This window comes from Heterodontus francisci, chromosome 2, assembly GCF_036365525.1.
Source record: "Heterodontus francisci isolate sHetFra1 chromosome 2, sHetFra1.hap1, whole genome shotgun sequence".
In the NCBI taxonomy this organism is placed as follows: Eukaryota; Metazoa; Chordata; class Chondrichthyes; order Heterodontiformes; family Heterodontidae; genus Heterodontus; species Heterodontus francisci.
The window spans coordinates 195,779,221-195,851,309 of NC_090372.1; positions in this window are offsets into that span (position 1 = coordinate 195,779,221).

Genomic DNA, 72,089 nt, shown 5'->3' on the forward strand with positions numbered 1-72,089 from the left:
CAATATTAATTGGTGGAATTCTTAAAGTGCATCCAGGAGAGCTTTTTGAGCCAGTACGTAGAAAGTCCTACAAGAGAAGGGGCAGTACTAGATCTAATCTTAGGGAATTAAGCCGGACAAGTGTCAGTGGAGGAGCATTTTGGGGATAGTGACCTAATTCTGTAACATTTAAAGTAGTTATGGAAAAGGACAAAGATGGACCGGAAATAAAAGTACTGAATTGGGGGAAGGCCGATTTCAATATGATAAAACAGGTTCTGGCCAAAGTGGACTGGGAGCAGCTACTTGTAGGAAAGTCTACATTAGACCAGTAGGAGTCATTCAAAAAGGAAATTGTGAGAGTTCAGGGCCAACATGTTCCCGTAAAGGTGAAGGGTAGGACCAACAAGTCCAGGGAACCCTGGATATCAAGGGATATAGAGGATTGGATAAGGAAAAAAAGGGAGGCATATGGCAGATTCAGAGCGCTGAAAACAGTGGAGGCCCTGCAGGAGTATAGAAAGTGTAGGGGGGTACATAAAAAAGTAATCAGGAGAGCGAAGAGGGGGCATGAAAAAACATTGGCTGGCAAGATAAAGGAAAATCCCAAGGCGTTTTATAAGTATATTAAGGGCCCATTAAGGACCAAAGTGGCAATCTGTGTATGGAGCCCGAGGACATAGGTGAGGTTTTAAATGATTACTTTTCATCTGTGTTCACTATGGAGAAGGATGATGTAGGTGTGGTGATCAGGGAGGAGGATTGTGATGAACAAATTAGCATTGAAAGGGAGGAGGTTTTAGCAGGCTTAAGAGCGGATAAATCTTGAGGCCCAGATGAGATGTATCCCAGGCTGCTATGTGAGGCAACGGAAGAGATTGCAGGGTCTCTGACACAAATTTTCAAATCCTCTCTGGCCACAGGAGAGGTGCCAGAGGATTGGAGGACAGTGAATGTGGTACCATTATTCAAGAAGGGTAGTGCGGATAAACCAGGTAATTACAGGCCAGTGAGTCTAACATCAGTAGTCGGAAAACTATTGGAAAAGATTCTGAGGGACAGGATTAATCTCCACTTGGAGAGGCAGGGATTAATCAAGGATAGTCAGCATGGTTTTGTCAGGGAGAGATCATGTCTAACAAATTTGATTGAATTTTTCAAGGAGGTGACTAGATGTGTAGATGAGGGTAAAGCAGTTGATGTAGTCTCATGGACTTCAGTAGGCTTTGGATAAGGTCCCGAATGGGAGATTTGTCAAGAAGGTAAGAGTCCATGGCATCCAGGGCAATTTTGCAATTTGGATCCAAAATTGGCTTAGTGGCAGGAGGCAGAGGGGATGGTCGAGAGTTGTTTTAGCGATTGGCAGCCTATGACCTGTGATGTACCGCAGGGATTGGTGCTAGGACCCTTGCTGTTTGTAGTGTACATTAATGATTTAGATGTGAATATAGGGGGTATGATCAGTAAGTTTGCAGATGACACGAAAATTGGTGGTGTCGTAAATAGTGAGGAGGAAAGCCTTAGATTACAGGACGATATAGATGGGCTGGTAAGATGTGCAGAGCAGTGGCAAATGGAATCTAATCCTGAGAGGTGTGAGGTGATGCATTTTGGGAGGACTAACAAGGCAAGGGAATATACAATGGATGGTTGGACGCTAGGAAGTACAGAAGGTCAGAGGGACCTTGGTGTACTTGTCCATAGATCACTGAACGCAACAGCACAGGTAGATATGGTGGTTAAGAAGGCATATGGGATACTTGCCTTTATTAGCTGAGGCACAGAATATAAGAGCAGGGAGGTTATGATGGAGCTGTATAGAATGCTAGTTAGGCTAACAACCCCTCTACATCCCATTCCCCTGCGTCCCCCACCCCACGAGACCCCTCCTGCCTTGATCTAGCTGTGGCCTGAATCCAGCGCCGCTACTGGGCATCGGATAGGTGCTCCACTGACAGCAGCCACCGCTTCTGCGGTGGAGCTGCTCAGTGAAAGAGCTGTCAGCCTCTGATTGGCCGGCAGCTCTCCAAGGGCTGGACTTTCGTTACCAGGGTCCTTGATCCCGTGGAAGGACCACCACTGTCCACTTAAGTGCCTAATTGGCACTAGATTTAGCGGGACTCCCACAGAAGAGGCAATTCGGGGTTCTCGGAATCTTTTTTCCGGACGTCGAGGCCCTCATTGCCAATGGCTGGAATTTAACCTTTCCCCAGGAGTGGGCTCGGAGGCAGGGGTGGCATAAAATATGGTGGGAGACAGGGGGTGCCGTGCCTGTTGCCTCCCGTCTCTGCAGCTATTTTAACAGCGGCGGGAGAGGTGGCAGACAGCCCATCCATCCTTCGGCCAATTGAGGCCCCTAAGTGGCCAATTGATTGCCATTTAAGGGCATTTTCCCAGCACTGCTGCTAATCTACCAGCGGCAGATGAGCACCAGCACCTGCCTAGTAAAACCTGGCAGCCTTCTTGCAGGCTGGGGTGGGGGACCCTCTTGATCTGGCACTGTGCCCCACTGAGGGCTCCCCAGCAGCATCGTTCACCCCCTAAAGCAACCCCCTCCCCCCACCACGCTAGACTCTGCCCCCCCCCCCCACCTCAGTCCTCACTGGGGCCTAGCTGATTGTCCCTGGGGAGACCCAACGCCCACTTAACCTTAAAATAAAAGCAAAATACTGCGGATGATGGAAATCTGAAACAAAAACAAGAAATGCTGGATTCACTCAGCAGGTCTGGCAGCATCTGTGGAAAGAGAAGCAGAGTTAACGTTTCGGGTCAGTGACCCTTCTTCGGAACTGACAAATATTAGAAAAGTCACAGATTATAAACAAGTGAGGTGGGGGTTGGGCAAGAGATAACAAAGGAGAAGGTGCAGATTGGACCAGGCCACATAGCTGACCAAAAGGTCACGGAGCAAAGGCAAACAATATGTTAATGGTGTGTTGAAAGACAAAGCATTAGTACAGATTAGGTGTGAATATACTGAATATTGAACATCAGCAAGTGCAAACCTGAAGAAAAACAACCTGAAAAAAACAGTGGGTAAGCAAACTGAACAAACTAAGATGAAATGAAATAAATGCAAAAAAATATTGTAAAAAATGTAAAAAGGAATGTAAAAAAAGGAAGAAAAAATAACTAAAAATGACTAAAAATGAAAGTAAAGTGGGGGGCTGTCATGCTCTGAAATTATTGAACTCAATGTTCAGTCCGGCAGGCTGTAGTGTGCCTAATCGGTAGATGAGATGCTGTTCCTCGAGCTTGCGTTGCGTTCAGTATATTCACACCTAATCTGTACTAATGCTTTGTCTTTCAACACACCATTAACATATTGTTTGCCTTTGCTCCGTGACCTTTTGGTCAGCTATGTGGCCTGGTCCAATCTGCACCTTCTCCTTTGTTATCTCTTGCCCAACCCCCACCTCACTTGTTTATAATCTGTGACTTTTCTAATATTTGTCAGTTCCGAAGAAGGGTCACTGACCCGAAACGTTAACTCTGCTTCTCTTTCCACAGATGCTGCCAGACCTGCTAAGTGAATCCAGCATTTCTTGTGTTTTGGCCCACTTAACAATTTCTGGGGACACCTTCGCTGTTGTTGGTCCTGGCTGCGTGCAGTCCCAGCTGAAGAGGTGCCAGCCTCTGATTGGTCCACAGTTCTTGGAGGCAGTACTTTCTGCTTCAGAGGGGCAGAAGCCCTGACTGAAGCCAATTAAGGGCCTGAGCTAAAGGCCTGCTACCTGAACCGAACACGACGGGACCCGGCGACATGTCGGGTTAGGTCGGGTCGGGTTGCACTTTTGGGTCTGGCATTCGGGCTCGGGTCAGGCCGGGTCGGATGCGCTCTATCACAGGTAAGTGACTGTTAATTTAATTTTTGGACTAGAAAGGTTGTTTTGTTACAGTTATTTTAAGCTTGTGCAGATCTGCAACAAAGTAAAAGACGGAAGATAAGTTAACTGATGATCGGGTTGGGCGCGGGAAAAAATGGAAGGACTCGGGCCGGGTCTGGCTCAGGTCGGATGTGGTTCTGTCGGGCACGGGTTGTGTTTTTTTTTACAGACCCGAGCAGGCCTTTAACCTGAGCGACGCAAAATAGCAGTGTGGCTTTCAGGTCCGGCAGATGCAGGCTTACCTCGTCTTTCCAGCCTTTGGACAGGGCCACCGCGTCACCGTTAAATTCTGGCAAATGTGGCCTTTACTGAAGCCCCCTCACCTGGTCATACTATCCACTACCTGCCCTGCCCAAATCATCACAGCGGCTACTACCTTGAATTCATCTCTTGGTCTCTTCCCTTATTCCTCTGGCACCTTCTTCTCCTTTGAGCTTCTAACCTTTTTCCGCCATTCTCACCTCTCCTTTACAGTTCTTTTTCTCGACTGCCCCCAGCCCCATCCAGAGCTTATTACTAAAGTAACTTCACTCTTTTCCTCCCTCAGCCTCTGCACTGTGACTCCTCATTCTCATTGATTTCAATCTCCATCTTATTTTGCCCTCTGCTTTAATTTCACTCGCATTCTGTCTTCACGAAACCTATCCTTCCATGTAAACTCTCACCCATATTCAAGGCTATCCCTCAACCTTGTCATTTCACATAGTCTCGATCACCTACAAGGCCTTCTCCGACCATTTCCTTGCATTTCTCAGCACCAACAGCTCTACCCTCTTTCAACTTTAAATTCACATCTTTGTGTTTAAATCCCTCTATGGGCTTGCACCTCCTTGTTTCTGTAACCTTCTCCAGCCTTACAAACCGCTCTCCTCCCCCATCCACCCTGGCTGAGAACTCTTTGATCCACCGACTCTGGCCTTGTGTATCCCCTCCTCCCTTCGCCTCATCATAGCCAGCTGTGCCTTCAACCATCAAGGCCTCCATTCTGGAATAAAAACTGAAAATGCTGGAAATACTCAGCAGGTCAGGCAGCATCTGTGGAGAGAGAAGCAGAGTTAATGTTTCAGGTCTGTGACCTTTCATCAGTTCTACAACAGCCCCAAGTGTACACAATGCAATTGCAATTTCAAAACACTTGTCACACACATCGGAAGTGCAATGATCGAACATTCACGGACTAACTCTGAAGAGTTATGACAAAATGGACTTTGCCTTTAAAAAATGAACCTTTATTTTAAAAAGGGAACAATGGTCAAAAATGGCCACTGAAGAAAAAGGGGATTGCATATTCAAACAGTCAAACAGATTTTGAAAGGGCTTGATAGGGTAGAAGCAGAGAGATTGTTTCTGCTGATCGGGGAATCTAGAATGTGAGGGCACAATCTCAGGATAAGGGGGTGTTCGTTCAGGACTGAGATGAGAAATTACTACACTCAAAGGGTTGTGAATCTTTGGAATTCTCTACCCCAGAGGGTTGTGGATGCTCCATCGTTGAATACATTTAAGGCTGGAATAGATACATTTTTGGTCCCGCAGGGAACCAAAGGATATGGAGAGCGGGCAGGGAAGTGGAATTGAAGCCCAAGATCAGCCATGATCGTATTGAATGGCAGAGCAGGCTTGATGGGCCATATGGTCTTCTTCTGCTCCTATTCCTTGTGTTCGGGGAGAGCTGGAAGTGACCCACCATCTTCAACAGAACCTTCAATCGAGAGAAATCTGCAATTATCTCAGGCCTACAACTATCTGGAACTTGAGTCTCAAGAGAGTTCAACAGGTTTATCATAACCCTTCTCCCACACAAAAAGCCACCTACCTCGTTCTCTTCTCTAACTGTTTCTTGTGTGTGTGTGTGTGTGCGCGCGCGCACAGGTGAGTGAGTGGGGGAGACGGTGGCATAGCGGCAATGACTGTTGGACTAGTAATGCTTGGGTAATGCCCTGGGAATATGGGTTCAAATCCTTCCATGGCAACTGGTGGAATTTAAATTCAATTAATTAATAAAAGTCTGGATTAAAAGGTAGTCTCAGTGCCATGAAATATCATTGTCATAAAAACCCATCTGGTTCACTAATGTCCTTTAAGGAAGGAAATATGCTGTCCTTACCTGGTCTGGCCTACATGTGATTCCAGAGCCACAGCAACATGGTTGACTCTTAACTGCCCTCTGAAATGGCCTAGCAAGGCACTCAGTTGTCAAGGATGATTAGAGATGGGCAACAAATGCTGACCTTGCCAACGACACCCACATCCCATGAAAGAATTAAAAAAAATTTCGGGACAAGGCATATTGATCAATAAATAATTGACTTTCTGTTTTTGAAAACCTGTCGCTGTCTGGTTATTTGAAAACTAAAACACCAAGGGGTTTAACTCTTAAATCAAATACACTTGCTGTGGTCAGGTTGAACAGTGGGAAGCACCCACATCACCCATGTGGCTGTAACACACTACAACATTACATCCTTCCCCTTCTTAGTAAATGGGAAACTTAACATGTTTCAATGGTTTGTTTCCAAAAAATGTAAACAATAAACTTAAACATAAATATTTTGCTTCTTAGTGTAGTCACTTAATTATGGTGGGTGTTTTCTCTCACGAGTAAGATGTCTGTCATCAGATGTAGTCTCATTTGACTCATGTTCTTTATCTGAAGTGTCAATGTCGGAATCGGATTCAATGCTTTCAAGTGGTGCTTTCAATGCTTTGAAGAATGACGCATTTCTTGTGATGATTTGTGAACCGCGCTTAGCAGTGATCATTGATCCTTTTGTGTTGGTCACAACAAATGGTTGGATGTCATAAGGGGTTGTTTGCTTGCCAATATGATCGTCACGTTCACAAGTACTTTATATCTTGGTTTAAGTGGTGTAGCTCTAAATTTCATGCTTCGTTCTGCATGTACCTTCATTCAATCCTTCTGTTCTCGATCGCATTCACGTACATGTTGATCGTTAGCTCCGTGGAGTAGCTCAGGATGACGTGTGAGCAGAGGATGTGCAAAGATGAGTGTAGCTGGAGGTTTTCCAGCAGTCAAGTGAGGAGTCAAGTAATTATGAATAAAGTGATTTAGCTCTTGCTTTCATGACTTGCTGTTAGCTGTAGCTGTATGGATCACTTTTTTTCAAGGTTCGCATAAATCTCTCAACTTCTCCATTGGCTCTTGGACAACGGGTTGTGATTTTCTCGTGAGTGAACCCTAGATAGTTCGTGAATTTGTTGATCTCATCACTGTTGAATGGGGGTCCATTGTCAGTTCTTACCATTTGAGGGATTCCAAACAAGGGAAAGATCTGGTCAAGCTTTGGGATAACTGCTTTCATTGAAGTTGACATAACTAATTTCACGATTGGGAATCTGCTGTAGTTGTCAGTGACAACAAGCAGGTGTTCATCTGTGGGCAAATCTGCGAAGTCAACGCAAACTTCATTCCATGGTCCTGGAGGTAGTTCGGATAGCTTGAGAGGATCACTAAGATTTGACATTCTGGTTGCTTGACATGGCACACCCAATTGATTTGTGCTCTACCATACAGTCGATTTCTGGGAACCATATCTTTTCCCTAAGAAGTTGTTTTGTTTTGACTATTCCCTGGTGTCCTCCATGTGCTATATCAACAACACATTCCCTCAATGAGTTTGGAATGACAATACAATTGTTGCGAAATACGAGATCAGATGTAGTTGTAACAGTGAGCTCAGTTTGAACATTGTGAAGACCTTGTAGTGTGTGAGCGATTTTGTCTTTCCAGTTTTGTGATTCTTATAGCCTTCATACATAATTGCAAAGCATCATCTTGTTTTGTTGCTGCTTTGATGTCGGCTAGTTTTAGCGACTTTGGCATCGCATTTATGCTTACGTAGTTAAGATGTTGTGCGGCAACCTTTTCCTCACGACTAGTAGGACCAACTGTTGGCAATGGATGTTGCAAAAGATAGTCCACTGGATTGAGCTTGCCTGGCTGATACTCAACATGGAATCCGGACTCTTGTAGTTTGAGTGTCCAAAGTTCTATTTGAGTGGATGGTTTGCTGTGTGGATTGTTGAACAAGCTCACTAGTGGTCTAAGATCGGTTATTACTTTAAACTCGCTTCCATATAAGTAGAGATGAAAGTGTAAGATACCCCATGCGATTCAGAGCATTTCTCTCTCTGTTTTCAAATAACGTTTCTCTACGGGTGTTAGTGATCTGCTTGCCATCGCAACGATTGATGGGTTACCTGTCCAATCTTTCTATACAAGAACTGAACCTAAGCCAACTGGGCTTGCATCCATGACTAGCTGGGTGGTTTTCTCAGGGTCAAAATAGACATTTAGGCAACTTGCTGACAAGCATCATTTGATCTGGTATACTGCCTGTTTGTGTGATTTAGTCCATTCCCACTTGGTGGTCTCTTTTGTCAGATCGCGTAGCGGGGCAGGTGGTGTAGTAAGGTCAGGAATGAAACGACTGCAGTATGTGACAAGTCCTAGCAGACTCCAATCTTCTTGCATGTTTATAGAATGGCTTCTGGTGATATTCCTTCACTATTGAACACATGACTGAAGAATTCAATTCTGCTTTCATTAAACAAACACGTGTCTTTGTTCAAGGTGAGTTTACATGCCTGGAGCCGTTGTAGGCATGCATGTAGGCGTGTCTCGAGTTCCTTTTCGGTGCAGCCATAGATGAGAATGTTATCGCTGATGTTCAGCATGCCTTCAAGTCCTTGAAGTGCAGATTGAATCAAATGCTGAAACACCTCAGCTGCTGAATTGACTCCAAAGTTGAGCCTCTTGTATCGGAAAAGACCATTGTGAGTAGAGAATACAGTAAGATATCTTGATTCTACTGCAAGCTCCATTTGATGGTAGCCTGTGTTGAGGTTGTTTAGTGAAGTTTAGCACCATTCACTTTCTCTATACTGTCATCCATTGTCGGTGTCAAGTATCTTTCTCATTGTATGGTTTGGATTTAGAGTCATAGAGTTATACAGCACAGAAACAGGCCCTTTGGCCCATCATGTCCATGCCGGCCATCAAGCACCTATCTATTCTAATCCCATTTTCCAGCACTTGGCCCCTTAGCCTTGCATGCTATGGCATTTCAAGTGCTCATCTAAATACTTCTTAAATGTTGTGATCGCATATCAACTCAGATTCTAATGTGGTTCTCGCTCTTGGATTTCTTGACGACTTATATCGGTGAGACCTAAAGGGTAGACTCATCCCCATCTTTCTCAATGACATCAAGGTCAACTAGGCGTTGAAGTTCCTTCTCTGCCTGTTTCCTGACATTAAATGGTATTCATCACTGTTGATGGGCAACTGGGGGCACATTAGGATCAACATGCAGGTTGCATGTAACACCTTTCAGCTTGCCGAAGTCAGTAAAGAGATCAGCATACAGTTTGAGAATGTTTTGTTTTGCGTAGGAATCATGTATGTGACTGCAATCATGTGCAGATCTGTTGCTTGTGGAAACTGATAAGTGGGTCGCAGTCTCCAGATATGACATAGAATACAGAAGGCTAATGGAATGCTATCCTTTATTAGGAGAGGAATTGAAAATAAAAATAAGGATGTTATGCTTCTGTTATACAGGGCATTGGTGAGACCACATCTCGATTACTGTGTGCAGTATTGGTCTCCTTTTTTAAGGAATGATGTAAATGCATTGGTGGCGGTTCAGAGGAGGTTTACTCGACTGCAATGAGTGGGTTGTCTTATGAGGAAAGGTTGGACAGATTGGGCTTGTTTTCACTGGAGTTTAGAAGAGCAAGGGGAGACTTGATTGAAATATATAAGATCCTGAATGGTCTTAACAAGGTGGGTGTGGAAAGGATGTTTTCTCCTGTCGGTGAGTCCAGAACTAGGGGGCACAGTTTTAAAATTAGGGGTCGCCCTTTTAAGGCAGAGATGAGGAGAAATCTTTTCTCTCAGAGGGTTCTGCGACTTTGGAACTCTCTGCCACAGAAGGTGGTGGAGGCAGGGTCATTGAATATTTTTAAGGTGCCGGTAGATGGATTCTTGTTAGGCCAGGGACTCAAGGTTATCAGGGATAGGATGGGAATGTGGAATTTGAAACACAAACAGATCAGCCATGATCTTATTGAATGGCAGAGGAGGCTCGAGGGGCCGAATAGCCTACTTCTGCTCCTAATTCGTATATTCATATGTATTCGTTCTAGTGACTTTGAATGAGACTGGCATTTCAAAAGTCCTGTGTATTTTTAGCAGTTTGTCATTGTTGTAAGGGAAAAAATTTGTAATCCCTGGTTTGCAGAGAATGGGGCAATCCTGAAGTTTGTTGAATGTTATGTCTCCCGTGACATTGACAGACGTTCCTGTGCCTGTGAGAGCATTTAAGTCCAAGCAGCCAGTGATCACTGTCACATATGGCTGTTTGCTGTGTCTGAGAGAGAGCTCAAATGTATGATTAGGGTCAACAGCCTCTACTTTGACTACATTCTCTTGCCTTTTTGCTGTGGTGCACACTTCTGTTGGTTTTGGTCTCAGTAGTTGATTTTGCTGATGAGCAACAAACACGAACAAAGTGGTTGGGGTTTCCACAGCCTATGCACTGTTGACCAGCAGCAGGACACTCTGTCTGGTGTGGGTAAGCACCTCCACAATGGAAGCATTCTCTGGAAACGTCACAACGCTGTTTGCGATTTGGCTGTTGTTGCTTTGCAGGTAGTTTCCTGGCATGTGAGCAATGAATAGTGTTCACAGGAGTGGAATTTGGAATGTGGTAATTACTGTTAGCAGCCTCAACTTCAGTAGCTCTGGATTCTGAGAACAATAGTGATCTTTCTAACTCCAGCAGCTCTGATAGCTTTCTATCTTTCTTGAGTGGTTTTTGGCGTAGTTGATTAGAGAGACAGCCTTTGATTATTTGTGTTTTGAGGCATCAACCTGGTGAAGCTACAACACAAGACTACTTGTGTCCCAAACAACGTAAGCAGCATGTGAGTGACAGAGCAAAGTGGTCCCATAACCAACGAATCAGATCTAAGCTCTGCAGTCCTGCTACATCCAGTCATGAATGGTGGTGGACAATTAAACAACTAACAGGAGGAAGTGGCTCCACAAATATCATCATCCTCAATGATGGGAGAGCTCAGCACATCAGTGCAAAAGATAAAAGCAAAATACTGCAGTTCTGAAACAAAAGCAAAAAGTGCTGGAAATACTCAGCAGGTCTAGCAGCATCTGTGGAGAGAGAGGCAAAGTTTACTTTTCAGGTCTGTGAACTTTCATCAGAACTGGCAAAGGTTAGAAAAGAATTAGGTTTTTAGCAAGTGAAGGGGAGGGGTGGGGGAGAGAACAAAGGGGAAGGTGTTTGATCGGGCAGGAAAGATTAAATAACAAAGCTGTCCTGGGACAAAGGCAAAGCGTGTGTTAATGCTTGTGGTGAAAGACAAAACATTAGTCCAGAGAGATTGTTAATAGCGGAATAACGAGCAGCTCTGACTACATGAAAAGCAGGCACGTGGTTGAAAAATAAAATATTCAAAAAAAGCCAGTCATGCTCTGAAGTTATTGAACTCAATGTTCAGTCCGCAAGGCTGTAGAGAGCCTAATCAAAAGATCAGGTGTTGCTCCTCGAGCTTGCGTCGATATTCACTGGAGCAGGCCTAAGACAGAAATGTTGGCATGAGAGCGGAGGGAGGGGGCGGAGTGTTGAGATGGCAAGCAACCGGAAGCTCAGGATCATGCTTTCGGATGAGTGGAGGTGTTCAGTAAAGCGGTCACCCAATTGGCATTTGGTCTTCCCAATGTAGAGGAGACCGCATTGTGAGCAGCAAATACAGTATACTAAATTGAAAGAAGTACAAGTAAATCGCTGACAGGAGTGTTTGGCGCCTTGGAGGATGTCCTCCCCTGTCAATATTCCAAAGGGATCTTTCCCTCCCCGACGTCCTGGTCCACTCCTCCGTTACCCCCGATACCTCGTCCCTTCCCACAGCACTTTCCTATGCAATTGCAGGAGGTGTAAGACCTGCCCTTTTACCTCCTCGCTCCTCACTATCCAAGGCCTCTTTGCTTCTCTCTCCACAGATGCTGCAAGACCTGCTGAGTATTTCCAGCACTTTATGTTCATGCAAAAGAGAAGACTGGAGCATTTGCAACAATCTTCAGCCAGAAGTGCCGAGTGGATGATCCATCTCAGTCTCTCCTGAAGTCCCCAGCATCACAGAAGCCAGTCTTCAGCCAATTCGATTCACTCCACGTGATATCAAGAAACGACTGAAAGCACTGGATACTGCAAAGACCATGGGCCCTGGCAACATTCCAGCAATAATACTGAAGACCTGTGCTCCAGAACTTGCCGTGCCCCTAGCCAAGCTGTTCCAGTACAGCTATAACACTGGCATCTACTCAGCAGTGTGGAAATTTGCCCAGGTATGTCCTGTACTTAAAAAGCAGGACAAATCCAACCCGGCCGATTACTACCCCATCAGTCTACTCTCAATCATCAGTAAAGTGATAGAAGGTGTTGTTGACAGTGCTATCAAGCGGCACTTGTTTAGCAATAACCTGCTGAATGACGCTCAGTTTCGGTTCCGTCAGGGCCACTCAGCTCCTGACCTCATTACAGCCTTAGTTCAAACATGGACAAAAGAGCTGAACTCCAGAAGTGAGGTGAGAGTGACTGCCCTTGACATCAAGGTAGAATTTGACTGAGTATGGCATCAAGGAGCCCTAGCAAAACTGTCCATGGGAATCAGGGGGGAAAACACTCTGCTGGTTGGAGACATACCTAGTTCAAAGGAGCATTATTGTGGTTGTTGGAGGTCAATCATCTCAGCTCCAGGACATCACTGCAGGAGTTGGTCCAGGTAGTGTCCTAGGCCCAACCAACTGCAGCTCCTTCATCAATTACCTTCCTTCAGTCATAAGGTCAGGAGTGGGGATGTTCTCTGATGATTGCACAATGCTCAGCACCATTCGTGACTCCTCAGATACTGAAGCAGTCCATGTAGAAATGCAGGAAGACCTGGACAATGTCCACAGAATCATTACAGTGCAGAAGGAGGCCATTAGGCCCATCGTGTCCGCATTGGCTCTCCGAAAGAGCAATTCCCTCAGTTCCATTCCCCTGCCTTCTCCCCATAACCCTGCACATTCTTCCTTTTCACATAACTGTCTAATTCCCTTCTGAATGCTTCAATTGAACCTGCCTCCACCACGTTCTCAGGCAGCGCATTCCAGACCTTAACCACTCGCTGCATGAAAAAGTTTTTCCTCATGTCACTTTTGGTTCTGTTACCAAATACTTCAAATCTGCGCCCTCTCATTCTCGATCCTTTCACAAGTGGGAACAGTTTCTCTCCATCTACTCTGTCCAGACCCCTCATGATTTTGAATACCGCTATCAAATCACCTCTCAGCCTTCTCTTCTCCAAGGAAAACAGCCCTCACCTCTCCAATATACCTTCATAACTGAAATTCTTCATCCTTGGATGCATTCTCGTGAATCTTTTCTATACTCTCTCCAATGCAGGCTTGGGCTGAAAAGTAGTAACATTTGCGCAACACAAGTGCCAGGCAATGATTATCTCAAACAAGAGAGAATCTAACCATCGCCCCTTGACATTCAATGGCATTATGATCACTTAATCCCGAACTATCAAAATGATAGGGGTTACCATTGACCAGAAACTGAACTGGAGTAGCCATAGCCATATAGATAACGAGGCTACAAGAGCAGATCAGAGGCTAGGACTCCTGCGGCGAGTAACTCACCTCCTGACTCCCCAAAGCCTGTCCACCATCTACAAGGCACAAGTCAGGAGTGTGATGGAATACTCTCCACTTGCCTGGAAGGGTGCAGCTCCAACAACACTCAAGAAGCTCGACACCATCCAGGACAAAGCAGCTCGTTTGATTGGCACCCCATCCACAAACATTCACTCCCTCCACCACCGATGCACAGTGGCAGTAGTGTGTACCATCTACAAGATGTACTGCTGCAACACACCAAGGCTCCTTAGACAACACCTTCCAGACCCACAACCTCTACTACCTAGAAGGACAAGGGCAGCAGTTGCATGGGAACACCACCATCTGCAAGTTCCCCTCCAAGCCACACACCATCCTGACCTGGAACTATATTGCCGTTCCTTCACTGTTGCTGGGTCAAAATTCTGGAACTGCCTTCCTAACAGCACAGTGGATGTACCTACCCCACATGGATTGCACCGGTTCAAGAAGGCGACTCATCAACACCTTCTCAAGGGCAATTGGGGATGGGCAATAAATGCTGTCCTAGCCAGCGATGCCCACATCCCATGAAAGAATAATAAAAAAAAAAATTCATGTCTGAGATGTTCAACATCACCGACGTCACATTTGTTTGCTAGTAGCCTCAATCGCATTTGCAACAATCTTCAGCCAGAAGTGCCAAGTTGATGATCCATCTCTGCCTCCTCCTGAAGTCCCCAGCATCACAGATGCCAGACTTCAGCCAATTCGATTCACTCCGAGTGATATCAAGAAACAACTGAAGGCACTGGATACTGCAAAGGCTATGTGCCCTGACAATATTCCGGCAATAGTACTGAAGACCTGTGCTCCAGAACTTGCCGTGCCCCTAGCCAAGCTGTTCCAGTACAGCTACAACACTGGCATCTACCCGGCAATGTGGAAAATTGCCCATGTATGTCCTGTACACAAAAAGCAGGACAAGTCCAACCCGGCCAATTACCGCCTCTTCTCAATCATCAGTAAAGTGATGGAAGGTATCATTAACAGTGCCATCAAGCAGCACTTGCTTAGCAATAACCTGCTCAGTGACGCTCAGTTTGGGTTCCGGCAGGACCACTCAGCTCCTGACCTCAGTACAGCCTTGGTTGTACAACATGGACAAAAGAGCTGAACTCAAGAGGTGAGGTGAGAGTGACTGCCCTTGACATCAAGGCAGCATTTGACCGAGTATGGCATCAAAGAGCCCTAGCAAAGCTGTGGTCAATGGGAATCGGGGAAAACCCTCCGCTGGCTAGAGTCATACCTAGCGCAAAGGAAGATGGTTGTGGTTGTTGGAGGTCAATCATCTGAGCTCCAGGAAATCACTGCAGGAGTTCCTCAGTCCTAGGCCCAACCATCTTCAGCTGCTTCATCAATGACCTTCCTTCAGTCATAAGGTCAGAAGGGGGGATGTTCGCTGATGATTGCACAATGTTCAACACCATTCGTGACTCCTCAAATACTAAAGCAGTCCGTGTAGAAATGCAGCAAGACCTGGACAATATCCAGGCTTGGGCTGATAAGTGGCAAGTAATATTCGTGCCACACAAGTGCCAGGCAATGACCATCTCCGACAAGAGAGAATCTAACCATCTCCCCTTGATATTCAATGGCATTACAATCGCTGATTCCCCCACTATCAACATCCTAGGTGGAAATCATGTCTCACGAATTTGATTGAGTTTTTCGAGGAGGTGATCAAGAGGATTGATGAGGGCAGGGCGATGGACGTTGTCTACATGGACTTTAGCAAGGCCTTTGACAAGGTCCCACATGGTAGGCTGGTCCAGAAGGTTCGAACACATGGGATCCAGGGTGAGCTCGCAAATTGGATACAAAATTGGCTTGGTGATAGGAGGCAGAGGGTGGTAGTGGAGGGTTGTTTTTCACATTGGAGGCCGGTGACCAGTGGTGTGCCGCAGGGATTGGTGCTGGCCCTCTGTTGTTTGTCATATATATTAATGACTTGGATGTGAATGACTTGGGGGCATGATTAGTAAGTTTGCAGATGACACCAAAATTGGTGCTATAATGAACAGTGAAGAAGGTTGTCTAAGGTTACAACAGGATATAGATCAACTGGGAAAGTGGGCAAATGGAATTTAATGCAGACAAGTGTGAAGTGGTGGATTTTGGGAAGTTAAACCAGGGCAGGACATATACAGTGAATGGCAGGGCCCTGGGGAGTGTTGTTGAGCAGAGAGACCTTGGGGTGCAAGTACATAGTTCCCTGAAAGAGGCAACACAGGTAGACAGGGTGGTGAAGAAGGCATATGGCATGCTTGCCTTCATTGGCTGAGGCATTGAGTACAAGAGTTGGGACGTCATGTTACAGTTGTACATAATGTTGGTTAGGCCGCATTTGGAGTACTGTGTGCAGTTCTGGTCGCCGCACTACAGGAAAGATGTGATTAAGCTAGAGAGGGTGCAGAAAATATTCACAAGGATGTTGCCTGGTTTGGAGGGCTTGAGTAATAAAGAGAGATTGGATAGGCTGGGTCTGTTTTCCCTGGAGCGAAGGAGGCTGAGAGGGACATGAAAGAGGTATATAAAATTATGAGAGGCAGAGATAGGGTAGATTTTTTTTTTTTACAGATACAGCACTGAAACAGGCCCTTCGGCCCACCGAGTCTGTGCCGACCATCAACCACCCATTTATACTAATCCTATATGCCTACCAAACATCCCCACCTGTTCCTATATTTCCCTACCACCTACCTATACCAGTGGCAATTTATAATGGCCAATTTACCTACCAACCTGCAAGTCTTTTGGCTTGTGGGAGGAAACCGGAGCACCCGGAGAAAACCCACACAGACACAGGGAGAACTTGCAAACTCCACACAGGCAGTACCCAAATTGAATCCGGGTCGCTGGAGTTGTGAGGCTGCAGTGCTAACCACTGCGCCACTGTGCCGCCAGAGTCTTTTTCCCATGGTAGGGGTGACTAAAACTAGAGGGCATAGATTTAAGGTGAGACGGAGGAGGTTTAAAGGGGATCAAAGGGGTAAATTTTTCACACAAAGAATAGTGGGTATCTGGAATGAGCTGCCAGAGGAGGTGGTGGAGGCAGGAACAGTAGCAACATTTAAGAGGCATCTGGACAGGTACTTGAATGAGCAAGGCATAGAGGGATATGGCACAGTGGCGCCGTGGTTAGCACCGCAGCCTCACAGCTCCAGCGACCCGGGTTCGATTCTGGGTACTGCTTGTGCGGAGTTTGCAAGTTCTCCCTGTGACCGTGTGGGTTTCCGCCGGGTGCTCCGGTTTCCTCCCATAGCCAAAGATCTGCAGGGTGATAGGTAAATTGGCCATTGTAAATTGCCCCTAGTGTAGGTAGGTGGTAGGGAAATTGAGGGGATGTGGTAGGAATATGGGATTAATGTAGGATTAGTATAAATGGGTGGTGATGGTCGGCACAGATTTGGTGGGCCGAAGGGCCTGTTTCAGTGCTGTATCTCGAAATAAATAAATAATGCAGGCAGGTGGGATTAGTATAGATAGACATTATGGTCGGCATGGACGCGGTGGGCCGAAGGGCCAGTTTCTATGCTGTACGACTCTAAGATGCAATGTACCAAGGCTCCTTAGACAGCACTTTCCAAACCCGTGACCTCTACCAACTGGAAGGACAAGGGCAGTAAATGCATGGGATCACAACCACCTGCAAGTTCCCCTCCAAGTCACACACCATCCTGACTTTGGAACTATATCACCATTCCTTCACTGTCGCTGGGTCAAAGTCCTGGAACTCCCTTCCTAACAGCACTGTGGGTGTACCTACCCCACATGGACTGCAGCGGTTCAAGAAGGTAGCTCACCACCACCTTCTCGAGGGCAATTAGGGATGGGCAATAAATGCTGGCCTGGCCAGCGATGCCCACATCTCATGAATGAATAATTTTTTTAAAAATCGCGTGCAATATTTGTCAATTGTCTCATTGGCTTCTTGCTATGTGTGTTGGAAGGCAATGGTTTCCTATATGGTGTTTTTCTTGGGTATAAAGTAAGTGGTTAGCGCCTTTTTTGCTGAGTCGCAGTCATTTTGCTCAGGCATAAGTGTCTTAAAGATATCATCTAATTCTTCACCTCCATAGTGCAGAAGTAAGGCCTTTTTCCTTGTGTCATCTGTGATTGCGAAACCTGTCATCGCGCCTTTGAAACAGCCACTTTTGCCAATGTGGGGATGCAGATGATGCCTCTGAATGCACATCAAAAGGTGGTGGATTAGGCATAGGCAATGCCATATTGATCAGCGATGCAGGATCATGCTCCTTTTCGGAGCAAACTTCTCTGCAATGATCCAAGATTATATATTTTTTTCTGATTGGATGGTTATTTTGAAGAGTTCAGTGTGGGTATACAGCAAGCGTCCTGTGTGTCACTCTAATACAGTCTCCAACTTAAATTGCTGTCTGTAAAAGTAGACAAAAACCTTCCAAAATTTTCATACCTGAAAGCAATGTTTTCGGTGTTTCACCATCCTTTTCTGTTTACTTCATCGCCATTGTGATGTTCTCAGGACTGGAGTGAGGTTTAGCCAGATTTGGTATAAGATATGTGAGACAGAGACTGCAGCAGGCTGTTGAACATAAAGGCTTCTTTATTCTGTTTTACTTTCACTTTGCCTTTGCTAGTATGTATGTTCTACAGCAGCCTCAAGTGTTCACAATACACTGTTGGATTCTTAAGTACCTACCTTATACACACAAAAGGAGCTGATTGGTGAGTAATTTTATTTTCTATTTCTAGCCTCCAGTTTAAAGTAAATAATCTGAAAGCAAGTTTAAGGCATGGCAGGATAGCTTGGCTGCATGGAATGCCTATCCTGTGTCATGTGGGGTCATGGACGCTTCATGTGGTCTAGATGATCACGTGCAGGAAGTGTCGCCAGCTGCGAAAACTTGAGCTCCGCGTTTTGGAACTCGAGTGGAGGTAGGGGTCACTGTGGTGCATCCATGAAGCTGAAAAATATGTGGACAGCACGTTTAACAAAGTGGTCACACTGCAGATTAAGAGCATGCAGACAGAGAGGGAATGGGTTACCACTAGGCAGTCTAGAAAGACCAGGCAGGTAGTGCAGGAATCCTCTGAGTCTATCTCACTCACTAACCAGTTTTCCGTTTTGGATACTGATGAGGGCAATGGTCCGTCAGAGGATTATAGCAGGAGCCAAATTTGTGGCACCACAAGTGGCTCAGCTGCACAGGTTGGGTGGGGGGTGGGGGGGGAAGGTGGGTGGTGAAGAAGAGTGGAAGGGCAATAGTGGTAGGTGATTCGATAGTTATGGGAACAGACAGGCGTTTCTGTGGCCGTAGACGTGACTCCGGGATGGTATGTTGCCTCCCTGGGTCAAGGATGTCACGGAACAGCTGCAGGACATTCTTTTGGGGGAGGGTGAACAGCCAGAAGTCATAGTCCACATTGGCACCAATGACATAGGTAGAAAGAGGGATGAGGTCCTGAAAGCAGAATTTAGAGAGCTACAAAGGAGATTGGAAAAAGCAGGACATCTAAGACAGTAGTCTCAGGATTACTCCCAGTACCACGTGCTAGTGCGTATAGAAATAGGAAGATTGAGCGAATGAACATGTGTCTGGAAATATGGTGTAGGAGGGAGGGCTTTAGATTCCTGGGGCATTGGGACCGGTTCTGGGCCAGGAGGGACCTGTACAAGATGGATGGGTTACACCTTAACAGGACCGGACTAATATCCTTGTGGAGAGATTTGCTAGTGCTGTAGCTTGTCAGAGGGTTGGGAACCTGCGACGGAATTCAGATAGGTGAAAAACAAAGTTCGTTATGGGAAGTAGAAAAGCTGTGAATGAAAGTGGAAAGTAGCAGAAACAAATACTAGAACCAACCAGGGTCAAAATATAGAATCATGTTAAAAAGGCAGAATTAAAGGCACTCTGCCTGAATGCACGCAGCATTCGCAACAAGGTAGGTGAGTTGATGGCACAAGTTGAAGTAAACGAGTATGATTTAATTGCCATTACGGAGAAGTGGCTGCAAGGTGACCAAGACTGGGAACTGAATATTGAACGATTTTCAACATTTAGGAAGGACAGGCAAAAAGGAAAAGGAGGTGGGGTAGTTCTGATAAGGGATGGGATCAGTGCATTAGTGAGAGAGGATCTTCGATCAGAAGAACAGGATGTAGAATCTGTTTGGAACTAAGAAACAGCAAGGGGCAACATTTATTGGTAGAAGTGATTTACAGGCCACCAAACAGTAGTGGTAAAACATAGAAACATAGAAAATAGGAGCAGGAGTAGGCCATTCGGCCCTTCGAGCCTGCTCCGCCATTCATTATGATCATGGCTGATCATCCAACTCCCCATACCCTTTGATCCCTTTAGACCCAATGTAATGTGGGGTATGGTATAAATCAGGAAATTAGAAGAGCTTGTAGCAAGGGCAATGCAGTAATCATGAGTGACTTCAATCTACATTGTTACGACGGAGTTGGGAGGAATGCACTGTTAATTCAGTCCCACTTCTCCACAGGTCACAACATATGAATAAATGTTCTCATTACCGGAACAGCCAATTAGATACTCTATTTGGCCCCAGAAAAAAGCACACCAACGAGGTTCCTTTAATAAACAATGTTACGACCAGGTGAAAAAAGTGTTCGGGGTTTTTTATTCTCTTCACCTGGTCTTATTGTAACAGGGTTTCATTTTAAACACACTGTGTTTTGAGCTCCCCCTTTGCGAATCCTTGTTCACAGCTTTCCAATTATAAGGCAAAGAAATGAGCACACCAGGTTTTCTTTAGGTTTAAAGAAGAAAAGTGAAATTTATTAAACCTTAAATTTCAGCTCTAATATGGTTAACGCCTACGGATATATGACATGCCCACGCAAGCATGCACATGCGATACACACATGTAAATAGGGACAAAAAAAAGCAGAAGAAAAATAAAGTGGAGAGGTTTGAGGCAATCTCTGCAAGGGGATTTCTTGTTACTGTTTCTGTGTTTCCAGCTCACCATAGAGTCCTTGATTGTAGACAGCTCTTACTTTTCACTGGGGCACAGTATTCTTCTTAAACCTTGTTCACTGTAGGAGACTTTTCTCTCTTGGGGTTCATATGACTTCAATGGTTTCTGAAGCTGGTGAGAGCGAGATGAGAGCAGACAGGAGAGAGGTGTTCTCAGTCCAGGAGCTAACAGCCTTCCGAGTTCAAATTCCCTGTTGGAAGTTCAAATTCAAAAAACTCCAACAGTCAGTCATGTGACTAAACTGGCTTGACCACATCTGATAGTGTATTTAGCCATCTTAGTAGTTAACCTGGAATGCTTCAACGTCTGGTTATCAAAAGTCCATTGTAGATTAAATTGGAGCAGGGAATAGCTCCTTTGTCATTTGAAGTACTTGTCTGTTGATATGCTAATGTCTCTCTCCAGCCAAAGTCTCCAATTGTTTTTTTAAAGCAAGTTCTTTCTTCACCATCAGCAATTTAAAATCAACGCTCCTGTGGTGAAATTAATTTTCCTTATTCTTGGCAGGTTGGGGGACTTGCCTGATAATAACAAAATTGTCCATTTATTATAAACCAAGTTTTAACCAATAATGAAATAAATATATATGTGAATTGAAATATTAAAGCCTCGTATTTTTTATCCTACCCCTCACATACATGCACATACATCCAAAAACCGGTTAATCAAGGAAGCGGAGCGATGGAAGGTCTTTGTTTTGGCGAGATGTCCCAAAGTCAAATAGCTGGCTGCCACTAGGAATTTTTCCAGGCGTGTTTGATGAACAGTCTGTTTGGGTAGGCGCTCAGAGAAATTCAACTGCAGAAGACTTCACATAGGTCTTCTATCAGGTGTGCAACAACAGCGGTTTTAGTCCTCACACATTTGATGCAAAGTCTTTTTTTTAAAGATGCAAGGTTTCTGCAATCAGTCATGGGTTTCTTCAAAAATGCAGGAGGCAACAGTACAATTTCATACAAGCTTTTGCTTTTCAAGAGCAGGGATTCTTCAAAGAGTGGTAATGTTATTTTTTTTTGTGTGATCTCCTGGCAGGTCCATATGCAGATTCCAACTGCCTGCTTTTAGTCCAAAAACCAACATCTTTTAACAGTTCAAAGTGAAACCAAACTTTTTTCCAGGCAAGTCTCATGCTAATCATAAATTCTCTCTTGTCACAACAAAGATAGTTCTTAAGATAGTTCTTAAGTCAAACCCCCTGTGGTGTTTACTTGAGATATGCAGGTTTTCCAGTAGTTGTTTACTGGTTAAACGTTTGTTGAACTTCCTTTAAAAAAACACCCAAAGGACAACCTCTTCAGTTTAAAAATATAGATTTCATGTTTTAACAAAAATAAATGGAAATTTCGTAACAACATATAGACTGGGTAAATCAAATAAGCACCAATGCTGTGGAAGAATAATTCCTGGAATGTGTCTGAGATGGTTTTCTGAATATGTTGAGGAACCAACTAGGGAACAGGCTATTTTGGATCTAGTATTATGCAATGAGAAAGGGCTAATTAATGATCTGGTGGTAAAGGAACCTTTAGGGAAAACTGACCATAGTATGATAGAATTTTCCATTAAGTTTGAAAAAGATGTAGTTCAATCCGAAACTAGGGTCTTAAATCTAAACAAGGGCAAAGTATGAGGAGCAAGTTGGCCATGGTGGATTGGAAAAATACATTAAAATGGTAGATAGGCAATGGCTAGTATTTAAAGAATTAATGCATGGTTTTCAAAAAACATACATTCCTTTAAAGCAAAAGAACCCAATGGGGAAAGTGAGTCAGCTGTGTCTAACAAAGGAAGTTAAAGCTAGTATTAGATCAAAGGAGGAAGCTTATAAAGTTGCCAAAAAAGTTGTAACCTGGAGGATTGGGAGAATTTTAGAATCCAGCAAAGGAGGACAAAGAAATTGATAAAGAAAGAGAGAATAGAATATGGATGTAAATTGGCAAGAGATATAAATACGGATTGTAAAAACTTTATAGGTATGTAAAAAGGAAAAAATTGGCAAAGACAAATGTGAGTCCATTACCGGCAGACAGAAGAATTTATAACGGAAAAGACAGAGAAGCTAAATAATTACTTTATGTCTGCCTTCACGGAGGAAGATACAAGAAGTCTCCCTGAAATAATTGAAAGCCAAAGGTCTAGTAAGAATGAGGAACTGAAAGAAATTAGGATTAGAAAAAAAATAGTATTAGAGAAATTAATGGGACTGAAAATTGACAAATCCCAAGGACCTGATGATCTTCGCCCTAGAGTGTTGAAAGAGATGGCTACAGAGATAGTGGATGCATTGGTGATCATTGGAATGTTGCAAATGTAACCCCACTGTTCAAGAAAGGAGGGAGAGAGAAATCGGTGAACTACAGACCTGTTAGCCTGACGTCGGTAGTGGGGAAAATACTAGAATCTATTATAAAGGATGTGATTATTGGACACTTAAAAAATAATGGTCTGATTGGGCAGAGTTAACATGGTTTTATGAAGGGGAGATCATGTTTGACAAATTTGTTACAGTTTTTTGAGGATGTTACCAGCAGAGTGGATAAGGGGGAACCAGTGGTGTGTTTGGACTTTTGATAAAGTTCCACATAGGAGGTTACTAAGCAAAATTAAAGTGCATGGGATTGGGGGTAATATACTAGCATGGATTGAGGATTAAATAACAGGCAGAAAACAGAGAGTAGGAATAAATGGGTTATTCTCAGGTTGGCAGGCTGTGACCAGTGGGGTACCGCAAGGATCAGTGCTTGGGCCCCAGTTGTTCACAATCTATATCAAGATTTGGACGTGGGAACCAATTGTAATATTTCCAAGTTTGCGGATGACACAAAACTTGGTGGGAATGTGAGTTATGAGCAGGATGCAAAGAGGCTTCAAGTGGATTTGGATAGGCTGAGTGAGTGGGCAAGAACATGGCAGATGGAATATAATGTGGATAAGTGTGAGGTTATCCACTTTGGTAGGAGGACCGGAGGTGCAGAGTATTTCTTAAATGGTGAGAGATTGGAAAGAGCTAATGTCCAAAGAAACCTAAGTGCTTTTGTACATAAGTCACTGAAAGCTAGCATGCAGGTGCAGCAAGCAATTAAGAAGGCAAACAATGTTAGCCTTTATCGCAAGAGGATTTGAGTACAGGAGCAAGGAAGTCTTGCTTCAATTGTATAGAAGATTGGTGAGGCAGCACCTGGAATATTGTGTGCTGTTCTGGTCCCCTTGCCTGAGGAAGGATATACTTGCCATAGAGCGAGTGCAGCGGAGGTCCACCAGACTAATTCCTAGGATGGTGGGATTATCCTGTGAGGAGAAATTGAGGAGACTGGGCCTATATTCTCTGGAGTTTAGAAGAATGAGAGGCGATCTCATAGGAACCTACAAAATTCTTAAAGGGATAGACAGGGTTGATGCAGAAAGGATGTTTCCCCTGGCTGTGGGGTCTCGAACCAGGGACACAATCTCAGAATAAAGAGCAAGCCATTTAGGACCGAGATGTGGAGGAACTTCTTCACTCAGAGGGTGATGCATCTTTGGAATTCTCTGCCCCAGAGGGTGGTGGAAGTTTAGTCACTGAGTAAGTTCAAGACAGAGATCGATAGACTTCTAGTTGCTAATGACATTAATGGATATGGGAATAGTGCAGGAATATGGAGTTGAGATAGGTGATCAGCCATGATCTAGAATGGCGGAGCAGGCTCGAAGGGCTGAATGGTCTACTCCTGTTCCTGTGTTCCTATGTACAATGCAATGGCAATTTTGAAACACTACAAAACTACAACTACCCACCTGCCCATTGGCACCAGGTGGGCTGGATTGAAATCTTAGCTTATGTGTCAGTATATGACATCATCAGCAAGTTTGTAAATTACATTGAAAAGGTGTCATTCAGATCCATGCTGAGGACAGGAAGCTTCTGCCAACAGGAAAATCTCAGGCAATGTTGCTGACTTAGCATTCTCACGTGCCGCTGCTGCTTTTCTCAACATTGCTATCTTAAAATCAGAACATCCAATTAAATAGCTGAGTTGAGCCTAGTTAAATCGGAGAGTAGTAGCTGGGTTTTAAAAACTTTATTATGCCACGTATGTAAACAGTTTAAGAATGTTTTGTGTTAATTTTTGTTATATGATTTAAGATTGTATTATATTTGGTGCCCTCTGGTGGATTCTTGCAACAGGAATTTACAAATTGGCCTCAAGTTTTATTTTGCCTCCACTTTATGCTTTAAAAGAACACAATATTTAATTTCCCATAAAATGTTAAATTTGGCTTGATCGTAGAACAATTGATCAACCAACTTGCATTAACAAAAATAACTTTAACAACTGTTTTTCATACAATTACTTTCTTTTCTGACACATAATGCAGTACTCCAGGATTGGGAAAAACAGGGTAATAAATGAAATCAAATCAAATTAGGGCATCCAGTAGTTAACATAGAAGTTAGTAGAAACTTTGTAGAAAATCTGAATAAAGTTTCACATGTCTCAGTCTGTTGAGGCACATCCATATCTATGATGCAAAGAATGCAAGCCACCCCTTAATACTGTTTTTGTAGAGCTTTCCAGAGGCTGCAAAAATTTTTGTTTCCCTATTGTGTCTTCGATTTCTTTTAAATTGTACCCACACAGAATTTTTCAATCCTAGCATTATGCTATCTCCTCACATATGTCCAAGTCTGCACTTGACCAGTAGATAATTATTTACAGAGCTGACACCAGAAAATCACATGCTATATATCTGGCTAGATTTACCCAAGCACTTAATCATGCAGGACTAAATCACATCAATACACAGAAATCAACACCAGTGGTTTCTTTGCTGTTGGCAGCGAATGGGAAGTAATTGTCTTCTTGGATGGCAAACAGTTGGAATTGAATGGAGGAGATGTGGGAAATGAATAAATGCTGTGGAATTTTGTTTGATAACCTATGGAAATCATGAAGTATTTACATAAAACATTTCTGGGCCTTTGCGAGCATCTTCCAGTCTTCCAGTCTAAAACATTCCTTAAACAAGCAAGTTAAGCACTGGGTGACCTCAGGCTGCATTTAGTTACGGCAATTAGACATTGTAGCCTTAAGGAGCTTGGGCACGAAATTGATATCTGTAGTGGTGCTACAGATCATCCTCCTGGGGGGTGCGTGCTACGCTTCCAGCTGCTTCCGATGCAGCACCTCATTCTGAGAAAAGCACTCGCGCAAGTATCCCCTGCATGCGTCAGAAGCAGCTGAACCTGTGGTATCCTGCCATTGCATAGACTCACTGGTTGATGTGACGCCCATTATCCTAATTTGGGCCATGTAGATTCATTCAAAGTGTTAATTAAAGGGCTAGGCACCCAACTTGTGGATAAGATGAATTTGAAGAAATTCTTCCATTGCAAAGTGTATGAAAGTAGTGTGGAGTGTTTCTGGAGGTGTTGTGGTGAGTTTCTGGATTTGACAGGGAGTGTTGCTGCATCCTCACAGGGATGGCAGAGGATTAGGTGGCCTGTCCACACAAAGGTTGCATTAGGTATGGTGCTGCAGTTGCAGTGCCTCTGGGTCTGCACGACAGGGAGATGGAGCAGAGACTGCAGAGAGGGAAAGCTCTGCCAAGTTGGAGCTGGACTCCTCCATGCTCCTTGAGAATGACAGGAGGCTGTCTAGCAGCCTAGTCAGTATCTCAGTGTATATGCCCATCAGTGTCCTACTGTATGCTGCCACAGTGAGGTCCTCATCTGAGTCCCCTGTAGCAGAACCTGTTGGCAGACTCTCCCTCTGGTGAGCTGGCAAACGAACCATCCTTTACCCCAGCCTGGCTGTAACCCACTCATGCCCGCTGACTCACTACATGCAGATCCCAACTCTATACTAGCCTCCCAAGGTGTGTACAATGCCAGTATGTGAGCTGGTGGTTGTGAGTGTCAGATTTGACTGACAGGCCTTTTCCTCAGTGCTGTAGTGTTACTCTTTCTCCTCTTGAGGCTGCTGTAGTGGGGTAGATGACAGTTCTTGGACGTCTGAAAGCAGAAAACCAGAAAGGGTAAGGCTTGGATGAAGGAAGAGGAGCGGGGTGGTAACCAAGAGGTTTATGGTTACGCCATCTGCAGCTTGTTCATCATGTAAGACAGTAGGATGAGGGTGAGCTGGGAGTTGGGAAGGGACATAAGTCTGGAAGATGCCATGATCTTCAATGTTTTAAACGATGCCAGATGACTAAGGCTCTGTCACACAGCTCCATGATGTGGAGAGCTATCTGCTGTGTAGAGCTCAGGAGTTGCAGGGGTCCTTATCCCCTGCCAGTTCTGCTCTGCTCCCTTCCATCGAGTGCCACCCTGTCCTCAAAGAGACAGGAGAGAATGTCTGTGATTGTGTAGAACTGTTTGGGTGATGTGCCTACCACAGCTAAATAGCTGGAGGTATATGAGGTGTGAGGCTGGCAGAATTGGTAGGTATGCGAGATTGAGGTGGCATGTCTGGATGTTAGGTGTGAGTCCTGAGTGCCAGTTACTGGTGCTGGCTGAGTGATAGGGTTGTGGTGCATTAAGCAGCAGGATAGGCTGGTGGAGCAGTGGAAGGAGATATCCTTTGAAGATGCATTCACTGACCTTGACCACCCGCATGAGGTCTGCCGAACTGCTGCCAGGTCCTTGGGTCCAGATGCAGGAACTGACCTCCCTAGCCACCTTCTCCCAATGCCTTCTGAGGGTGATCCTTGAGGGCTTCCTGACCCTTAGTAGAACCATGGCAACACTTCTCCTGTCCACCTCCAGCACTAAAGCCTCCAGCATACATCCATGACCTCCTCTCTCCTCTGGTGTTCCATTTCCTTGTTCAAAATTGCAGGAGTAATATTCAGTAGCAGCCTCCTATAATTCAGTGCAGCTTCCCTTTAAAAGGGACAGACTTCCTTGAAAAACAGAAGGCTGGTTGCACTACACCACAATGCTAGACTCCCTGTTGAACGCGGAGGCATCAGTAGCACAAGAGCTGCTCTGCCCACATCACGATCAGGTAAATGAGGTGGCAGCACTAAATTTGCATGCTGCCTACTTCCACCTGAACTGGTGCGAGCAGGTCGTGAATCACAACTCTGCACCCTGGAAAATGTAGCAAACCAACTTTTAGCCCAAATACTACTTAAATACTTTTCCACCCTAGTAGCAGAATGATACATAGTCCATCGTGTGGTATAATAGTCCATTATGAAACACTGGAACATCATTGTGAGGAACTCAGCAGGACATCTGCTAGTGCACAAATAGAACATGATATATTTATTCATCTATCTAAAACTGACAGCTGTGGCTTAGTTGGTAACACTCTAGCCTCAGAGTCAGAAGGTTGAGACTTAAGGTCAAAGAAATCCACGCTGGCACTCCAATGCAGTTCTGAGGGATGCAATGTTGGAGGTGTGTTTTTGCGATGAAACATTAAACGAAGGCTCTGTCTGCTTTCTTGGGTGGAAGTAAAAGATCCCGTGTCACTATTTTGAAGAAGAATGGGAATTCTCCCAATTGTCCTGGCCAATACTTATCCTTCAATCAACATCACTAAACACATAGATTATCACATTGCTGTTCGTGGGAGCTAGCTATGTGCAGATTGGGTGCCACGTTTCCTACATTATAGAAGTGACACACTCCAAAAGTACTTCATTGGCTATAAAAAGCTATGGGACATCCAGAGATCATAAAAGGTGCCACATAAATACTAGTCTTATTTTCCTAAAACTGTATTTAACTGAACAGTTCATTTTATTACATGCATATATTTGCCTTCAGAAACTTGAGGAAGCTCTAACCAGCAATATCTTTGAGGCAGGATGTTTGCCTTATTACACCAGAGTGGTGAGAAGGTTGATTAGACATCTAACATGTTCTACTAGCTATAAACAGACCAATTAGATAATGTTACGCAATATGGTCATTTTTTGTACTCTTTCATAGGATGTGGAAGTCACTGACAAAGCCAGTATTTATTTCCCATTCCTAATTGTCCTTGAGAAAGTGGTGGTGAGTCACCTTCTTGAACTGCGGCAGTCCGTGTGGTGTAGGTATTACTATGATCTCCGTGCAGACCACCTACTAACAAAAAGAATCGAATCCTCCAATTGACCCCAATTTAGGAAACCAAATCAAATGGACAAGATTTCACTTTTATAAATATATTTCTGGCACTGTTTCTTTATTAAATTTCTAAATTTCTGTCTGTAGGCCTCTGGTACCAACTCATAGGCATTGAGAACAATAGTCTTTACTCTGTCATAGTCTTGTGATTACTCATCTGAAAGAGATGAGTAGACCTCCAAAGCTTTCCCAATGAAAACACTCTGTAGGAGCATTAGCCAAGATAATTAAGGCCACTCCAGATTCATGGCAATTTTCTCAAATGACACAAAGTACATTTCTACACCCCCCACCCCCCCTTCACTAAATTTAAGTACCAAGTGTGCCAAGTCAAAAGTACGAGGAGTTTCATCTAGGTCATCCACAATTTTCACTCCCACTGGCTTTGAGCCTTTTCATTTTCACTTCATGGTCTAATGCCAATTTTCGCATTTCTTGTTCTCATTCTTATTCTTTCTTTTCTCTATCCGGTTTTATCCTCTCTAGTTCAAATTCAAGTTTTCTCACTTCAAATTGTCTTTGTCTTTGTCTTTCTTTTTCTCTTCTCTTTCCAATCTTACCTTCGCTAACTCAATTTTGGCTAGTTCTATTTGAATACTAGCAGAAACATTCGTTTCTTTCTCCAGCTTCAAGTGAGGAACCAATTTTTGGATTATCTCCGCTTTCCTAGTCCCTGGGCTTATACTACGCCCCCATATGTGCTGTCTTCTTTTTCTTCTGTTTGCCATCGCTACCCTCCTGCCTCATCTGCCTCATCTGCTTGGTCTGGGGAGGACTCTGTCTCCTTTTAGCTGGTTCTAAACAGTGCCAGTTTTCCTGGAACCCTGAAGTTGTTTTTCCAGCTTCTGTTTCAGTTCTAGTTTCTGTTCCAATTCTAGTTTTGTTTCAATTCTAGTTTCCCTCTCAGTTAGGGTCATTAAGAAAACCAAGCGTTGCAGCCATGGATTCCATCACAGTATACCACAGTGCTGTTAGGTAGGGGGTGTTCCAGGATTTTGACCCAGTGACAATGAAGGAATGGCAATATATTTCCAAGTCAGGATGGAGCATGATGCAGGTGGTGATGTTCCCATGCATCTGCTGTCCATATCCTTATAGGTGGTGGAAGTTGTGGGTTTGGAAGGTGCTGTTGAAGAAGCCTTTGGTGAGTTGCTGCAGTGCATCTTGTAGATGGCACACAATGGAGGGAGTGAATGTTTGAGGCGGGATAGGCCGATGATGGCCTTCCCGTGCTGAGGTCAATTGAGGCCCTTAGGGGGCTTATTACCGGCCACGTAAGTGTCTCTTCCTGCTGCCATTGGGATTTAACCAGCTGTGGGAGTACCTGTGCCATGCAGAGCAGTCACCCAGTGAAACAAGGCAACCGCCCTGCAAGCTTGGTGGGCCCAGACTGAGAAAAACTTCATCTCCCTGAACACCCCAACTCTGCATTAAACACTCCCCCGCCCCACCCCCTCCCTTCGCTGGGGCCTGCCGGTCTGTCTCCGTCACCCCTGCCTCACACCTTGGGTCCCAGCTCCATCGCTGGGCCTGGGTCCAAGGCCTCTTGCAGTACCAGCAGTGGCCACTGCTCCCAGTGGCACTGCCAATACTACTGAGCTGCCACCCCTCTGATTAGCCAACAGCTCTTGGAGGGGGGATCTCCCTCTTTAAAGGGACAGGGATCCCGGCGCCAGGCACTTAAGTGAGCGCCATTAGATCGCGCCAGGGGAGCTCCGAAAGGCTGAGGCAGGGTTCCCCTCGCCTTTTCGGTACTGCACTAGGAGACCCACCAAAGCGACAAAATCCAGCCCAATGGGTCTGGAACAGTCCAAGTAGAAAAAGGTGGAAACACAGCAGGAGCCAGTCATGGCTGCACCATTCAATTAGTTGGGCCTATAAAAGGGTGCACAACTGAGAGGGGCACTCATTCATTGGCACACAGTTGCCATTGGGTGAGCAGGTTTAGCGGAGCTAGTGGTTTGTGTGTGCTCGGTCATTTGAGGGTGTCTTGACCCTTCAGGGATTGTGGGGCCGTAAGAGAGGGGTACAGTAAGCAATATGAGTGCAGTTGACACCAAGCAACACAACACGTGGAAAAGGGATTAAGGCAGTTGGAGATAGGGACCAATAGTGATGAGGATCAGCATCCTCAGGAGCAGATGCAGAGCCCCAGCATGAGGAGGGCAGAGGGAAGGAACAAGGTGCAGGAAGGCAACAAAGGCCATACCCTCAGCATTGAGTGTCTGCTTGCAGCTGAGATGCACGTGGCGGTTGTCCTCATCATGGGGGTGCCAGTGGGAGCACCTCCATATGCTGCTGCCCTGGCGTCAATGCAGGAGCAGTCTCAGTCACAGGACCCTGTTCAATAGATGGTCCCTTAGTCAGAGGGGCCCAGGAGGCCGATGATGAAAATGATCTCTTCCCTGGAGGGTGGCACCCCCATCCTCTTCAGTGATTGCCTCAGCCTTTTGATGGTGTTCTGGATTGCAGAAGGGGACCACTAGCTGGGGCGCAACTGGCATCCACTCCATGCCTCTTTGCACTATCAGTGCTATAAAGTGTTACATTGTTACGATCCCGTTAGGGACCGTAGTCAAGATGGCATACGGCATGCTTGCCTTCATCAGTCGGGGCATAGAGTATAAAAATTGGCATGTCATGCTGCAGCGGTACAGAACTTTAGTTAGGCCACACTTAGAATATCGCGTGCAATTCTGGTCACCACACTACCAGAAGGACGTGGAGGCTTTGGAGAGGGTACAGAAGAGGTTTACCAGGATGTTGCCTGGTCTGGAGGGCATTAGCTATGAGGAGAGGTTGGATAAACTCGATTGTTTTCACTGGAACGACGGAGGTGGAGGGGCGACCTGATAGATGTTTACAAAGTTATGAGCGGCATGGACAGAGTGGATAGTCAGAAGCTTTTTCCCAGGGTGGAAGAGTCAGTTACTAGGAGGCATAGGTTTAAGGTGCGAGGGGCAAAGTTTAGAGGGGATGTGAGAGGCAAGTTCTTTACACAGAGGGTGGTGAGTGCCTGGAACTTGTTGCCTGGAACTGTGGAAGCAGGTACGATAGTGATGTTTAAAAGGCATCTTGACAAATACATGAATAGGATGGGAATAGAGGGATACGGTCCCAGAAGTGCAGAAGGTGTTAGTTTAGGCAGGCATCAAGATCGGCGCAGGCTTGGAGGGCCGAATGGCCTGTTCCTGTGCTGTACTGTTCTTTGTTATTTGTTCTCAACAGAACACTCCTGTTTGACTGTTACTTCCACCCCAAGAGTTCCCCTTTACATTACAGGATCTTGCTAGTTTATTCACTTCTCCTGGGACCAATTCAAAGTGTACCACAGTTCTTAGGAATTCACTTCAATTTCCTTAATTTCTCAGCTATCTTCTGAGGTGTGATATCTGTACGTCCCAGATTGAGCACGGGCCTGCCTCAAAACCGAAACACCCCTGGTTCCCGATGGCCACTTTGCTGCTGAGCCCAGCTGCTTTCAAAGCCAGCAGCTTTCTCTGTGACCAACAGCCTGTCTGAAACCACAACTTTCCAAAACTTTCAGCTTGCACACAGATCTAAACACGAACAGGCACCCCCTGCACCATCTATCTCCATAGCAATATGGTACATGTAGGATGTCACAGATAGCAATTTAAGCTAATTAATTCCAACTCAAAAACTTCTTTTTCTTCTGGGAAATTATTTGAATAATTTAAACCCCTGATCGAGGCAGTTGCAGACACATCGGGCTGAATTTTACTAGCCCTCCAGTGGCCGGGGGCCCGGAAAATTCTTACGGGAGAGGCCCGCCACGACCCCCAACACTGAGAAGGCCCCGCCGTATTTTACCAGTGGCAGCGAGGCCTCAATGCCACTCAGTGGTGGGGCCTATATTTGCCTAATGAAATGTATGATAATACATGTTAATTAACTTACCTGGACCAGGCAGCCGTCCCATGGCGATATTCCGGCCAGTGGCCGGATATCCTGCGCCTTTCGATCCCCGTTCGGTGATTCAAGGTGAGACACTGGTGTGGGGTGGGGGGGGGTGGGGGGGGGAGGAATTTAATTTTCAGGTTGGTAGGGGGAGAACGGAGGAAACTTACTCCATTGGCTAAGGGGATGGTGTGAAGGGGTTGAAGGGCAAAGATCATAAAGTTTGGGGGTGAAAGGTTTGGACTGGCAAAAATGGTTTTTAGGTGGGGTGAGGGAAATAAATTTATTGGTTTATGATTGGGGGGGTGGAAGAGGGGCTTTGATCTGTACTTTAATGTTTTTATATAAATTAAAGGTAATGGTCACTCTAAAAATTAAAATTGCCGGTAAGGGCTTGTAGCCCTGCAAAAATTGCGCTGGCGCCTGCGCGGTGGCGCCGGACGTCATTGCTGGGTACGGAGCGGGTGCTCAGTGATGGCGGATTTGTGCGGGCAGACCTCCGAGATCAGAGCGTGCCACTGCTTTTTGCAGCGTGCTCATAAAATTCAGTCCACCGTCTCCATCAAGAAGTTCAGAGAGGTTCCTGTTTCTGGGTCTTCACACTTCCCATTATGACCTTACTAAACAAACATGGGCAACCCTTTGATTTCTATCCACCCTAGGTTTGTTTGTCAGCTTCTAAAACCAGGTGTTTTCATTTGTCTTGCATTAAAAAAATATTCAATTCTCAAATCAAAAGTTACCTCCAGAAAATTAATATAAACCATGAACCATATATTAATGCACTGTTCCTGCACCCACTCAGAGTGCTACTGCAGATGGCTGTCCATGAGGTTGGCCAATCTCTCAATGGAGGAGCTCATGCATTCAAAGCCCTGAGCCATGGTGGTGCACTTGAGCTGAATGGACTCTTCCATTCTCAACCCATGACTCTTCACTGCCTCAGGGAACTCAACTGTTGGTCAAAGGAGAGGCACCTTGATTGTGACTCCCAAGGCCCTGCATCTGCACCCAACTGAGCATTGCTGTGTCTGTTCTCCATCCTCCGACAGGGACTGCCCACAGCTGCCTCTGCCTCTGTTACATCCTCCTGCTCATTCTTTACATGCTCTTTGCCCAGAGCCACACTTTCTAATCACGCACGAGAAACTACTCTTTCTAATCGTGCGCGAGGATGCACTGATGTGAGTGTAATCTGCGCTGATGCAGCTTGCACTTGAATGATGTGATGCTACTGGGTCTGTTGGTTCTATATAGTCCGAGGTGCTGCAGCAGTGTTGACATGCTCCCCCTCCACATTTGCCCTTGTGGGAGACATAAGAGCTCATGAGAACTCGTCTGTCACAGCAGATGCCCCTGCAGAGCTGAGGCTTTCCAATGCAGCTGAAGTTTTGGCATGCTGTCACATGGGGAGGAGTGCAATCCATCCCATTCATCTACATATTTCAAAATCTTTTCACCTTCTCCTCCAGGTATTCCCATCTCTCCATTGCCCACTTCTTCATGCAGGACCATCCTTGCGATGTCCATTGCCATTTCCTCCAAAGCAGTGAGAATGGCAAGCTGGGGCACTCCTCCTCCTGTGTGCACTCTTTCCCTTGCATTCTGCACCTTTTTCTCTTGCAACAGCGAAAGTGAGAGAGAGATAAGACAATGCTGGCCTCTCTCACCAATGCCGGGGCTCATTTAAATAAGAAGCTGCACGTTTCAGTGCTGCCAGGTCCTCAACAGCGCTAGGGCTCTGAGCCTTATTGACACATTTCTCCCATGATCAGGAGCACCATGAGCCCTTAGGTTGCTCAGCTGGTGTGCCTGCTAGTGGCTGCAGACCTGGAGGCCTGTCATCTGGGTGTCGCATTGCACTCACCTTGCCAGAACGAAGAAGGTCAGTAAACCTTTTGCGGCGCTGCACTGTAAGGTTTGGAACCTTACTTATAATTTGTTCTTGGACCAGACAATAAGAATTCGGACAAGGAGACACCTAATGTAGTGATATCAGGATGATTCATTAAGGCTAAAAGCAATACTTAACAAATCCAAGGCAGTTGACATCCTAGTACAGACAGCCTTTACTCTCCATCGACTCTAGTGGCACAGATGGCTTGTGACTCCACTGCTCTTGTCTCTCCCTTTGTCATCTTCAAATCTGTGCACTGAACCTTCCCAGGTCTGTTCTTTTATTCTTTATAGCTGGTGGCTCCTCCTGTGAACTGATTGGTTGGTTCATACATACCACTGTTTCGATTGGTCCTGCCACTTGGTTTGTCAGTACTTCCATTTGTACATTAATCATGATCACATGAGCAAAACAATGTGTACAAACTATCCATTATAACCTTGAGGTCCATTAGATCATACATTTCTGGTGAGACTCATCCTGCTTTTCTGTTACATTTTGATCATAACTTGTTACATAGTTTTAATTATCTATTCTTTTCTTTCCCTTTAACTGTTCATGTTATTAGGTCACACATTTCCATCAAGACTCATCCTGCTTTTCTGTTACATTTTGATCGCAACTTGTAACATAATTTTTGATATCTTCTTTTCATTCCCTTTATCTGTTTGTTCTTAGTGTGTATCACAAAGTAATTTTGATTGACTCAAACTGTATACACAGCATTTTTTTCAGTAAGATACACAGCTATAGTTAACTTTTCATTTATCAAAAGCTTATACACAACACATATATATGTATATTATATATCTATGAAAGTACAGAACATTCATAAAACAAACAAAATATAAAAAGGTCAGTAAAAATGACAGAATCCACATTTCTTGCACTCCCCACCTTGAGGATGAAATGTGGCATAGCATTGATTCCTCACAATTAATCACTTTTTCCCTAATAAGATAATTTTGTTAAGCATTTGGCCTCTAAGGGTATGTTTTTGGTAATACATTTTTAACGAAGCAACGCAAGAATAACAAGTACAATCATACACTTTCACAAGCAAAAGAATTAGGGACAACATCCTCACCCAAGGCTGCTGACCTATGTTGTATGTGGTCTGCCACCAGTTACTTTCTCCCAATCTTTTAATCGCGTCTTCCCTTCGTTCGTTGGTCTGCCTCATCTTAATTAAATGTTTTTGGGGTGTCATTGTTCTTTCTATTACAGATTTCAGTTTTAAAGACAAGGGTAATATGGGGTGTTCAAACTGAGCTACTGCTTTTAATGCTTCCTCTTGCATCCCAAATTTTTCCTGTAAAATGGGACCCTTGGTCACTATCAACCTGCCATGGTAGTCCCCACCTACAGATCACCTCACTCAATAAAATTCTGGCAGCAGTGAGTGCAGTGTTTGATCTAGCCAAGCCGTGGCCAGGATCTTGTCTCGGACGCCGCTGATCAGTGTCCCCCGGTCAGGGGGTGCGGGGTGGGTGGTGGTGGGTGGGGAATGGAAGAGGAAAAGCAGCTCCTGTCCACCACCAGTGGAACACACACCACAGGAAGATTATCTGGGCTGGGCTGATACACGAGCAATAGGATTATGTTAGCTGACTTGTGAGACATGACTCTATGGATTGGCCAGGCTGAGGAGATGGGCAGTGGTTTGGCTTGTTCATGCCAGCCAATGACTGTGGCGTAGGGGGTCATACTGTGGCTGGAGTGAACCAAGATCTGTAGGGTCGGAGGGATTTGCAGCTGCAACAGGCCAACATTGGTTGGTGTCATCAGATTCCCATTCATCAGAGAGTGCAGCTTCTTTGGCTACCCTGTCGGCTACCCTATCACCTTCGCTATGGATCTGGCCTTTTTTGTGAGCTGCAACATTGCCACTGTGGCAGGGCTAGGAATGGTTTTGTAGGACTGCACATAACTTCTGTAACCAGGGTCCATGAGCCAAACGTTTATCAGCTAAGGTTCAGTAGGCATTCTTGAGGTACAGGGGAAGGGCTAGGGCAGTATTGATGGCATAGGCACTATCAGACAAAATATTCACGGGCTTATCGGATGTTTCTTTAACAGCCGTTAATAAAGCAAGAATTTTAGTGAGCCAGGAGGAGTGTCGGGAACAATGTCGTTTGATTACTTTGTCTGGTAGAATCACTGCATAGCCCGTGTGTGGTGTTCCTTCCATGTGATATGAGGAACCATCGACGTAAACGTCAGGGGCCTCCTTAAGTGTTTCCTTCAGAATGGGATGCGAACCAAAATCAATAAGGGGCAGCAGACATTTGTGGGGGGGTCACCCTCATATGACAAGAGCTGTGGAAGCAATAATGTCAACTTAGGGGTGATGTCAATGTCCCGCTGCAGTAATTCTAAAGTCCATTTACTCAAAATCTGTGAGGGGACCAGCGAGTCTCCAGGTTTCAATAACAAGTTCAGTGTGCAGCGAATGTAAAATTATTTGTTGAAGGCCTGTAATGTATGTGAAGTGTTGAACAGCCCAAAACGTAGCTAGAAGGTGGTGCTCACATACCGAGTACATAGTTTCCACTCCTTGCAGAATCCTCAAGGCATAAGCTATCGGTTGTAGTCTCCCATTGTGTTCTTGGCACAGCATAGCAGTCAGGATGTGGTCTATAGTCCATACTTCCAGGTGAAATGGTTGAGTGGGATGGGCATCAGCAAGCAGGTCGCTTGCATAACTGTCTGTTTGAGACTCGTTACAGCCATGGTGTGATCCTTTGTCCAGCCAGACTGAACTCCATCGTTGGAGCCTTTAACAAGATCATACAAGGGCTTCTCTAGCTCGGCAAATCTGGGAATAACATTTCGCTTATAGCCGACTAGGCCTAGGAACGATCGGAGAGCGATTTTAGAGGTAGGGAGCGGTAGTCTTTGAATGATTCCAACTTTGTGAATGTCTGGACTTGTGTCATAGTGGGAGATCAATACTGCTAAAAGGATGATCTCCTTTTGAAGTAACTGGGCCTTCTTAGGATTTACTTTGAGTCCCGACTGTGTCAGGATCGTTAACAGTTCGTCTAACAGTGGCAGGTGCTCATACACAGTTGCTGTTGCTAGGAGCAGATCGTCTACATACAGCAAAAGGCATTCAGGCTTAGAGAAACCCTTCAGGGCTGCTGCCATTCACTTGTGGAAGATTGTTGGAGCTTTGTGAAACCCTCGAGGTAAGCGAATCCAAGTAAAGATTTGGTCTTCACACGTAATAGCGAACTTGTACTGATCTTCCCTTCTGATAGGAAACTCCAGAACCCATTTGAAATATCTAAAATGGAGAAATATTTTGATCGTAACGGCACTTGTGATAAGAGAGTAGGGGTTTCTCACACAACTGGGGAGCATGCCGGGGTCACAGAATTGAGCTTACAGTATTCTGTGGTTAGCCTACAGCTGCCATCCGTTTTTCCTTAATTGGCCAAATCAGTGAATTGCTCGTGAAAGTGCCAGGCCTAACGATGCTCAGTTTAACAAGTGTTATGACCGGACTGGGAGGAGTGCACTCTTTTTCTCTAGTTCCACTTCTCCACAGGTCACAACATATATTTAATTTTTACCCAGTTACTGATACGGTCAATCATATGATCTACTCTTTGTCCCAGAATAAAATACACCAACCTGGTTTCTTCAATAAACAACAACGTTTTCAGTTTATTATAAAACGAGACTTATCCATTAAAGATGCAAAGCATTAACACACAGTTTGAAACATGAATGTAAATAGACATTCCCTTCTATATACCCAATACACACGCTCAAACACACCTGTTAAAATAAAAGATTCACTTTACAAAAAGACAAAAAAAACTTTGGCCAAATATTTGTTAATTCTTGAAGGAAACAGAGAAGATATTGAAGGATACCAGTTGTCCTTTGGTGTGGCATTCGAGTACACATAGACAGGTCACTGGGATCTTTTCTGGAGCAGTTTTTTCCAGGTGGCGTTGCGAATTAATCTGGCAGGCTTTCCAGGAGCTTCTCAGGAGAAAAGCGGCATCAGGGGTTTCAACTATCACACACTGGATTTTTTTTTGCAGGGTATTTCAAAGAAGTGGAGAAAGATGAACTGGATGTTTCTTTCAACAGGCTACAAACCCAACTGCCTTCAAAACAGTCCACACCCCAACAGCAAGTCAAAACCTCCTGACCACCATAAATCTTAACAACTCTGTAAACAACTCCCCTGGCCAGCAAGGTTCCTGTATTTTTATTTAGCTTAAAGCATGTGACATCCAGTAAAGGTTGTTTTTAAACACATAGCTCAAGTGTCTTCCCAGTGACCCTTGCAAAAAGAAACACATCAATGGAATCTTTTCAGTTTTCCAAATGAACCAATGTCCATAATTCTAAACTACGAGTCCTCAAAAAAATATTTTTAAAAAATAGAAGCACTTTCATAATACCTCCATCCTTGGAGCAATGAAACGCCATTTTTAAATGGATTTCATTACAAAGTGTGGCAAAAAAAACAAGATGAAAAATATTAAAACACATTAATATACTTATTCTCATTCACACTTTACCTGTCACTAAAACAGTTCTGCTTTATACCACATTTGTACTTAGATAACTTAAAGCAAAGCATCCGCAATTACATTATTTTTCCCTGCAATGTGGACAATCTTTAAGTGAAAGGGTTGTAATTGTAAATTCCATCGAAATAGTCTGGCAATCTGTTTTTCAGTTTTTCCACGAAGGCTAGGGGATTATGATCAGTATATACCAGTGTCTCTCGTTATGGCGGACATATACTTCAAAATGCTTAAGAACAAGTAATAAGCCTAGGGTTTCTTTTTCCACTGTTGAGTATGTTAGAGTGGAATGACCAAGACAAATCACTCAACACTCAGGTCCGTTCCAATTGTCAAATGGTTTATTGATTTTATGCTGGCAGGGAGCAAGACGCTGGGCTCACCATGCGCTTCTCCACCGAACACAAGAAACCAACAGGTCTTATACATTTACTAAGCCCATCCCGGCTGGATACAATCCAATCATAACGGTTATTGATTACATGTATTACATACATTACCAATAAAATTACTAATTAGGCATCATGTGGTTGCATGATGAGCCCCTGACCATCTTATGATGTTTACCAGACCCCCTTATCAACTATCCTTGGGTCTTCACATTGAATCTTTCTACCTTTATCAGGCCTGCATTCCTGATTGCTTTGTGCAGCCTGCAGTTACCCAAAGACCCAAAGTCTTATGCACTGATATGAGGGGCCCTGCTTGGTCAGCCTAACTGTCTGTGTCTAGCAGTACCATTCTCAGGGATGTGACTTAGCCAACCTTGTCCCACAATGCCTTGGGTAAATACTCCATTTTGTAACAATATGTGGCTATACTTTCATCTTGTATATGAGTATCTATGGTTAGCTGCATCAGCCATGATTTTCCCCCAACAATCCCCCCTTTTGGTAAAGGACTACCCCTAGTCCTATTAACCGACATACCTTACCTGTTTTGTTATCTCTAATTTAGCACCGCCTGGTATTCCCTGCCTCCACGTGCTGGCCAGTCACGCGATTTCAGGAATCCCTGTCACCTAGATCAAATCAATATGTCCCAAGTTATCATGTCCCTTTGAGGTTAACCTCTTGCATTGTTCCCTCACCAAAGCCTTTGCCTTCCTTCGCATGGTATATCGTCTGCATGACCTACAAGCCAATATTCCCCAGGTCCGAGCCAGTACCAATTGCACCTCTACCAACATGTGTGATATTATTCTAATCCAAGGGTGGATGTTGACGTTCATCCCCCAATCCCATACCTTTTCCCACCAGTTTGGGCTTCGAAGTTCCCTTTCAGTATCTTCTTTGAGAACCTTTATCTTACTCTGTAACTGGTGGTAAAGCTTCACTGAGTGACCTACTTCGTCCCTTAACTCCCTTAGTTCTTCAGTTAGGTATGGGATTGGGGCCTGCTCCGGCTCTTTATAATCTTGAAGATGATCATGGAGCTAATCAGTCACACGGTTTCCAATCCCCATTGTGGGATGTAAATAATCCGGGCATGTCCTATAGTGACTGGTCGTTGAGGGTAAAACAGAAATCTGGGTATGATATGGGGCAGCGCAAACTTCTGTAACAGTAGGATGTCTTGGTGGTGGACACGCAGTACCTCCCTCTTCCCCGGTGACCTGACCTTGCAAAGTGCCAAGGGGCAGGAGTTATTTCTAAGACACACCCTTCCATGTGATTAAATCCACATTCATCTAATTCCCCTTGTCCCACCGGGTGGGGGCACACCATTATTCCACCTTGCTGTTTACACCCAGTAAGGGGGACTCCATACAGAGTCTGGTTCTTTCGTATCGTATGGGTCTCAGTCAGATAGTATCGGAGGTAGGCATTGCCCTGTATGGTACCGATATTTTCAAGCTGGTAATGGAGGTACAGTCTGGTGTCAGTAGTCAGGATGGGAATCATAAGGACCATTTCTATCCCGGTGACAAAGAACAAAGAACAGTACAGCACAGGAACAGGCCATTCGGCCCTCCAAGTCTGCGCCAATCATGATGCCTGTCTAAACTAAAACCTTCTGCACTTCCGTGGTCCGTATCCCTCTATTCCCATCCTATTCATGTATTTGTCAAGATGCCTCTTAAGCGTCGCTATCGTACCTGCTTCCACCACCTCCCCCAGCAGCAGGTTCCAGGCACTCACCACCCTCTGTGTAAAAAACTTGCCTCGCACATCTCCTCTAAACTTTGCCCCTCTCACCTTAAACCTATGTCCCCTAGTAACTGACTCTTCCACCCTGGGAAAAAGCTTCTGACTATCCACTCTGTCCATGCCACTCATAACTTTGTAAACCTCTATCATGTCGCCCCTCCACCTCCGTCGTTCCAGTGAAAACAATCCGAGTTTATCCAACCTCTCCTCATAGCTAATACCCTCCAAATCAGGCAACATCCTGGTAAACCTCTTCTGTACCCTCTCCAAAGCCTCCACATCCTTCTGGTTGTGTGGCAACCAGAATTGTATGCAATATTCCAAGTGTGGCCTAACTAAGGTTCTGTACAGCTGCAGCGTGACTTGCCAATTTTTATACTCTATGCCCCGACTGATGAAGGCAAGCATGCCGTATGCCTTCTTGACTACCTTATCCACCTGCGTTGCCACTTTCAGTGATCTGTGGACCTGTACGCCCAGATCTCTCTGCCTATCAATACTCCTAAGGGTTCTGCCATTTACTGTATACTTCCCACCTGTACTAGACCTTCCAAAATGCATTACCTCACATTTGTCTGGATTAAACTCCATCTGCCATTTCTCTGCCAAAGTCTCCAACCGATCTATATCCTGCTGTATCCTCTGACAATCGTCATTACTATCCGCAACTCCACCAACCTTTGTGTCGTCCACAAACATACTAATCAGACCAGATACATTTTCCTCCAAATCATTTATATATACTACAAACAGCAAAGGTCCCAGCACTGATCCCTGCGGAACACCACTAGTCACATCCCGCCATTCAGAAAAGCACCTGGCTGACTTCACAATTGGGGACCACTGGATATACCCTGGTCAAACGCTTAAGGGGACAATTGTCCAGTATTCCTCTAAGTCCCGCCAGGTGGGCCAGTTGAGCACTATCGATCCAATCCGGTACCCCCGCCTCCCCCCCCCCTTTGGACCAGGTCATGGTTGTGTCTCATTTGTTTCACCATCCACAGCCCATAAGCATGGCACAATTGTCCCTGCTGGAGCTTTTCTGCATCCTCTCATTCTCTGTCGATTAGGCGATTAATGGTCTTGGCATGTGCCTCAAGCACTGCTGTCCCATCTAACTGAATTGTTCTCTGCCCCAGACCTGTTTGATCCAATTGGGCCCCCTCAACCCGTGTCATGAGGTCTCTACTCCTCTGAGCTGTTCCAGCTTTTCATTTATCCCTTGTATATCTCATGAGTTAACTGTGGAGGTTCCTGTGTTAACTCCCGTAATAACGTTATTCAAGAGCTCCCTCTTGTGCCTGTGAAATACACTACGTCCCCTAAACTTGGTGGCTCCTGTGGCGTCAGTATCATATTGGTTAACATACTATACATATTTTTGGCCTGTTCTGGACAATACTCCGGCATCTGGATGCCTGAGACATTGATCAGCACAGGCACAATTTCATGTTTCTCATTATCATAGATCTCTCCCTCATTTAATAGAATAGTTCCACTTCTGGGTCCTGTTGTTGTCTGTGGGCATTTTAATTCCCGTGGGGTTGTTGATAATGCTGCGGGATGCGAGGTTGTGTTGTCTGGAGGGAAGCACACGTAAAGTGAAAACGCTGGCACTTCCCTTTCCTCATCCTCACCCGCACACCACCACACCCCTTCCGTCTATGTCTGTTACCCGGGGTCCCATGCTGCAGATAATCGCAAACACGCACCCATCTACTTCTTCCGACTTGTTTTTGGACACGCAATTAAAGCGTGCATCAGCAGTGCAGCGTACGCACACCCTTTTCCTTCCCAGGTGCACGTTAAGTCATGCATTATAGTACGTTCGGTCCTGTCTCAAGTCGTTCCTTGCTGGAACGCATACCCCGTCAGTCACATTATACAAAGCCCCATAGTCCATGTATGTCCCTCCTGCACTTCTCTCTTCAGTTCCTTGGGGGCCCAGTGGTAGGTTTTCATTCCCACGCGGCCGCCACTGTCCCAGGTTCTCAGATAGCAGCACGAAGGCCCACAGCCACTGCAGTCCCTTCATTGTGGCTGGTCATCTCTGTAATTTAAGCAAAGGGTCCTGGTCGTCACCAGGGGTTAGATCTTTTCTGCACGATTCCTTCCCTGTGTGGGCCGAACACGTCCTGGGTTGCAGGTGTTAATGCTTATCTACTACATTCGTATCGTCTCGATTTCTTCCCGGGAGTGCGCTTGGTCGTGTTGCACCATAACTTGGTCCCTCTGGGCTCGTGCCCGGTCAGCTATTCATTGAAAGATGGCCCATGTCTCCAACAATACTAATATTATCCCTAGCCCCCCAAACATTCCTGGTATATTTTAGCGTACCCGTCAGTTTCCATAATACATATTGTTTCGGAATCCGTCATTAATCGGCTGTATCATATAATTTCAGTTGGGACCAGTGTTTCCACCGGCCCTTCCCTTTCATATCAACGCAAGCGCAGGTATCACTGGTCATGATTATGTCATATGGTCGGGTTCACTTTGGAGCGAACCCTGCCTATTCTGGGGTAACTCGTACCAAGACTCTATCTCCTACGTGGGGTGTGGGTTTGGTGAGGTTGCTGCCTTTTTCAAGTTCTAAGTCACAGATTGCTTGCTGATCCTCCGCTTCCTGTCGTAATTCCTTTAATTGCTGGTCTAACTGTGCTACATAGCGTTTTATCCTATCCCTGTGTGGGCCCATATCTTCTCCTTCTACTCTAACACTCTCCGGGAGTTTCATGGCTCTCCCAGTCATAAGCTCAAAAGAGGTCAGTCCTGTTGTTCAATTTGGGGTGTCTCTGAGTCTCATTAAGATGCAGGGTAGTACATCGGCCCACCCCCTTCCTGTGTCGGCTATGGCCTTAGCTATGGCAGTTTTTAGATTCCGATTAATCCTCTTCACCATCCCTGAACTCTGGGGATGATATGGGATGTGGAACCATTGCCGGATCCCTAGCAGCCCACAAGCCTTCTTCATCACACTCCCGGTGAAGTGTGTCCCCTGATCTGAGTCAATCTGGAGGGGTACTCCCCACCATGGGATGATATCAAAGGCTAAGATCCGAGCCACTGTGTGGGCACTGAAGTCCCGTGTCAGGAACGCTTCTACCCAGGTAAATTGATCAATGACCACCAGACAGTATTTCTTCCCCTTACTGTTGGGCAGGGGCCCGGTAAAATCTATCTGCAGATTTTCCCAGGGACCCTTTGGGCGAGGGCTGGTGTGACATTCTAACCTTTATAGGTCTCCCTGGGTTGTGTTGTGCACAAATTATACAGTGTTGACAATGTTTAGCCACGTCCCTGCCGACCCCAATCCACCACCAGTCCCTATGCAAGCGACTCAACATCCCGTCACGTCCCGCATGATCTGGTTCATGATAGAGCTTTGGCAGTTCAGTCTGTATATTGGCTGGGGCAATGACCTGTGAGCCTTTCCTCCATATCCCATTCATACCTAGTTTCGCCCCCTGATGTTCCCATTGCGTTTTTTCCTCTCTGCTTGCTGCAGCTTGTACCTTTCTGATATTCATCTCCTCCGGACCCAGGGCGGCCACTCATATCACCTGCGGGGTTGCCGTTTCGGTAGCCTCACGGGCAGCTTGGTCAGGTAGCATATTCCCCTGTTGATTTCATTCTCTACCTTTCTATGTGCTTTGATCTTTACAACTGCGGCTTCCGCTGGTCACTTTGCTGCCTCCACTAACTCTCAGACCACGTTTTCATCTTTTCTGTGTCCTCCCCCGGAGGTAAGGTACCCTAGCCTACTCCATGCAGCTATGTAGTCGTGTATGACTCCGAAGGCGTATTGGCTGTCAGTGAAAACGTTTACCTGTTTTCCTTCCGCCAGCCTCAAGGCCTCCGTGAGTGCCACTAATTCCGCTACCTGGGCTGACAGGGTCCCCTCTAGACCTCCCTTACGTACTACGGTTCCGTGCTGATTCACTACCGCCCACCCCGTCCGGAACTGACCGTCCACGTACCGCCTCGACCCATCCACATATAATGTTAAGTCGGGATCATCTAGGGGTTCATCCGCCACTCCTAACACCTGCTCTATTTCTAGCTGGCAGTTGTGGGGTTCCCCTTCGAACCCATTCTCTCAGCCAGGTTAGACCCCGTGTCTTTTATTATTTTTATGGATTTATCTTTAGGTAATAGAACTGCCTCCCAGGTGGCTCGCCAGTAATCGGTCACAGTTCTCCATTGTCCAGTATTTAGCAGCTCTACTAATGTGTGCCGTGTATGTATGATCAACTTGCTGGACATCGTAACTGGTTCGCACGCTCTGACTGCCCAAGCGGCGCAATCAAGCGGTGGAGTACCCTGGCCACTGGGGATCCTTGGGTGGAATAGTAGGCTACAGGTCTCATCACTCCTGCCCTTTCTTGTGCTATCACGGCGTTATAAAAGTTCCCATCAACATTGTAGTAGATGTGGGAGGGTTTAGACATGTCCGGTAATTTGAGGGCGGGTGCCACAAGGAGCTCGGCCTGCAAGTTCACATAGGCTTCTTCCTGGTATGGTCCCCACTCTACCTCATCTGTACATGGCTTCCCCCCTTTTTCTAGCCTCTCGATGGGTTCGGCTATCATTGCGAAGCGTGGAATAAAGTTCCTACAGTAGTTGAATAGCCCCATCACCCGTCTGACCCCTCTCACCGTAGTGGGTTGGGGCACATTGGCGATGGCTGTCTTACGGTCGGTCGGGAGTGTCTTCCTCCCTTGGCTTATATCATGCCCTAGCTCTCGTACCTGGGTCTGGCAGGATCAGAGGATCCTTTTTAGGATTGATTTTAAAGCCTGCCTCTTCTAGGGTATGCAATAGGGCCCCTATTTGTTCTCGTTCGGACTCTGAAGCTATCAGGATGTCATCCACATATTGCAGCACAATGCTGCAATGGGGCAACATCGCATTTTTCCAGCACTTCGCTCATTACCCGGTGAAAGATGTTGGGACTGTTCTGAAACTCCTGCGGCAGCCTCGCCCAGGTGTATTGTCTGTCCTTCAGCATGAAGGCAAACGTCTCGGCCAGGTGTTCGAAGTTTCAGTAGGGGAGCATTTCGGGAACAGTGACCATAATTCCATACGTTTTAAGGTACTTGTGGATAAGGATAAGAGTAGTCCTCGGGTGAAGGTGCTAAATTGCGGGAAGGCTAATTATAACAATATTAGGCAGGAACTGAAGAATTTAGAGTGTTTGAGGGTAAATCAACATCTGACATGTGGGAGTCTTTCAAACGTCAGTTGATTAGAATCCAGGACCAGCATGTTCCTGTGAGGAAGAAGGATAAGTTTGGCAAGTTTCGGGAACCTTGGATAACGCGGGATATTGTGAGCCTAATCAAAAAGAAAAAGGAAGCATTCGTAAGGGCTGGAAGGCTAGGAACAGATGAATCCCTTGAGGAATATAAAGACAGTAGGAAGGAACTTAAGCAAGGAGTTCGGAGGGCTAAAAGGGGTCATGAAAAGTCATTGGCAAACAGGATTAAGGAAAATCCCAAGGCTTTTTATATGTATATAAAGAGCAAGAGGGTAACTAGGGAAAGGGTTGGCCCACTCAAGGACAGAGAAGGGAATCTATTTGTGGAGCCAGAGGAAATGGGCGAGGTACTAAATGAGTACTTTGCATCAGTATTCACCAAACAGAAGGACTCGGTGGATGATGAGCCTAGGGAAGGGAGTGTGGATAGTCTCAGTCATCTCATTATCAAAAAGGAGGAGGTGTTTGGTGTTTTGCAAAGCATTAAGGTAGATAAGTCCCCAGGGCCTGATGGGATCTACCCCAGAATACTAAGGGAGGCAAGGAAAGAAATTGCTGGGGCCTTGACAGAAATCTTTGCATCCTCATTGGCTACAGGTGAGGTCCCAGAGGACTGGAGAATAGCCAATGTTGTTCCTTTATTTAAGAATGGTAGCAAGGATAATCCAGGAAATTATAGGCCGGCGAGCCTTACGTCAGTGGTAGGGAAATTATTAGAAAGGATTCTTCGGGACAGGGTTTACTCCCATTTGGAAACAAATGGACTTATTAGCAAGAGGCAGCATGGTTTTGTGAAGGGGAGGTCGTGTCTCACTAATTTGATTGAATTTTTTGAGGAAGTGACAAAGATGATTGATGAAGGAAGGGCAGTGGATGTTATCTATATGGACTTCAGTAAAGCCTTTGACAAGGTCCCTCATGGCAGACTGGTACAAACGGTGAAGTCACATGGGATCAGAGGTGAGCTGGCAAGATGGATACAGAACTGGCTCAGTCATAGAAGACAGAGGGTAGCAGTGGAAGGGTGCTTTTCTGTATGGAGGGATGTGACTAGTGGTGTTCCACAGGGATCAGTGCTGGGACCTTTGCTGTTTGTAGTATATATAAATGATTTGGAGGAAAATGTAGCTGGTCTGATTAGTAAGTTTGCGGACGACACAAAGGTTGGTGGAGTTGCAGATAGTGATGAGGATTGTCAGAGGATACAGCAGGATATAGATCGGTTGGAGACTTGGGTGGAGAAATGGCAGATGGAGTTTAATCCGGACAAATGTGAGTAATGCATTTTGGAAGGTCTAATGCAGGTGGGAAATATACAGTAAATGGCAGAACCCTTAGGAGTATTGACAGGCAGAGAGATCTGGGCGTACAGGTCCACAGATCACTGAAAGTGGCAACGCAGGTGGATAAGGTAGTCAAGAAGGCATACGGCATGCTTGCCTTCATCGGTCGGGGCATAGAGTATAAAAATTGGCAAGTCATGCTGCAGCAGTACAGAACTTTAGTTAGGCCACACTTAGAATATTGCGTGTAATTCTGGTCGCCACAGTACCAGAAGGACGTGGAGGCTTTGGAGAGGGTACAGAAGAGGTTTACCAGGATGTTGCCTGGTCTGGAGGGCATTAGCTATGAGGAGAGGTTGGATAAACTCGGATTGTTTTCACTGGAACGATGGAGGTGGAAGGGCGACATGATCGAGGTTTACAAAGTTATGAGTGGCATGGACAGAGTGGATAGTCAGAAGCTTTTTCCCAGGGTGGAAGAGTCAGTTACTAGGGGACATAGGTTTAAGGTGCGAGGGGCAAAGTTTAGAGGAGATGTGCGAAGCAAATTCTTTCCACAGAGGGTGGTGAGTGCCTGGAACTTGCTGCTGGGGGAGGTGGTGGAAGCAGGTACGATAGCGACGTTTAAGAGGTACCTTGACAAATACATGAATAGGATGGGAATAGAGGGATACGGTCCCCGGAAGTGCAGAAGGTTTCAGTTTAGACAGGCATGAAGATCGGCGCAGGATTGGAGGGCCAAATGGCCTATTCCTATGCTGTACTGTTCTTTGTTCTTTTGTTCTCCTGGGACTCCGGGTCGAGAGGTATTGACCAGAACCCGTCGGCAATGTCTAATACTATAAAACTCCGATGCTCGGGCTTCAGCCCGTTGAAAATAGTGGCTGGGCTGGCTACGATAGGGTGTTCTTTGGGGATGACCTCATCAAAGGCCGGAAAATCTATGGTTAAATGGTCGGGTTTCTTAACCGGCCAAATAGTGGAGTTGGTAATTGAGATGGTTGGTCTTAAAATGCCCAGCTCCATGAGCTCTTTAACAATGCCATCAACGGCCCGGATGGCCTCAGGCTTGATAGGGTACTGTTTGTGCGACATATGTATTTGGCCCGGGATGATTACAGGTTGAATGTTGATCAATCCGCAATCTTGTTTACTCTTAGCCCATGCGCCTGGCACTGCTATGCATATTAGACCAAGCTTCCTGTCTTTGGACCAATTTCTGTCCAGATTCGTAAGGCTCCCTATCATAGCTATATTTTTGTCTCAAGCAGAGACTCTTTGAATTGTGTACCTATCACAACCTCTGCATCACCAACTCGTTCTGTCATACTAAACCCTGTCACCAGGTTTCTTGGAGGCAGCCAAGATCACGTTGCTGGCACCAGCTGGACCTCATCGTCACATGGCGAGCCTCTTTAAACAGCGTTCAAATCTCACGCAGCTTCCACAGTGTGGACTGCGACACCAACCACTCCCTGGTGTGCAGCAAGGTCAGACTCAAACCAAAGAAGCTGCATCACTCCAAGCAGAAGGGCCACCCGCGCATCAACACGAGCAGAATTTCTTATTCAAAGCTGTTACATAAGTTTCTAAATTCACTTGAAAAAGCCCTTCAAAACATTCCTACAGGGGATTCAGAGACCAAGTGGGCCCACATCAGAGACGCCATCTATGACTCAGCAATGACCACCTATGGCAAACGTGTGAAGCAGAATGCAGACTGGTTTCAATCTCACATTGAAGAGATGGAACCTGTCATAGCCGCTAAGCGCATTGCACTGTTGAACTACAAGAAAGCACCCAGCGAGTTAACATCTGTGGCACTTATAGCATCCAGAAGCGCTGCACAAAGAACAGCCAGGTGCGGCGCAAATGACTACTGGCAACACCTATCCAGTCATATTCAGCTGGCCTCCGACACCGGAAACACCAGAGGAATGTATGATGGCATTAAGAGAGCTTTTGGGCCAACCATCAGGAAGATCGCCCCCCTCAAGTCTAAATCAGGGGACACAATCACTGACCAACACAAGCAAATGGACCGCTGGGTGGAGCACTACCTAGAACTGTACTCCAGGGAAAATGTTGTCACTGAGACCGCCCTCAATGCAGCCCAGTCTCTGCCAGTCATGGATGAGCTGGACGAACAGCCAACAAAATCGGAACTCAGTGATGCCATTGATTCTCTAGCCAGTGGAAAAGCCCCTGGGAAGGACGGCATTACCCCTGAAATAATCAAGAGTGCCAAGCCTGCTATACTTTCAGCAGTCCATGACCTGCGTTGCCTGTGCTGGGATGAGGAAGCAGTACCACAGGACATGCGCGATGCCAATATCATCACCCTCTATAAGAACAAGGGTGACCGCCGTGACTGCAACAACTACCATGGAATCTCCCTGCTCAGCATAGTGGGGAAAGTCTTTGTTCGAGTCGCTTTAAACAGGCTCCAGAAGCTGGCTGAGCGTGTCTACCCTGAGGCACAGTGTGGCTTTCGAGCAGAGAGATCCACCATTGACATTCTGTTCTCCCTTCGCCAGCTACAAGAGAAATGCCGTGAAAAACAGATGCCCCTCTACTTTGCTTTCATTGATCTCACCAAAGCCTTTGACCTCGTCAGCAGACGTGGACTCTTCAGACTACTAGCATAGATCGGATGTCCACCAAAGCTACTAAGTATCATCACCTCATTCCATGACAATATGAAAGGCACAATTCAGCATAGCGGCGCCTCATCAGACCCCTTTTCTATCCTGAGTGGCGTGAAACAGGGCTGTGTTCAAGTCTTCAGAAGAAGGAATTTTTCTCCACACAAGATCAGATGGCAGGTTGTTCAAACTTGCCCGTCTAAGAACGAAGACCAAAGTACGGAAAGTCCTCATCAGGGAACTCCTCTTTGCTGACGATGCTGCATTAACATCCCACACTGAAGAGTGTCTGCAGAGACTCATTGACAGGATTGCAGCTGCCTGCAACGAATTTGGCCCAGCCTCAAGAAAACGCACATCATGGGACAGGACATCAGAAATGCTCCATCCATCAATATTGGCAACCACACTCTGGAAGTGGTTCAAGAGTTCACCTACCTAGGCTCAATTATCACCAGTAACCTGTCTCTCGATGCAGAATTCAACAAGCGCATCGGAAAGGCTTCCTCTGCTATGTCCAAACTGGCCAAGAGAGAGTGTGGGAAAATGGCGCACTGACACAGAACACAAAAGTCCAAGTGTATCAAGCCTGTGTCCTCAGTACCTTGCTCTACGGCAGCGAGGCTTGGACAAAGTACGTCAGCCAAGAGCGACGTCTCGATTCATTCCATCTTCACTGCCTCCAGAGAATCCTTGGCATCAGGTGGCAGGACCGTATCTCCAACACAGAAATCCTTGAGGCGGCCAACATCCCCAGCATATATACCCTACTGAGCCAGCTGCGCTTGAGATGGCTTGGCCATGTGAGCCGCATGGAAGATGGCAGGATCCCCAAGGACATTGTTCAGCGAGCTCGTCACTGGTATCAGATCCACCAGCCGTCCATGTCTCCGCTTTAAAGACGTCTGCAAACGCGATATGAAGTCCTGTGACATTAATCACAAGTCGTAGGAGTCAGTTACCAGTGATCGCCAGAGCTGGCGGACAGCCATAAAGGCGAGGCTAAAGAGTGGTGAGTCGAAGAGACTTAGCAGTTGGCTGGAAAAAAGACAGAAGTGCAAGGGGAGAACCAACTGTGTAACAGCCCCGACAACCAATTTTATCTGCAGCACCTGTGGAAGAGTCTGTCGCTCTAGAATTGGCCTTTATAGCCACTCCAGGCGCTGCTTCACAAACCACTGACCACCTCTAGGCACTTACCCATTGTCTCTCGAGACAAGGAGGCCAAAGAAGAAGAGAAGAAGAAGGTTTGTCTCCCTGTTGCTTTTCCCCTCTGCCACATAGTTGTCCAAATTATCTGTCTATGTCTAGCGTCTTCTAACATTCCCAATTCGCTGAGTAAATCCATCCCCAAGATGGTCCTTTCAGGGTTCTCGCATGCCCAGAACTGGGCTGGAATCATAGTACCTTCTACCTCTAATACTTGGGTTTTGCTCTTATATGCAACTGTCTTCCTCCCCCCAACTCCTTGTATTTCAATAAACGCAAAATACTGCAGATGCTGGAAATCTGAAATAAAAACAAGAAATGCTGGAACCACTCAGCAGGTCTGGCAGCATCTGTGGAATGAGAAGCAGAGTTAACGTTTCGGGTCAGTGACCCTTCATCAGAACGCCATGATGATTGTCCGAAACCCGAAACGTCCATTGGATCCCAGGTTTGTCCTGGCCCTCCAGTGGCAGTTGTAACAACCACAGCCACTTCTGGCAGGGATGGTGATATTATCCTTAGAGAGCGACACTCTGCTCCATTGACCCATACCGAGTTGCAAGCCTGTGCACGAGTTAGGGACCATCCAAGACAGGGATGATTTCCTTGAGGTTAACAGGCACTGGGCAAACTTCCTACAGGGTCACTCAGAATTAGAAACAGGAGATCAGAAGTGCATCCTGCTTGCTGCATGTGACTCAAAACTGTAGTCCAACCTAGAGCACGCCCTCTATGACACTTTGACCAGTCCCCACCAGTTTATCAGATAGTGGTACCGCTCAAGTGTTGCTGGGGAAATATTAAGGATAGCCCATGAAATTCCTATGGCAGGACATATGGGTCCGGAAGACCCAATCATGTATAAGTCGACTTTTTTACTGGCCAGGTATTTACAAGAACATGGTGCAATTTTGTAAAACATGCCATACGTGCCAGATTGTGGGAAAACCGCAACCTGCCATAAAACTGGCACCTCTAATTCCTATACCAGTTTTTGGGGAACCATTTAGTATGGTACTGGTAGACTGTGTGGGACCTTTAACAAAAACAAAAGCAGGACACCAATATATACACAGTGGCGCAATGGTTAGCACCGCAGCCTCATAGCTCCAGGGACCCGGGTTCAATTCTGGGTACTGCCTGTGTGGCGTTTGCAAGTTCTCCCTGTGTCTGTGTGGGTTTTCGCTGGGTGCTCTGGTTTCCTCCCACCTCCAAAAACTTACAGATGATATGTAAATTGGCCGTTGTAAATTGCCCCTAGTGTAGGTAGGTGGTAGGGAATATGGGATTACTGTAGGGTTAGTATAAATGGGTGGTTGTTGGTCGGCACAGACTCGGTGGGCCGAAGGGCCTGTTTCAGTGCTGTATCAATAATAATAATCATGGATATGGCTACTCGGTTCCCAGAGACCATTCCCTTGAGAACAAGCTAAGGTAGTGGTAGAAAAGTTAACCCAGTTCTTCACTAGATATGGATTACCATATTGAGATTCAGTCAGATCAAGGTTCCAATTTAATCTCTAAAATTTTCCAGGAAGTCATGAGTAATCTGGGTATAACACAGTTAAAGTCTTCAGCATACCACCCACGGACACAAGGTGCTTTAGAACGGTACCCCCAGACCTTCAAAACAATGAGCAGGGCATACTGTCATGAATATCCCCCTGATTGGGATAAATGGCTAGAATTTCTTTTGTTTGCCACTAGGGATTCACCTAATGAGTCTACCAGTTTTCGTCCTTTTGAATTAGTTTATGGACATGAGATAACAGGCCCTCTAAAACTAATCAAAGAAAAATTTTTAGAACAGAGGGTCGAATTTTCCGCATTAGATTATGTATTCGTGTTCTGGGAGCGATTCACGAGAGTCCACAAAGTGGTCCAGGAACACCTGAAAGCTTCCCAAACAACCATGAAGAAATAGGCAGAAAAGCATGCCAAGACCCGAACATTTCAACCAGGGGATGAAGTGTTAGTATTATTGCCTTTACAGGGTGAACCACTGAAAGCACGGTTTGGTGGTCCATATAAAGTGGTCAAAAGAACTGGTAAGGTAAATTATTTGATTGACACTCCAGATCGCCGGAAAAAGAATCATCTGTGTCACATCAATACGTTGAAACAATATCACTGTCAGGAGGTGGATATGCAAGAACAGGTATGTCAGGTAGTAGGGACAGTGAAGGATGAAAGGGAAGTGAGAATGAGGCAGAAGGAGGCCTAGACAATTCTCAAATTGAGCCTCCTACTATTCGGTTAGCTGATACTGAATTATTAGGGAGATTAGACACTATGGGCTGGATTTTAAGAGGCCTTCAATGTTGTGATCCGTGGTGGGGGGGCCTGAAGATGGAACTGGATGAAGCCCACCACGGATCTCGACACCGGCAGGGCCTGGCCCGATCCTCCTGCCGGCAGCGAGACTCCGTGGCAGTCCCCCCCCACCGCTGGGTGACGGAACCACAATTTAAGTATTCAAATTAATAACATTAATTAATTTAAATATACTCACCCGTGATCTTGAGGGCCTGCCGCAGTCTTCAGCACAGCGGCCAGCACTCCTGCGCCTTCAGATCCTTGTCCGAGGAAACAAAGCACGACAACGGTGGGGAGAGGGGAGGAGGTAGGTTTATCAGTGGGGGCGGGGGGGCAAATAAATGTCATGAGTGTAAGGGATGGTGGGAAGGGTTGTACTTTAAACTTTGTGCAGTTTGAGGGGGAAAGGTCAGATGTGAAAGTTAAGTGTTTTGGTAGGGGGAGGGGCAAACAGTTATCAGAATTGTTATTGGGGGGTGGGAAAGGGGCAAAAGAAATATATTTATTCAGTTTTGTATTTTTGTTTAAATATTTGAATCTGCTGGCTGGGCTGACTGCCCTTTAAAAATAGCGCCAGCGCCTGCACACAGGCAGCTGATGCCATTGCCGGCGATGGACAGCCCACCCCCTCTTTGGCGTGCGGCTCATGCGGGCGGGCTGTCATTTTTTGAGCTCGCTGCTGAGATCGGCGGTGGGCTCATAAAATTCAGACCTATGCTTTCATATTTAGATGCCGAAGGGAGCTTTCTCTTCCTTTGTTAAAAATTCTGTCAAAAAAACCTCACTATCTGACACGTTATCTCTTTGTATGTTGACAGAACATTATTCTTATTCTTCCCTAACATCTTTTCACATGCCATTAATTGACTGGTAGGTTCTACTGATCCCACAACGCCGAGGCTTTCCCTCCCTGGCGTGAATGATGGCCGGCCAAACACTACCAAGGTCCCGCACCAATAACACCAAATATTCCAAGTCCTAGTCTGGTCCCATCTGGGGTGCCAATGTAAGATTTAGAACCTTACTTTTAATTTGTTCTTGGACCAGACAATAAGAATTCGGACAAGGAGACACCTGATGTAGTGGTATCAGGATGATTTATTAAAGCTAAAAGCAATACTTAATAAATCTAATGTTGTCGATATCCCAGTTCAGATGGCCTTTACTCTCCTCTCGAGTGGCACAGACGGCTCGTGACTCCTCTTGTCTCTCCCTTTGTCATCTTCAAATCTGTGCACCGCACCTCTCCAGATCTGTCCTTTTATTCTTTGTAGCTGGTGGCTCCTCCTGTGCACTGATTGGATGCTTCATACATATCACTGTTTCAATGGGTCCTGCCATTTCATTTGTCAGTACTTCCATTTGTACATTAATCATGATCACATGAGCAAAACAATGTGCACAAACAATCCATTATAACCTTGAGGTCCATTAGATCATACATTTCCGGTGAGACTCATCCTGCTTTTCTGTTACATTTTGATCACAACTTGTTACATAGTTTTCAATATCTACTCTTTTCTTTCCCTTTATCTGCTATTAGTCTGCATCACAACGTAATTCTGATTGACTCAAACTGTATGCACAGTACTTTTTTCAGTAAGATACACAGCTAAAGTTAACTCTTCATTTACCAAACTCTTATACACAACATATATATATGAAAGTACATAAAATTCATAATACAAAAAAAAATTAAAAGGCCAGTAAAAATGACAGAATTCACATTTCTGACAGCACCCAAGTCCTCCAGACGACGCTGCAGCTTCTGACATGTTCTGCCACCTCCAGCCAGGTCTGCTTTGTTTGGCTCGGTGGCCTTCTCCTGCCACCCTTGGGAAACAGGACCCCTCACCTCCTGCCTACATCACCTCAAGGGCAGCATTGCTAAACCATCGGGCAGCCCTGCCACTGCTGCCAGGCCTCTACCTCTCCTGCTGACTTCAACCTTCCATTGATATGCAAGATGGCTGCCACTATAAATGGCTGCTGTCATACCTTTAAATCGGGCCCACACTTTCAGAATCCTGCCTCCATCCTACGTCAGTAGCTGCTAATTAGCTGCCAAACCTGCCCTCCAATCCTCAGGCAAAATTGAAGGCTGTGGCTACTTCCCCATAGGAACATGATCGGGTCCCAGAAATGATGCCGATGTTGGGATCCCGTGCCCAAACACAAAACCCTGCCCCAAGTTTACTGCTTGGCCGTAGGACATCAAATGCTGTGTCCTACTGTTCTGATGCATGGAGATGCAGGATATGAGTTCATGGTGGCACTTGCTTTCACAGCAAATTTCCAATCACTAACATTCTGGAGAAATGCCAAGCAGAGGAGTTGTCCAAGGAAGGAGCTTAAACAAAATGAAAGGCAGAATCTCCTCTTTGGGCAACATTGGGGAAAACAGTTTGGCTCTTCACCTAATCATCCTTCCAGTGGGTTAATTATGCACTTGTTATGCAATCTGTATGTTCTTAATGTTCCACTATTTAGATGTTATAAATCCATATTTCTACTCTACAGGGACATTCATTAAAGTTGATGGATCAAGAAAGAGTAATAGTTCATCACTCATTAAAGGTGCACAAGCTGTATGATTGGCCATGGGGAAAAGAATTAGGAATTTAGGTTGTATTGCTAAGACTATCGAGTACAAAACTTTTCTGAAGCTCTGGTGCACTTGTGCATAGTGTGTGCAGTTTAGGTCCTTGTTTTGGAAAATAGGATGATGATGATGACATCACCTATTGGAGCTGTTAGTTATGTGGAAACATTCCAAGAGTTAAGGTTATTCGTCTTAAAGAAATGAGGATATGATTGAGGTTTTTAAAATGATGATGGGATTTAATAAAGTCTGGTTAGATAGGTGATTTGAGTTGGCTAGATATAGTGGTACAAGAATTCATGCCTATAAAATTCTTTGGTCAAAGAGGTCAGATGCTAAGAAGTATTTTTCAAAGGGAGCTAACATCCCTGGAATGCTTTAATGTGCAATGAAAGGTGTTGCTACAGCAGGGAACTGAACAAGTTCCTGAGAGGAGAGCATAGTTCCGGTTATAAGTGATAAGTTTTCTCCACAGCTGGTTGCGATTCTACAAACTTATGGACCATCATGGTCTCTGATTGCCTTAGTTTGAGAGGAATTTCCCAGAGTTTTTTTTATGAATTGCTCAGTTTTTCTCCCTCTGGTTTTGCCTCTTCTAGAAAATAGCATATTTAGCAAGTGAGTAAACTGTGTACAAGGTTGAACAGTTGACAGAATGGGCTAGGCTTAATGGCTTTAATTTAGGTTTGTATATAGTCAGACTAGCTTAATTGATAACGCTCTTTTCCATGCATTCAAGGTTCATACAGCCTTGCCAGCATTACCCACATACTGAAAACAATTTTTTTTAAAAGAGTAAGTTTGCATGACTGTGGGGAAAGAGCAGGGGAGTGAGACTAATTGGATAGCTCTTTCGAAGAGCTGGCACTGACATGATGGGTTGAATGGCCTCCTTGTGTGCTGTATGATTCTATTCTATGATTCAGCAGATTATCTGGACTGACACTTCAAAGCAGCACAAAAGTAGTGCTTCTTTATTGAAGGTGCTACCTTTTAAGTGAGGTGTTGAACCGAGGTGCATAGGTGGATTTAAAACATTACATATTAAGAACATAAGAAATAGGAGTAGGAATAAGCCAGTTAGCCATTCAAGCTTGCTCTGCCATTCAATACGATCATGGCTGATCTTAAATTTGAAAATCTGAAAAAGCAGAGTATTTGCCCAATGTCCTGCCCAACGTTCTTCCCATACCCAAGACTACTGAAGCAGATTTTCTAGTCGTTCATTGATTTGTTGTTGGTGGAGCTTGCTGTGCACAAATTGGCTATCATGCTAACCTATGTAGCAATATTACCTGCACTTAAAAAAGTAATTTGTTGCCTGTAAAGCACTTTGAGACGTTGAGGCTGATAAAATGCTGCATAAATGCAAGTTTTTTCTATTTGTATTTTGTTAAGACTTAAGCTTTGATGCTAATGGATGACATGCAAATTCTTAATAACAAATAGGTAAATTAGGGGCTTGAGGTCCCTACCATCTTTTTTTGGAAGACCTTTGATTTTATTGGATTGAAATCTAAGATGTCTATCACCTTTTGTAGAAAGCATTTTTGTCATCAGAACATAATAAATAGGAGCAGGAGTAGGCCATTTGCCCCCTCAAGCCTACTCCGCCATTCAATGAGATCATGGCTGATATGATCGTGGCTTCAACTCCACTTTCCTGCCTACCCAATAACCCTTAACTCCCTTGTCAGTCAAAGATCTGTCTAACTCTGCCTTGAATATAATCAATGACCCAGCCTCCCCTGCTCTCTGGGGTAGAGAATTCCAAAGATTAACAATCCTCTGAGAAGAAATTCCTCCTTTCGGTCTTAAATGGGAGACCCATCATGACATACACATGGGTCCACTAGAGGGCAGCCACAGCTTACATTTGCATTGGCCTTTTAGCAGTCTTTGGGAGCTGTACAGAAATGTTTTAGTCGGAAAGGTCATACTATATATTGACAGAGAGCAACTCTGTTTTTTCTTTCAATGTATTAATGAGCCATCAGGAAACATTGGTGTTCATTTCCACTTTCCATGATGTTGTTCATCTTGCCACAGCCTTCTTAAAGTGGATTTGGGATGAGTTCTTCAAATGATTCAGTATCAGCAGAGATGGAAAATCTGATTGCTATGAAAAAATCCATGAAAGCCACTGGAGGAGTTGGGAAGGGAGGGGATAGGGAAATTCCCTAACCCCTGAGATGTTCTTGCAGAGGGAAAGACCCCATGTACATGTCGAAATGACTGGCTGGGGAAAAAATATGTTTTTCAAGTTTGCATCTTGAGCACTTGAAATGTTTCAAAAGCACCAGCACTCTTCTAGATGAATGATGAAGAACTTTGGCTAAGTATTCCCTTCTTTGTTGTTCTATTCAATTGTTACACACAGCAAGGGCAGAGATCGCCATTCCTTCACTGTCGCTGGGTCAAAATCCTGGAACTCCCTTCCTAATAGCACTGTGGGTGTACCAACCTCACATGGACTGCAGCAGTTCAAGAAGGCAGCTCACCACCACCTTCTCAAGGGCAATTAGGGATGGGCAATAAATGCTGGCCTGGCCAGCGATGCCCACATCCCATGAATGAATAAAAAAAACCAAAGAAAATAAATGTCTGCTCCGGTCCCACCCCCAAACACTTACATTTAAGATATGACCTTTACCCCCAACAACTGCACAAAATGCAGAGGTCACCCCTTTCCCCCCCCCCCGCTCCCCACTACACATGCAGATTTGACCCTGTTTCCAACCCCCCACCACTACTCTAAAAATCCCAGGTTCCTCCCTTTCCCACCTCGGTGGTGCCAGCATTCCCTGGACGGGAAAGTGCAGGCGTATGAGTGCCGCCCCAACATGGAAGATCACGGAGTTGGCAAGATCTCAGTGAAAGGTATGTTAAATTTCCTTTATTTAAATATTTAAAGCATGGTCCTGTCATTGAGTGGCGGGGGTGCCACCATGGAGCCTCACAGCCACTGGGAAGATCGGGCCTGGCAATCCCGGCATCGGGCTCTGTGACTGGCTATTGCCGGTGCTATCTTCCGGTCCCGCCCCCGCCCCCACCCCGACTACGGAGCCCAACGTTGGGAGATCAACAAAGTCCTAGCCATTGGGCTGAATTTTATGAGGCCTCCGGCGCGGGGGTCATGGTGGGAGGACCTGGAAAATTCTTCCGGGAGAGGCCCGCCATGACCCCCGACGCCGAGAAGGCCCCGCCGCATTTTATAAGTGGCAGCAAGGCCCCGCGGTGGGTCCCATGCCGCCAAGTGGCAGGGCCTTCATTTGCCTACTCAAACTTATACAAAACAATGCTAATTAACTTACCTGGACCAGGCGGCTGTCCCATTGTCTATATTGTAGCTGGTGACCGGATGTCCCGTGCCTCCGAACTGCGTTTGGGGCTTCAAGGCGAGACACTGGTGGGGAGGGGGGAGGAGTGAAATTATCGGGGGAGAGTGGGAAAAACACTTTTTATTGGCTGTGAGGATGGTGGGAAGAGATTGAAGGGCAAATGTGACAAGGCTGGCAGGGTAAGTTCAGGATGGGAATAAAACAGATTTTCGAGATATAGACCATTAAAAAAACATTGCAGGGTGGTGATTGAGAGAGGGCCTCCAGCTTTTAATTAATTTTTTAAAGATGAGGCACAGAAATGTACCTTTAAAAATGCAATTTGTTCCTAAGGGCTTAAAACTCTTTAAAAATGGCGCCAGTGTCAGCGCGGTGGTGCGGACGCCGCTGCCAGGGACAGAGCGGCTGCCCCCTCTATCTCGTTGGGGGCAGTCGTTCCATTCCCTCCATTAAATGAGCCTCCGTGTGAAATATCGCGGGGGTTCAGCAATGGCGCATCCGCGCCTGAAGGCCACCGACTTCAAAGCGTGCTGCTGCAATTTGCGGCACGCGAATAAAATTCAGCCCATTATGTCTGAATGTCTGAGTAGTTCCAGTAATGGGCCATTCACATTAAAGGCCTGCTCAGGTCTGGAAAAAGAATCCGACCGAACCACAGCGGACCCGGCCTGAGTCCCTCTGATTTTGCCCCGAGCCCGACTATCCCGTTACTTACCTTTGGACTCAGAACCTCCAGCGCATGCGTGATGATGTCATACTGATGTCACTCACTGCAGAGACTCAGTTTCGTCCCGGACTGCCAGCTCAGGTAAGTTTTTTAATTTCAATACTTACCGGCAGAGCATTTACCGTGTGTGTCTGGCCTGACCCGAGCGCCAGATCCAGAAGCTGGGCCCAACCCAGTGTCGTTGGGTCCCATCGGGTTTGGGTCAAGTAGCAGGCCTTTGATTCACATTCATAGGGTCATAGAGAGATACAGCACCAAAACAGACCCTATGGCCTACCGAGTCCACACCAACCATTTATACTCATCCTACATTAATCCCATTTTCCCTCTCACATCCCCACCTTCCCTCAATTCTCCTACCACCTATCTATACTAGGGGCAATTTTTTTTTTACAATGGCCAATTTACCTATCAACCTACAAGTCTTTGGCATGTAAGAGGAAACCCATGCAGTCACTGGGAGAACTTGAAAATTCCACACAGGTAGTGCCCAGAACTGAACCCAGGTTGCTGGAGCTGTGAGGCTAACCACTGCGCCACTGTGCTGATTATTTTGGCAGTTTACTTCCAGACAGTCTGGCTCCTTTCAGAAAGCTTTGTAATTTGCAAGGTGAAGTCATGTAAATGTTCGGCCATTTTACAAACTGCTGTTGAGGCCACTTAAAAAATACTGTTTGTCAGTCTTTTTAAAAACTTATCCTGTGGTTTCAACCCATTCAGTAAATCTTTTTTGATGAAATATGGTTTTATAACAGTATCAAGGAAGTTCTTCAGTCCAAATTTCATTCTTCCTTTGATCATTTATATAATTATATCTAATGTAAATTGGTATTTCAACAACGATATGTTTTAATGTAGGAAAATGTCCCAGTGCATTTCACAAGTTTGTACTCAAATAAAGATTGCCACTGAGCCAAAGAAAGAGACATTAGGAAGGGTAACTAAAAGCTTGGTCAGCATAATAGGCCAGTTTCTAGGACTGGAGAAGGTTACAGAGAGGGATTTGAACACAAGGATGAGAATTTAAAATTTGAGGCAGTGTGCACAGGGATGATGGATAAGCAGGACTTGGTGTGGGTTAGGCTGCTGTAAGCAAAGTTTTGGATGGGCTGAAATATATGGAAGATGGGAGGCTGACCAGAAAACCGTAAGAATAGTTGAGTCTGGAGATAACAAAAGCATGGATGAAGGTGTCAGCATCAGATGAGCTGAGGTCAGGACAATATTATAGGGGCAGAAGTAGGCAGCCTTTGTGGTGGAGGTGGATATGGGATTAAAAATTTAAGATCAGGGTTAAATAGAAACTGAGAATGTGTACAGTCTGGTTCAACCTGAGAAAGTGGTGGGGGGAGGACAGGAATTTGATGATGAGAGAGCATAGTTTGTGGTGAGGTTGAAGACTTATAAAGTTCTGGGGGTTTTTTTGTTCATGTAGATATTTGGGGAAAGCTCTTCAAGAGAGAATGACAGTTGTGTAGCTAATGGAATAATCTCAGAGCTTGAAGCTGTCACCAATATTATCATTTGTTTTGCCACAGCTATCCCTCCCTGTCCCTTTTATAATAGTTTGGTACTTTTGACTTTCTCTCTCCACTTTGCTTCTCAGATGTTTACTTGTTTCTAGTCAGAAGTTTCTAATAATGTGCTCAATTGGCATAATAAATAGTACCTCCGCTGTTGTAACACAAACTGAGAGTTATTTTTGTCTTGGTTGTCCAGTTGTTCTTCATGCTCCTGTACCTTTAAGATTTGAATTCAGTTGGCTCGTGCTGATGTTCTAACAGATTCTTCATGGCAGGTTGAAGTGCAAATTACCATAACTGACAATACAAATAACATTCCCTGGAATATCAAATGCTTGGCTCCAATCACTGCTGCTAAGATAGAATCCACAATGAGGTAAAACTTTAGGCTCAAACATTAACAGATGAGTTGCTTCAAGTGCAGCTCTACATTATTGTGGTGTTAAAAGTTTATAATGGGTTCCAGCTCTGAAACAAGATAGGTTACAGGCCCCCATGTGGAATTCCAAGTGTGTATGGAGTAATTGGCTCAAAAGAAGTTAAAGATGTTATAGCAGGGCACTTAGAAAATTCAAGGTAATCAGGCAGAGTCAACATGGTTTTGTGAAAGGGAAATCATGTTTAACCAATTTATTGGAGTTCTTTGAAGAAGTAACATGTGCTGTAGGTAAAGGGGAACCGGTGGGTGTACTGTACTTAGATTTCCGGAAGGCATTTGATAAGGTACCACATCAAAGGTTATTGCAGAAAATAAAAGTTCTTGGTGTAGGGGGTAACATTTTGGCATGGATCGAAGATTGGTTAGCTAACATGAAACAGAGAGTAGGCATAAATGGGTCATTTTCTGGTTGGCAAGATGTAACGAGTGGTGTGCCACCAAGATCAGTGCTGGGGCCTCAACTTTTTACAATTTATGTAATGATTTGGATGAAGGTACCGAAGGTATGGTTGCTAAATTTGCTGATGACACAAAGATAGGTAGGAAAGTAAGCTGTGAAGAGGACATAAGGAGGCTACAAAGGGATATAGATAGGTTAAGTGAGCGGGCAAAGATCTGGCAAATGGAGTATAATGTGGGCAAATGGAGTATAATGTGGGAAAATGTGAAATTGTCCATTTTGGCAGGAAGAATAAAAAAGCATATTATCTAAATGGTGAGATATTGCAGAGCTCTAAAATGCAAAGGGATCTGGGTGTCCAAGTGCATGAATCATAAAAGGTTAGTATGCAGGTACAACAAGTAACTAGGAAAGCTAATAGAGTGTTATCATCTATTGTGAGGGGAATTGAATACAAAAGTAGGGAGGTTATGCTTCAGTTCTACAGGGAATTGGTGAGACCACATCTGGAGTACTGTGTACAGCATTGGTCTCCTTATTTAAGGAAGGATGTAGTGCGTTGGAAGCAGTTCAGAGAAGGTTTACTAGACTAATATCTGGAATGGGCAGGTTGTCTTATGAGGAAAGGTTGGACAGGTTAGGCTTGTATCCGCTGGAGTTTAGAAGAGTAAGAGACGATTTGATTGAAACATATAAGATTCTGAGGGGTCTTGACAAGATGGGTGTGGAAAGAATGTTCTTTTTAAAAATTAAGAGTCGCCCATTTAAGACAGAGATGAGGAGAAATTCTTTCTCCCAGAGAGTCGTGAGTCTTCGAAACTCTCTTCTTCAAAACACACACCTTCCCTTTTGTTCTCTTCCCCACCAAACCCTCCCTCCCCCCAATCTTCACTTGCTTAAAACCTATTTCTTATCTAACCTTTACCAGTTCTGATGAAAGGTCACAGACCTGAAACGTTAACTCTGCTTCTTTCTCCACAGATACTGCCTGACCGGCTGTGTATTTCCAGCATTTTCTGTTTTTCATTTCCAATAGTTTTACCATTGCTTTTGAAAAATGGGGAGGATGGTTCCCAGACAGGTGGAGGTGAGGGGTGGGCGGCCAGAAAAATCACAAAAAAAGTCGACCTCGTATCACACTTCCTTCCACGTTTGCCAGGGGTGGTTCGGAAGAAAGTTGCAATCCTCCGCGGATGAGGCAGGAAGCCAATTAAAGTAATTAAGCAAGCACTTAGCCATTTTGTGTATGCAGTGGCTTTTTACCAACGGCACAGGGGTCACATGCTGGGTTGAATTTTCCAACCCCTGTGGCGACAGGCTGAGAGGCAGGAGGGCTGGTAATATGGGGCCCGAAGTCTTCTCACCACCTTGGCATATTACCAGCAGCAGGAACCTGAGTGGAGCGGCCGTCCACCAGGTTGCCAATTGAGCCACTTAAGAGCCCAATTGAGAGCCACTTCCTGTCCCCGCCGGCATTAGGAAGGCTTTCCTTAAAGGCCGCTCTACAGTCCATGGATGGGACCCCAGTGGCGTTGGCCACCCCCACAGCTACAGAGCTGTCGCTTTAAGGAAACCCACCATGCCCCTCCCCCACCCGCCCTGATCGCCGGGCCTGCCTGCCCTTAAAACAAACATACCTCTTCTTCGAGGGTACCTTGGCATTGAGGCGCCCTTTCTTTCATGCTGCAGCCTAAGCAGTGGTCACCACTAGCTTCTGAGCTTCCGGCCCTCTGATTGTTAATTGACTGCTGCCAGTAAAATGCTGTTCTAGGGTCCCACCACCCACCAGTGCAGGGTTGGCTCCTCTTTTTAGCCCCAGCGACGGGACTTTTTTTTATTCGTTCATTTGTGGGATGTAGGCGTCGTTGGCACATCCAACATTATTGCCCATCCCTAATTGCCCTTGAGAAGGGGGTGGTGAGCTGCCTTCTTGAACCGCTGCAGTTCTTGGGGTGTCGGTATACCAACAGTGCTGTTCAGAAGGGAGGTCCCTTGATCCTCATTGGAAAAATTCAGCTCACTGTGTCTACAACTTGTCAGCTTAGCAGAGGCGAGTGAACAGAGGCTATTCTTTGAGGACTTAAACTGACAGTATTATGAAAGTGCTTCCATTTTTTGTTGTTCTTTTTGAGGTCTCATATATTTTAGAATCATGGACATTGTTTTGTTTGGGAAAACTGAAGAGGATTTCATAGATTTTTTTTTATTGGGGTCATTGAAAGGACACAGAGGTGTGATTTGAAAACAAAATTTACAGGCAGTTACCTGTGTTCAGATAAATACCCAACAGGGGTTTTTGACTTGGGGAGATGTTTACAGAGAAGTAAGAGGTCAAGATTTATAGAAGTCAAGAGGCTTGGCTCTTGATATAGTTTTTGGTTTCGCTTTGGACAGCGTGTTGGGGTGTGAACGGTTTTGAAGGCCGTTGGAGAAAACTAGCCAAGAGCGCCCTCTTCCATCTCTTTGAAAACTTCCTAAGAATCAAATGTAAGAAATAGAGAAACTGATGCTGCATTCCTCCTGAAAAGCCTGCCAGAAACCCCTGATGCCACATTTCTCCTGGAAAGTTTGCCAAACTGATCTTCAATATCGCCTAAAAGGAACTGTTCTGGAAAGATCCCAGTGACAGCTGTTTATGGGTATTTGGATGCCAAACCAAAAAGGGACAACTGACATCTTTCCATGTCTTCTCTTTTTTCTTCAAGAATTAGCAAGTATTTGGCCAAAGTATTCTTTTTTGTCTTTTTTTGTTACAGAGCTCTAAAGAGAAAATCTCTATTTTTCAGTTAACCAGTGCATGTGTGTGTGAGGGGCTAAGGTAAAAGAGAACTTTCATATTTCAATCTGTGTGCTAATGCTTTGCTTCATTACTGGTTATGTCTTATTTTATAATAAACTGATAATTTTGTTGTTTCTTCAAGAAACCTGATTGGTGCATTTTATTCTGGGATAAAGAGTAAAGTTTATGATTGACCGCATCGGTAACTGGGTAAATATTTAACTATATATTGTGACCTGTGGAGAAATGGAATTAGAAAAGACAGTACACTCCTCCCACCTCAGTCGTAACAACAGGAACTCTGCATTAATAAAGAGCCATAGCGGCAAGCCTGAGGTCAGCCATAGAGAGGCTCATATTTCTCATTTTAGACACTTTAAGCAACCTGGTGTCCTCTCCTTTAGGAGACTTGCAGACCTCAACGGGGCAACTGACCTTTGTGCCTGTGAGCTAACACAGGGACATGGGGCCCACCTATTCCGTGGTAGAATGGTTAACACAGAGGAGGAGCAGCAGCATCATGAACTTCAGTAGCCACAGGGGGAAGGCCATCAACTGCAAGATGAGCAGCAGATGCAGCATGCAATGCAGCCACACACAGATGAATGCAACAGAGGGGATGGCCGCAGGGCATAGTAGAAGGCACTACCCTCAGCGCAGGGTCTGCAAGCCAAAGGTCAGATTTCTGGACCTCTCCGAGCAGCAGTGCTTTTCTGTAGCCTTTGGCTCAAGGCAGGTGGTCGCAAACCTCTGTGCCATCTTGGAGGAAGATATGGGGCCAGTAGGTGTAGGTGGATACCCCTAGCTAGTGACAGTCAAGGTTAACATGGCACTTACTTTTTCCCTTCCGCATCATTCCAGGCAGCCGTGGTTGGCATATGCAGGATTTCACATTCGACAGCCCATAACTGCATCAGACAGGTAATGGGTGTCTTGTATGCAAGGGCATCAGATGACATCATGTTCGAGACGGATGCTGCCAGTCAAGGACAGAGGGCTGTCAGCTTCACCTTTCTGGCAAGATTCCTTCAGGTGCAGGGTGCGATAGACTGTAAAATGTGGCGATCAAAGCTCCCTCAGAGCAGCCAGATATGTTTGTCAACAGGAAGGGATTCCACTCATTCAACATGCACCAGGTAGAAGTACGAAAAAGAGAACCGTTGCACAAGGATCATGGAAGTGTGCCAGGCTCCTGGATAGCTGCCATAACACTTCCGTACGGAGGCAGTCTCAGATGTCTCAACTCTTCACCCCACTTGCCAGGCTCAGTGGATGGTTCCTAAGTGACAAAGGGTATCCACTGAAGCCAGACCAGAACCCCATCACAGAGGCACACAAAAGATACAGTCATTGCCATCTGAAGACCAGAACGACCATAGAACAGGCATTGGCTTATTCAAAAAGCGGTTCTGGTGTTTTAACTGGTCTGGAGGCACCCTCCAATACAGGCCATCAAGGGTCTCATATTATGGTGGCGTGCTGCTCCCTGCATAACTTGGCACTTCAGAGAGGAGTGGAGGTGGCATCGATAGATGATGGGGAGCACACGGCATCCTCAGATGAGGATGAGGAGGGCCCAGAGAATGCCTGTGCAGAAATTCCTATAATGCCTGTTCCCATAGGCAGGCATGCATGCTAGAGAAGCCCATGATGCCCTCATCCAAGCACCCTTCACTGCACTCTTGGCGCCTGGGCCCACGTGCCTTCAATTATTCCCCTCCCAGCAGGCACGTCTACTATCTTCAAGGAGAGGTACCACCGTACCCCTCTCAGCCTTACACATTAATTGAATGCATTTGCTTTCATCTTCCAATGTAGGAATTGTCACAGAAAACTGAGACACATAGCAAACGGGCACAACAAATGCCTTCATTGCAATAAACATTATCCAAGTTACAGTGAAAGGACAGTGTGCATCCAAGTGAATTCCATTCTGCAACTAAGACTGCTTCCTTGTTCTCTTGTACTTCTACGTGGTGCTACCCCTTTGGGTGGAGCAGAGGTGGAGGCAGCTTGTTGATTTCCTTACTGAGGCAAACGAGATGTTCATGGTGATCATCCTATAGATTGTGGGGCCCGTAAGGGACACCCCACAGACCGTCCAACCTACATCTGTGCAGAGGCAGCCTCGCTCACAAGACAGGACACAGGGCTTGTTTCTCTCAGAGGGGCGGACAGCACAGCCCATGGCGTTTGCATAGCCTGAGGAGAGTCCCTGTGCCATCATCCACAGGGACCACCTGCACTTTTTTGCCAACCATGAGCGAGAACAATGGCTGCGTTTTCATGTAGTTATGAGCCCTCAGTGCAAGGGCAGTTAGGGCAATCATTTCCCTTTGTTGCTCCAGAAGGACCCACTTCAAGTATGACTTCAGAGGCTCAGCATCTGTGTCCAGCTGAGCATAGGTAGAGATGTCCTCAGTCCTGCAGCAGATAGAAGACATTAGTTAGTGCAGAAGTAGGTGACATTGCTTTCATTGCTAACCAAATGGTCGATTATTATGGTGCCCATATGGACAGTTGGAGGTATAAAAACAAAATACTGCAATGCACAAATCATTGATGCTGGCAAAGCATGTTGAGAAAGTGAATAATAAAGGAGACGGGATCCTGGGCTTATAAATAGGGGCACAGAATACAAAAGCAAGGAAGTTATGATAAACCTTCATAAAACACTGGTTCAGCCTCAACTGGAGCATTGTGTCCAGCTCTATGTACCAGACTTTAGGAAAGATGTGAAGGCTTTAGAGATGGTGCAGAAAAGATTTATGAGAATGGTTCTGGGGATGAGGAACCTCAGTTATGTGGATAGATTTGAGAAGCTGGGGCTGTTCTCCGTATAAGAGATTAAGAGGAAATTGATTAGAGGTGTTCAAAATCATGAAGGGTCTGGATAGAGTAGATAGGGAGAAACTATTCCTGTTAGTGGAAGGATCTAGAATCAGAGTACACCAATTTAAGGTGAATGGCAAAAGAAGCAACGACAACATGAGGAAAATCTTTTTTAATGCAGCAACTGGTTAGGATCTGGAATGCACTGCCTGAGAGAGCGTGGTGGAGATAGATTCAATCGAGGCCTTCAAAAGAGAATTGGATAATTATTTGCAAAGGAAAAAACTGCAGGGCTTCGGGAAAAAAGGTACAGGAGTGGAATTGGTGAGTTGCTCTTTCAGAGATCCAGCACAGACATGACGGGCCGAATGGCCTCCTGTGCTGTAACCATTCTATGATTCTATGCTGTAAATCTGAAAATAGAAAATTCTGTAAATGCTCAGGTCTGATAGCCTCTGTGGAGATAGCGACAGAGTTAACATTTCAGGTCTGTGGTCTTTCATCAGAACTGGGAAATGTTAGAAATGTAATAGGTCTTGAGTGAGTGAACAGGGAGAGGGTGGGAAGAAGAACAAAGCAGAAGGTCTGTGATCAGATGGAGGACATGCAAACTTAAATGCCAAAAGGTTTCATGGTGCAAGGCCAAAGGTAGTGGTACTGGGACAAGTTAGCAAACAAAATGTGTGTCTAGAAGTAGTGTGATTGGCAAGATTCTGAATAGCTGCTCTCCGAAAGCAAAGGAAATAAGAGAGAAATGAGAGGGGGAAAAAAACAAACCAGAAAATAAAAGCAAAACAAAATGGGGCAGAGGTTAACTCAGTGTTTTGTCCAGAACAGCCCAGTCGAAAGATGAGATGCTGTACCTGGAGCTTACATTGAGCTTTGTTGGAGCACTGCAGCAGGCCAAGGACAGAAAGATCAAACCAGAAGCAAGGTGGAGAACTAAAATGACAGGCAACTAGAAGCTCAGGGTCACACATGGACTAAAGCGGTGTTTCGCAAGGCAGTCACCCAGTCTGCCTTTGATCTCCCCAGTGTAGAGACCACATTGTGAGCAGGAAATACAGTATACTAAATTGAAAAAATTTAGTAAATCACTATTCCACCTGTAAGGACTGTTTGGAGCCTTGGACGATGAGAAGAGAGGAGGTAAAAAGGCAGGTGTTGCCTGTTCTATGGTCGTCCTGGTCTTCAGATGGCAATGACTGTATCTTTTGTGTGCCTCTGTGATGGGGTTCTGGTCTGGCTTCAGTGGATACCCTTTGTCACTTAGGAACCATCCACTGAGCCTGGCAAGTGGGGTGAAGAGTTGAGACATCTGAGACTGCCTCCGTACGGAAGTGTTATGGCAGCTATCCAGGAGCCTGGCACACTTCCATGATCCTTGTGCAACGGTTCTCTTTTTCATACTTCTAGAGAAGCCCATGATGCCCTCCATTTCTGGGGATAGGCCATGAAGTCATAGAAGGAACGAGTCCCTTTGGAATGCTGAAGGAGAAGGGAAAGGAAGATGTGTTTTGTGGTGACCCATCATGCTGGAGGTGGTGACAGAATTGGTGACGAATGATCCATTGAATACGGAGGCTGGTAGGGTGGAAGGTGAGGATAAGGAGGACTATCATAGTTTTGGGAGGGAGGGGAAGGGGTGAGAGCACAAATGTGTGAAATAGAACAGAGATTGCAGCAGCTTTTTCGGGAGCAGAGAGTGAGCGAGTGAGCAGCTGGGAAGGTCAGTTTGAAAGTAAATTTAATTTCCTTTTGTTTTTCGGCGGAGGCCAGGGGGCTGCTGGGTAAGTAAAACACTATATATTTGGGCAGTTTAAAATAACTTTCCTTTCATTGCAGCAGCTTTTTCGGGAGCAGAGAGTGAGCGAGTGAGCAGCTGGGAAGGTCAGTTTGAAAGTAAATTTAATTTCCTTTTGTTTTTCGGCGGAGGCCAGGGGGCTGCTGGGTAAGTAAAACACTATATATTTGGGCGGTTTAAAATAACTTTCCTTTCATTGCAGCAGCTTTTTCGGGAGCAGAGAGTGAGCGAGTGAGCAGCTGGGAAGGTCAGTTTGAAAGTAAATTTAATTTCCTTTTGTTTTTCGGCGGAGGCCAGGGGGCTGCTGGGTAAGTAAAACACTATATATTTGGGCGGTTTAAAATAACTTTCCTTTCATTGCAGCAGCTTTTTCGGGAGCACAGAGTGAGCGAGTGAGCAGCTGGGAAGGTCAGTTTGAAAGTAAATTTAATTTCCTTTTGTTTTTCGGCGGAGGCCAGGGGGCTGCTGGGTAAGTAAAACACTATATATTTGGGCGGTTTAAAATAACTTTCCTTTCATTGCAGCAGCTTTTTCGGGAGCAGAGAGTGAGCGAGTGAGCAGCTGGGAAGGTCAGTTTGAAAGTAAATTTAATTTCCTTTTGTTTTTCGGCGGAGGCCAGGGGGCTGCTGGGTAAGTAAAACACTATATATTTGGGCGGTTTAAAATAACTTTCCTTTCATTGCAGCAGCTTTTTCGGGAGCAGAGAGTGAGCGAGTGAGCAGCTGGGAAGGTCAGTTTGAAAGTAAATTTAATTTCCTTTTGTTTTTCGGCGGAGGCCAGGGGGCTGCTGGGTAAGTAAAACACTATATATTTGGGCGGTTTAAAATAACTTTCCTTTCATTGCAGCAGCTTTTTCGGGAGCACAGAGTGAGCGAGTGAGCAGCTGGGAAGGTCAGTTTGAAAGTAAATTTAATTTCCTTTTGTTTTTTGGCGGAGGCCAGGGGGCTGCTGGGTAAGTAAAACACTATATATTTGGGCGGTTTAAAATAACTTTCCTTTCATTGCAGCAGCTTTTTCGGGAGCAGAGAGTGAGCGAGTGAGCAGCTGGGAAGGTCAATTTGAAAGTAAATTTAATTTCCTTTTGTTTTTTGGCGGAGGCCAGGGGGCTGCTGGGTAAGTAAAACACTATATATTTGGGCGGTTTAAAATAACTTTCCTTTCATTGCAGCAGCTTTTTCGGGAGCACAGAGTGAGCGAGTGAGCAGCTGGGAAGGTCAGTTTGAAAGTAAATTTAATTTCCTTTTGTTTTTCGGCGGAGGCCAGGGGGCTGCTGGGTAAGTAAAACACTATATATTTGGGCGGTTTCTGAACTCGAGACACCACACTTGTCGTGTCTCCCACCCGCCCTCCTCCTCTAACCAAAAAAAAAGGACTCGGTGGGGTGTTTATAAGGTAAGGCTTTTTCGATTTCTCTGGTTTTATTGTGATTGGTAAAAACTTTTCGTTCCTTTTTCATTTAACTAAGTTAAGCTTAAGATTAAAAATGGCAGGAGATCTCAGACCCGTGTCATGCTCCTCTTGCTCAATGTGGGAGCTCAGGGACACGGCTGATGTCCCTGACTCCTTCACGTGCAGGAAGTGTGTCCAACTGCATCTCTTGTTAGACCGCATGATGGCTCTCGAGCTGCGGATGGACTCACTTTGGAGCATGCGCGATGCTGAGGAGGTCGTGGATAGCACGTTTAGTGAATTGGTCA